At 39.9% G+C, this 72,089-nt stretch overlaps 2 protein-coding genes across 3 annotated transcripts in view; one reads left to right on the top strand and one right to left on the bottom strand.

The window, feature by feature from the left end:
- The first annotated feature begins 30,156 nt into the window (after positions 1-30,156).
- ITGB1 (integrin subunit beta 1) lies at positions 30,157-54,854 on the top strand. The gene is made up of 14 exons (XM_080339327.1): positions 30,157-30,211; positions 31,735-31,957; positions 33,812-33,982; positions 34,282-34,520; positions 36,433-36,588; positions 37,539-37,634; positions 38,556-38,645; positions 39,373-39,513; positions 39,644-39,846; positions 41,842-42,080; positions 43,543-43,765; positions 44,927-45,159; positions 47,219-47,385; positions 53,570-54,854. The coding sequence occupies exons 2-14, from the start codon at positions 31,810-31,812 to the stop codon at positions 53,633-53,635; spliced, it is 2,172 nt and encodes a 723-aa protein (XP_080195453.1). The 5' UTR covers positions 30,157-30,211; positions 31,735-31,809; the 3' UTR covers positions 53,636-54,854.
- Positions 54,855-62,994: 8,140 nt separating this feature from the next.
- Positions 62,995-72,089, bottom strand: part of LOC308038329 (uncharacterized protein) — a gene marked incomplete at its 5' end in the record, with an annotated part of 48,789 nt that continues 39,694 nt past the window's right edge. For both annotated transcript variants that reach the window (XM_080340753.1, XM_080340752.1), the window contains 2 exons: positions 62,995-63,555; positions 65,798-65,838. The remainder of the gene's footprint in view (positions 63,556-65,797; positions 65,839-72,089) is intronic.

The raw sequence follows: 72,089 nt of genomic DNA, 5'->3' as shown, positions 1-72,089 counted from the left end.
GTGTAAATAGGTGCCTAAGCACTATTTCGCTTCTTGCACCAGTTTGTCCATCATACTTCCTCCTCCAGTGATCAAAAGACCAAATCAAATTTCAAAGTACTGCAGAGTCAAACTGTAAGAAATAACTATTTTTGAGTGCCAAAATCATGCAATTATCTCATAACTGAGCATTTCTTTTACTAGGTGATTCGATAACTTCTGTGAAAAGATAAAACAAAAAAAAATTACCTATTGGAAAAAAAAAAAATCTGTTAAATTAGCTCATTTTTCTGTGTTCCAGGAAAAAAAAAAAACAACAACACCTTATTTCCAGAAATACCACAGTGCTCCTAAGGTAGCAAGTCCAGCAAGAAAAAGAGAGTAAGATGATACATGAAGCTCAGTATATGGATTTATTAGTGCTGTGTCATTTGGTTTTACTCCAAAAACTGAATCAGAGCAAAGGACAAACCTTCTGTTGCATGTAAAGTGTCACAAGCAAGTCTGGACCTTTCCCCACAGGTGAATCAAGTTCCTGTTTGCACTTGAAAGTCAAGGCTGTACCTAAGAGTATGAATGAAATGAAAATGTCCAGATAGCAAGAATGACAACCTTCATTTTCACTTCAGTCTTACCCTTTCCCAACAAAAAATAAAAAGCCCGCACACAAAAAGTACACTACTTGTATTCAGTTTGCTTCCACTAAAAAGGATAAGGTGTAACAGATTAAGTATCTACAGAAACACCCAAGCGTTGCCTGGTATAAAAATAAACTTTAAGTAAAGGAGAATAAACAAGTCACTTGAAAGCCTTCAACATTTTGTATAAATAACCTGTGATGCTATCCAGGATCAGCTGAGCTGTAGGCATCATCTGCCCCAACCATGAGTCAGCCTGAGTCAGTTCAGTGTACTTTTATGGTTCTGTCGTAGTCAGAAAATACAACTCTCGGCAGCACAAAAGTGTCTGAAGTAAGGAACGCGTATTTGGTGGGAAGGCAGTCTCTACTATCAGCTGGCAATGAAATTAGTGGAATAAATAAAATGTCAGCATGCTTAACATTTCTGTCTCTTTATTTTTAGCCTAAATAGGGGACTGAAATCAAAGCATAGAATGAAACACAATTCACATGCTTTTAAGGCCAAACAATTTGAAATTCTTTGTGAACTGTTCCTTCTGCACAGCACTTCTCTGACTGTGCAAAGAAACACTATGGCAATATAGATTCAGTAAACAGGGAATGTTTCCAGCTGCTTGTGTCTCTCCCATTCCCAGTATGCATAACATCCTGGCTGGTAGAAGTTATATTTGTGTTTAAACATGATAAGACTGATTTATATTAGGGGAATGTTTCTGATCAATCACTCGTTCCGAATAGCTGGTGACTAAGTGGAAATGCTTCACAGACAGCACTGCCGAATAAGAACTGAGTAAGAAGTTTATAAATCTTGAGGACGTGGCCAACAGTCTCTCATCTGCTTAGTAGAGAACACGTAACTTCCTGCAACTGCTTACACTGGACACGCACACATTTCTTCTAGCACTCAGAAGAGTTCCAGTATTCGTAATTACAGAACATAAAAGGTAGGGAGGGTTTGCCACAGTTAACTTGGCCAATTAAAAGTTAGCAGCCAAGTACAAACTGATTACTATAGTCAAAGGAGAGAGATATGAGACTTTTCAGGCGCTTATCTTCAGGCAGCATGAATCACTCTGCCCACTGCCCATCAGCCTAGACAGTAATTAGCCACCTCTGGCTGAAATAGATCCCACCAAAAGTTTGGTGCTGTCTGCTCAGAGGATGGATCATCAGCTGATGTTCTTTGTCAAACTGTCAATAGCTCTGAGTCCAGTGGAGCTGAGGAAACCAGCAGAGCTGAGGATCTGCTAGGTCTCTGCCAAGTTTACAATCCAGTGGCCTGAGTACAACAGATCTGCTCTTGAGGACTCCTTGCAGAATAGTTTTACAGTGCACAAATAAACATTTACACCAGTAAAACATCTATCCTTTGATATTTGAAAAATAATAAGAGAAAGTCATTGAATTTAAAATAAATAGTTAGTCCCTTACAAAGTTTTCATAAAGAAATACTTATAAGGAGAGGTTTTTCTGAACAAAAAGGCTACACTGTATTTTTTAAAAGACCTGTGTTGCCAGTAATGTCAGAAGATGTTAAATTATAAAAATTAATATGTTCCAAAGCTAGTTTAATATTTACTATTAATCACAGCTTTTAAACTTAATATGTTGGATCTGCTTATACAATGAAATGACACAGGCCAGTTTTAATTTAGGGTTCACATGTTATCTCAGTGGCATCTGAGATAATTGTTTTTATTGAATAGAATCTTCTTTTCATGTTACAGCTTTTTACAATGTTAGCATTGCAGTACTTTATTTTAAGGTACTAGGAAATTTATTAATGTCACCTCAGCAACGTTCCTGTAAAGCTATAAAACTAACATGTAAGTATCACTGCCTTCAGTCAAAGCAAATTTCTGTTTATATCCACCTTTTATCTATTATACAGCTTTGTGAGATTTATGTATTGGGCTGAAGGCATCTAAGAAAATCATCTTCCTGAAGTTGTATGTTTTCCTTTGAAAAACAGAAATAGACTCACCATTTCTAATAATGTAAAACTAAGATATAAAAAACAAAGGTAAAATAATCCCTGCAACCTCCCATCCTTGGGGCAAAGGCCTTTGAGCCATTAGAGGTATCCTTGGCCATTCTTACCACAGCTACGTTATGAGACCAGACCACCTCACTTCACATATATTTGATAGAATCACAGAATCGCAGAATGGTTGGTGTTGAAAGTGACCTCTTAATAATTAGCATTCGACATTTTCCAAAGCTTTGTCTATGGCAAGCAGATTCTACTGTGGAATGGCAGAGGCTGGGTGGAGTCTTCTTGGAACCTGCAAGTCCGTCTTCAGAGGGCGTTGTGTGACTCAACTGCCCTCAAAATTCATCTTTCCTGAGGGGGAATCAGGAACGAATCAGTGCGGCTAGAACACGTAAGCACAAAGGTGTAGGTGCCACTGGGTGAAGGGACAGCTCAGAGTCCACACCGTGGGGCAGAGCTAAGGGACTATGCAAAGCAGATGAGGAAATCTGGAGGGTCACAAGTGACAGTGGGGAGGAGGAAAATGAAAGGACAGGGTAAGATGGAAGATGGATCATACAGAGAACAAGATTTTCTGTGATATGGATACTAGCTGAGCAAAGAGAATTAAGAGTCACATTTACTAGTTTGAATACCGTTTAATTGTAGCTAGGCAGAAACGCAATGCCCCATATTCAAGCATGTGTTTACAGAAAATACCACAGATCCTGAGTAAGCTGTGAGGCAAAAGGCTGAAAGCCAAATGCCTTTCCACCACCTGAGCAATGGGACATCCAGCACAGCCTTCCTATGCATTATCCTCATAGTAAATTTAAGATCTTTTTTAACAAGAACTAGACTGATAAATTCACCTCTTTATGATGTTCCACCTCATTCCTTTAGAGCTTTTCTAAAAATCGCTTGTGAATAGCACAACAGAAAGTCGGGGTTGCTTTATATTAGCTTCCACTTAGATGACAAGGTAGTGGGATAAATCAATATTCAAGCAAAACTGCTATTACCATCCAGATGTAACCTCTTAAGAACAAGAAAATTTATTACACTTGTGCTAGAGAGAGGACAATATATGGGGATGGTTGAGAGTATGCAAGAGATTCTGCCTATAAATCACTGGTTTCTTCATCCAAACATCATTACCACCAAAGCATTTTAGATAAGAGTCTAGGAGATTAAAAAATGAGTCAGTTAAACAAATTATTTGAAGAAACACAATCATAAGTCCAGGTGTGTAGGAATGGGGAGGATAGATTGGGGGTTTCAGAACAATCTCAATACAGGAGTCTCTTCTACTTGACAGAAGTAGTATTATAAAAATATTACATTGTCTTTTTTGCCATCGTCTCCTATTAGAACAGCAAATCACCTTATGCAATAGTGATTCTATTTGCCCAAATCTTCTTTCCCATAGGTATTTCTATTTATTTCCTTCAGACTTTGTCCCGTTTCTTGCCTTCTACTCTTGCTTATAATCTGATGTCTTCCACAGAGCTTCTCTTTCCCCTGGATATCAATGAACATACGATCTGTCCTTACTCCTGCTCTCACAACACAAACACTCTCACTGCTGGTAGGTGGTTCCCTGATCCTACTTTTTCTGCCCCCTCTCCTCTACAAAAGTCTAAATTTCAGTAATTTCAAGCAGCATGTCCCTCATGACAAAACTGAGGCAGAAGAATTCTGCAAAGGAAAGCTCTCACAGCCCTCTTTGCACGCTTCTTTGGAGGCAGTGGAATTCATTTTTTCCCCAAATGAGCATGAGCTGCTTGTCTAAGCAGTGGGAATCCCCTGAGAGAGAGAGAATGGAATATATAGGCATGTGATCTCAGAGCCTCACAGAATAAAAGCAGCACATGGTAAGAATTAACTAACTGCTGAATCTCATAAAGTTATTGTACATTCAGAATTATCATCTTTTGGGGATATTTCTAATCTCCCATAGGAGTCTTTTCTTGGGTAATTAAACACTAAAATATCCTCAAGCCTAAAGTTTTTAAATCAAGTTCTCTAGAAAACACGCTTTAGATAAAGCAACATAAGGAGCTGGTACAGAAGTTCTCTGCCCTGTGTTATTATGATCATAAATGCTTCCTTTGAACATAAATCTCAAAGATTTTACTCAGTTCCTGCTCATTTCCTTACTGTGGAACACAGGAGGAACCTGTGGTTCATGTCTAAGGATGAAAAAGGATTCCTGCCTTGCTTACAGAATTTCTGCATAAAACAAATTATCTTCACAATGACATAGGAGTCCCACAAAACAGCTTTGGAATAAATACACCCACATGACAGAGAGCAAGGGATGTGTATGCCAATGGCAGGAGGAAAAAATGGGACTGTAACAGCAACAGCTTAGCTTATATCCCAACACGTGCACAAAAAGGTGAAGCAAATGCGGAAAATGAGTCAGAGGAAGAGAGGAACACAGTGCACAGTGCAGCTGTAATGAAAGCTGCCCTTCATCCCCTCGAGCCAAACAGCCTGCTCCATATCGTGCAATGGATGGCATGGGCTGGTCCCACCAGAAGGGCCACATGCTCTGCCTGACCTCTCCTTTCTTCCTGCCTGGCAGTCAAAAAAGGGACAATTAGCTTTTAATACACTAGTAAGCTGAACAAAGAGCTTGGTGGACTCTGACCTTTTTAGGCTCATGCGAGAAACAGGGCTGTTGATTGAACAAAGTAGAGACCTAGGTGTTGATCATAAACCAGGTGTTAATGTATCAGGCTGATTGTGGCTAAGTGCCAAACGTTGCTCCCGTAAACAGGAGGCAAGTCCAGTCATTCAGTGTCTTGGAGAGCAAACCTTTGCCCACAGACTACAACCTACCAGAACCTTCCAACTCTATGTGTACCTGTGCCTCACTGCACTCTAGCCCTTGTGTGGGGCAGGAGAACCTGGCTCCTATGTAAATGTACCACTCCATATAATGTGCACATTGTACATGGCTGACAAGCTGCCAGATTTGCTCACTGCCTGCCTCCAGAGAAGTGTTCCTCATTGCTCGTGAGGAGAGGAGATAAATAGACGCTGTTACCAAATGCAATTACCACAACCTTTTAGCACCACCACTTCCTGCACTGAGTGACCCTATCTTCCAATAGTGCTTTCTGTATTAATCTTGTGTCCACGTCTAACATCTCCTTCATCCTTGCTACCGGAAGGCACAGCCCAGTGCTGACAAGCTGCCAGCGAGGCCTCAGTGCTTGCTGTGCCCCTCAGTGACTGCACAGCCGCTGTGGGAATAAAACAGCATCGGCAGCTGCTGTTCTACTACAATGCTGGGCCAGGACAACCTGGTGCTCCCGCAGCTGGTGCAGCCCAGGTGGCCACAGCCTGGTGTGCTCCCAGGAGACCTGCCTCCTGTTTCTGGCTCCATTGCTAGCCTTGGGAAAATTACTTTCTGTTTTCTCTCCTGCCCTTTATCTGTCTTTTGTATTTAAACAAGGATTTTTCACCTCAGGTTTATTATTTGCTTTTCTTTAGTTTGGAAAGAAAAATTATCTTAGATAGGGTGGTAGAAGGACTTTGAAGAAGGAGGAGAAGAAGGGGGGAAGAAAGTAATCTGCTCTCAGTAACAAAGTGTGTTGGGAAAGAGAAGCAGTACAGATAAATTAACGCTTCCTGGGGCAGTGGTGGGTGACATATTTAATAGAATATGAAGAAGTAGAGGGAAAAAGGCCTGTGTTAGTGGGTGGTGAGATCATGAAACTGCCCAGTGCGGTGCTCTGATGGGAGGCATTCAGGAGCTAATGTGCAAACCATGGCACTCCTCACTGTGGCCCCAGCTGCAAAGTATCTCCCTTTAAACCCTTCACAAGCTTCAGGAGTGGAGCAAGAGATGGTGGGGAAGAGGGTGACAGCCCCCCAGCTGTGTGGCCTTTAGTAACTCAGGGCTCAGTGGCTTGGCAGCAACATGCAACCACTGGGCAACTGCAGCCAAGGAAATGCCCTGATAAGTGTGTGGGAGCTGCTGCAGCTTCCACTTGCAACCAGATCCTCCTTCCGAGGAGGCAGTGGTCCCCGAGGTGCACAATGACCGCTCACCCCTTGGTTACCAGCCAGGCACTTGATGGATTGCAGGATATGGGGATGCTCACCCCCAGCCCTCAAGCTGCAGCTGAGCACCCCAATTCACACAGTTGGCCTCTTTACACATGCAACACTGGATGCACCAAAACCTGGTTTGGGATTCTTGGGTGTTTCTGTGAAAGTTGTAATAAAACCTCTATCTGCAAGGCAAGCTGTAGCTACAGGTTGATTCCTCCACAACACAACCTGGCCATGTTAATAGAATATATTATATATATAAAATGACTCTCTGACAGTAAGCCAAAGATTCTCAGACTGTGACATACACACTGCTGGTGCTCCACCAACCCCTTCTCTTCTGGAATACCAGGGCCTTCTTTTGCCAAAGGCTTAGATTAAAAGACAGCTAGACAGAATGAAAGTGTATTGTTTAATGGGCTTTAAAGTAAAACTCTAGTAGGTATAAAAGGTAACGCCATGTAATTAAATCAGCTGTACCTACTAAGTAATATAATTTGCCAAATAAACTGTAAATACTTTGAAAGCAATAACAAAAATACTAAAATATTTATTTTTCTGATTAGTTGTGTGATTTTTTCAATAATACGATATGCAAGTATTCGTAAACCAAAGCATTTTACTATTCTTTATAATATTTAATGGCATCAATTTGCCAGTTGTCCTGTGACAGTATATTCTACAGCTCAGAAATTTACTTCTTACATTGTTCATAGAAAATGGACAGGTTACACATAAAACAAAAGTCATCCTTACCAAATGACAGCCCTTATTGTCTTCTAAATATAACCTGAGTATTAAATACAGATAAAAAATCAGGAACAACGGTGTGTTAATTTAATGTAATTAAGCCAATTAAATAAAACTAAGTTAAACTAACTGAAGTATTATAGTTCTGATATTTTCCAGTTCCTATACGGGTTTGACACATGCAAGTACTTAGACAAGGAAGAGTTGAAAACTTGTATCCAAATCCTGTAACAAAGAACCACAATCTTAAAATCACAGAAAAATCAATAGCAAACACAACAGCAAATCCATCAGTACCAAAGAAATCAGTATGCATTCTAAGTGAATATACATCATTCATACTCCTGTCTCCAGTGCCACATTTTCTCACCTATTTTCTGTAAGATGCAAGGATGTGGGAATCCCAGAAATGATATCCAAGCTTAACAGTGACCCACACATTTCCTAGCTGCCCACTTAAGCCATGAAAACCTGGCTTTTCTTGAGCCCTTCCATGCAAAAATGTTCATTCAGCCTCCCAGATGTCATGTATACTGCAGCATGGAGATGCTACATTAAACATTTGACATCAGCTGCAATGGTGTCTACTGGCTCAGACACATTCAGCACTTTTTCTGACACCTTTAGTACTTTAGAAGTATCGGAAAGTAATAATTGGTGTTCATACACATCTGTACTCTCCGAAGGAGTCCAGAAGGCAGCCAAATAATTCTGTGCTTTTTTTCAAACTTTTGAAAGATTTTTTCCTGACAATTTCCTATGGCATGGCACAGTCGGCCAGTGGCAACGTGATACACAAATGTCTGAGTGGAGCGTTGTGGTAGTGCTTGAAGCACCACTTTGTAAAGCACTTTTATTTACACCTCACAGCCCCAGCAATCTGAGACACATTTTTGCTACAGCTTCCCTGACCATAGTGGACTTGTGCTCACTATTTGCATATTCTGCTTTTTTCCATGCAACAAGGAAACAGAGAATACCTTAGCTAGAAGTCATTTTTATTCCCCAGTACTTAAATTTCTTACATTTTGGCAGATCACTATCACTCCAGCATTTCCTTTTATTTTCTGTGGCATACATTTCTACCATTTTAAAATTTTGGTTTTATGACAGCTTCTTTCCCTGTTCTTGGGAGTATTACATACTAATTTACCTGTCGCACCATATGGTCTCTGGCTTTCTTACCTCTGATTGTTGAAGTTATTTCTCTTCCACTTAATTTGTCCAGTGCTTGCTTTTGTTAAAGCTGCTTGGAGCATCAGTTTATAATTTCAATCTCATTTTCCAACACCACTGAAACAGTTTTGCAAGTAGAGTTGTACCAGTATTAAAGCTTCTGCTAATGCAGCTGTGTTAAGAGACTGCAGTCCTGAACAACTGCACCGCCCAAGTGGAACACAGGTTGCACTTGAGTAAGGCAGAAACATTGCTAACCTTATTTTAAAATGCAGATAGAAACAAAGCAGGTGAAAAGTAATCAAAAATATTATTAATTTGCAGCACCACTCATTCAGTTAATTGTACCAAAATAAGAACTGACATCAGCTCCAGCAGTCACACAGAGACACAGCTTCTATGACTGTGAGCTGCAAGCCCATAGCTTGCATTTCCCACCTTTTTTAATCAGTAGATCCTCCAATAACCTACTTTGAGGAGCACTTAAAAACTCAAAGGGCATGCACTGAACAGAAGCAGGCTCAGGCCAAGGGACCTGGGGAGTTCCACGTTTTAACTGGGACTGTCAGCCTCATGCCAAGCTCATCGACAACTTGTTGCCTTCTACCGCTTTCGGGAGCAGTTGCGAGCAAGAAGAACAGACTGTCCCCCTTCCCACACCCACCCCTCCGCCCCCACGCGTGTCCCGGCCCCGCCGAGCCGAGCCGAGAGGGGCCAGGCAGCGAAGGGAGCGGGAGCAGCGCTGGGGTCGAGCAACCTTTCGACCCCGGAGCGCCGAGGGAAACGCGGCCAGCCGCGGGGCAGCCCCGTCGCCGCTGCCCGTCCCGCGGGTGCGCACGGGGGGACCGGCGGCCGGGGCGCTAATAAAACCCCACCAAATAAGGCGCTGGCCGTCGCCACGAAGGGAAGAGGAGGACAGGCAGGGGACGACCCCCCCTTGTGCAGGGAGAGCCGTTCCCTCCTTCCCTGCCCCGCCGCGGCGGAGAGCGCCTCCCCGGCCGGGCTTGACGGCAGCGGGGAGGAATGTGTTTCCGGGGCGGGGAAAGCGCGGCCGAGCGCGGGCCGTCCCCTCCCTTCCCCCGCCGCCGGGCTCCCCCTCAGCAGCTCGGAGGCGAGGTGGCGGCGGGCAGCCGGACGGGGAACGAGCAGCGAGCCCGGGCGTCCCGCCGCGCCCAGCCCAGCCCAGCCCGCTCCCGGGCCGCCAAGCAGAGGGGGAGCTTCAGTCAGCCAGGCGGGCCGGAGCGCGCCCCCTGCCCGGAGCCAGCCGTGCCGCGGCCATGGCCGAGGTAGCGGGAGCACGGGGCGGGGGTTGGAGCCGGCCGGGAGTGGGCTGAGCGGTGCCCGCCCGGCCCGCGGCGCCTCGTCTGGGGCGCGTCCGCCGGTATCCGGGGGGGCTGCGGTGGGTGGTGCGGGGCAGAGGGCGGTGAGCGCGGCCTCCTGGCGCCCGCCCGCGCAGGGAGCCGCCGGCAGCACCCGGGAGCCGCCGCCGCCCCGAGTGCGGGTCTCTCAGCGCCCGTCCCGGGCGGAGGATGGGGCGCCTGTTCCTCCGCCGTGCCTGCTCCGATGCCGGGGCGGTGTGCGTGTCCCGGGCCGGCGCTGCGGGTGGGCGGGCGGGAAGGTGTCGGGCCCAGCCTGTGGCTTCCTGTGGCGGCGGGACGGCGGCCTCGAGCCTCCCGTGCCGGTGGGGGCCGCCAGGCCTTTGTCCGCCCGGGGGCCGGCGCTGGCCGGGCAGCGCCCGCAGCCGGGCCGCCCCGCCCCGACCCTCCCTGCAAAGCGGGGAGCCCGCACCGGTGCCCCGCTCAGAGCCGCCCTGTGCCGTCCGCGGCCTCCCGACCGGGGGTGCCCGGGAAGGGGCAGCACTGGGCTGGGCAAAGTTTCAGGCGGCGTCCCCCTCGGCGCCCGGACCGGAGGGGCCGGCTCGGCTTCCGCGGGAAGCGGGCAGTGCGGAGAAGGAGTTACAGGAATGAGATCCTGCGAGGAGTGAAGCAGTGTAGGAACTTGGATATCTAGATTTTTGACCTACGTATATCTGCTGAAAGTAACCATTAAGAGCGGCGTGTGTACTGTTTGAATGACGGCAGCATCATAGCGCAGCGTTTTGACTGCTCAGTGCATTCACATTTGTGTGGGGTTTGCTCTGAGCCCCTGTAGCTTGCTATAGGCTTGTGTCAGGGTGGAAGTGGAAATGTGAGGCCTCTGGATCTGACCTGTTTCACGTGGAGATTTCTGAAATAACTTACAGCAATGGAAGCGCAATGGTTTGTCTCATACTTTTATCTTCCTATATGGATGTTTGGAATGAAACATGAAGTGGTAGGAATTTTTTTCTGACTCACTGTTTAGCCCATGTCAGATGTCTGTATCTTATGGAATAAGTGTCTGACTGCCTGTTAGACTCATCAGGTAGTCTTTGTGACTATTTTCCTTTATGAAAAAAAGGTTAAACTGTTATTGGTTCCTTCTGCATTTGTCCTTGGTATAATACAACAGTCCATTCATGCCAACACGTGTGCACGTACCTGTTGGGTGAAAATGTTGGTATTTTTTCTGGTAGATTGGCCATGGTGCTACAGTCCTGTTCATGCCAAGACACACAAACCTTTAGGAGTGAAGAATGTCTCCACTCATGGCTAATGCAATGTGTGTGCTTAAGAGTTGAACTGGACCAGGACTTTATGTGGAAACAGATTTAGATAATCTATACTCCTGGCACATTAATAATTCGGTAGGCAGTGGTGATAAGGTAAGAAAAAATCAGTTTTCTACTATTAAATGAGATGGCTTGGTAGCAACGTTTTTGGGGTTTGTTGTCATTGTTTTGTTTTTGAAAGAAGAATTGTACTACTAGAAAGATGGAAATTAGACTAAATTAAACAAGACTTTAAAAGTAGTGAAAATATTCATTGTCCACATCCATCCTGGTGATGAAACTGATGATTCATTCTCCTGTCACAAAAAATATTACTCGCCTCTGGCAAATGATTAAGTAGCATTTAGCAAGCCTGCCTAAGGCTATATTTGTAAGGGTTGCAAAAACAGTGAGCCATTGGCAATAGGTAGGCAAGATGAGGCAAGTTTAAGATGCGAACACCTTCAACTTTTGTCCTTTTCAAAGATGTTTCCGCTGAAAGGTGCAAATCTGACAGGCATGCAGAATGAAATCTTATTTTAATTAAAGCTGGAGCTGGTAAGTGGTGTATCTTGTTTGCCAGCCACATGAAAAATAAACCAGACCTACTTTAAAATGAAATGGCAACAGTTAAAAAACTGGTGTTCTTTTGTGTGCTGTCAGGGAGCTCATTCTGCTCTCTGGACCCTTGGTCACCTCATCTGAGTCATGTTCCTAGTTATGCCCACCCTCATGTAGGACTGATTCAGAGGGATGTGAGTTTCTCTTGAATTTACTTGAATTTCTGATGTGAGTGCAGAATTTTAGTGTTTTGTCTTGTTGAGTTTTAAGTGACTCAAGTGGTTGATATTCTACCACTTCCTTTGGGAAGTGATTCCCACAGCTGAAAACAAAGTGTCCGGAAACTTTTCCTGCTGTTCTTTCTTCCTGATTCATGATTTCATCCTTCTGCTCATAGCTATTCTCCCCATCCCTCTCTTAGGGTAGCTCTGCTATGGTGCAGTTCTGCAAAGAGCTCGTTTGCTATAGCAGGCAGCTCGGGAAATAGATAACTTGAGTAGGAGAAAACTAAGTTTGTGGAGAGCGGTGCACACATGGGGTGGACACGTGCTATGTTCTCTGTTGCCCTGACTGTAATTCCCCCGTTGCCACTGGTATGAACGCTCTTTGGTTGTTTGTAAATAGTTGTCATGCCTACCTTTCCACCCAGTCTTGATTTAGTTGAGTGATGTGATGTACACTTAGCTTGTGGTTCTCCCAGCCCTCTGATCAGCCTGCTACAGGCTTCCTGGCTGTCCGTGGCTCTTGGGAACGTGGCCCTCAGAAACGGTTCTTTTTGTGATTGTGACAGGACTGCTGTTAACCAGGCTGTTGAAGTTCCTCCTCTTGATGGCTTACAAAAAGGGTCTAATCAGCAAAGGCTGTAGTGCTGGAACACTCCAGCACAGGCTCCATCCCTGTGCCTTTTCCTTGTAGTGGACAGACACGCAGAGCCCTTGTGTCCTCCTGCCTGGGTGTTGGGAGCCTGGGCCTCTTCAGTGCAGACCTGCTGCGATGCCTGGTGCAGCCGTCACTCATGTCCCCATTGCACACAGGGAACGGGAGCTGCACTGCCTTCTGCTCCCTGTTAGCTCAGGATGCGTTGCACCCGCCGCATGGCTTGGGGAGTGGGTTTTTTGGGGAAAGAGTAGAGGCTGGTTGGAGGCTTGCTGGCAATTGGTATGCCCAGCCTCCTCTTCCAGCCTCTTTCCAAATATACTTTGTACGCCTTCCATGTCAGAGACTGTAATAATCAGTGAGACGTGGCAAAACTGAAGTTGAAACAGGCAGGGATTTTCCTAATCAGTATGAACTGTGGCAAGCTAGCCAGCTTTAAGATTTTTCATGTTTCCTCACATGGCACTTGGAAGAGATCCTGGTTAGACAGATCCAGAAAAGAGGGAATCCAGGCTTGGCAGTAGCAGAACCTATTCTAGTCTCATTTGCTTTTCTAGAACTTCAAGCGATTTATTTTTTCCAACTCTTTTTTAGAATGGCCAATCCCCTTGGCATCTTTTTAATTCTTAGGAGCTGCAGTCAGCCCTCTGAAAGGGAATCCTTGTTGGGAGTGTCTTTTTCATTTACTTTTTTTTTTTCCTCAAGCTTCTCGAGACCTATTTGTAGAACTCATAAAGCAATTGCATAAATTAAATAATTCTTAAAAATGTGATTAAGGCAATATGGCATTAGATTTATTTTGGAAGTGTTATTAAAAAGTACTTGCCAGTATGTGTATTATTCCCCTATGACTAGATTTTTAAGTCATCTGCTACATTCTGTGCCCTGTAGAAAATTTCCTGTCTTCTAGCAGCAAAAGACTCGGAGTTAAGTTCTGTGTTATTCTGCCTCTCATCTCCCATCTATCTTTGAATTTCTGATTCTACAAATTGTTCTCACTTGCTCTACTCACCTTGCTTTGAAGGCACTTAACAGTAGTAGGGTTCTCATTTGCAGTTTTAACGTTACTGGTTAGATGACTCAAGATTTTTCAGGCTTTATTCTGGTGCGTGTGTGCATGGGTGTTCTTTATACAAACACGTGCATCTCAAGGCTTTACAGGAAAATGGGTGTTTGGTGTAGAAGAGAGTTAGCTGTTGTTTCTGAGGAGGATGTTTGTTTGTTTTTCAAGAGGGAGTGTCACGGAATTGTGAACAAATGAACAGATGAACAAATTCTGTGGCTTGATCTCCTGGAGAGACACTGGCAATATCTTGGTCTCATTTAAATCTTCTTTTGTGTCAGAAAATTGAAATTTGTTGTTTAGTTCTAATGCTGAGTAGTGTTGTCATGTATGGTGGGTGACACCACCTCCTTTTTTCTGTGCAGTTCCTCCTCGCTCTGTGTTGCTCTGTTCTGTTGTGTATTCTGTGGCCAGCTTTCTGAAAAGGATGATGTTACTGGCCATGCAGTAACCACAGTGGACCACAATGTTGACCAGCATCTGTCAGTTGTTGTGGTTATGGAGTTTCTTGAGTGGCCTACTAAGTCATTTTTGTGTTTACCCACAAATGGGAAGATGAATTTTACTTTTTCCAAATTCTACTTTTTCTTCCTTTTTTTTTTTCCTAATTTGTCCTGCATAGGTGTGGCCCAGTAACAACCCAGTTGAAACTGTAAGTCAGGATAAATTGATGACGAGAGCTTTCTCTACACTTTCTTCTCTCCCACTATGTGAATTAGTAGTGCAAGTACCAGGAAAAAAGTATAAACAGCTTCCTTGTAAAAAATTGTCATCTGCTTTATCTGTGTTCATAACAGGCTGTGTGAGTTTCTAGTGAATTTACAAAGTGCACAGGCTTCCTAACAGCTTGTATTGGGAATGTCTCAAGGAGAAAATGAAAATTCTTTTGTGAATGACAAATGAGGCACTGGGCACCTCGTTATGCATTGCTAAATAGTGCAGTTGTCTTTTTCAGTACTAAGGGTGCTCTCTTAGGCAAAATGCTGTTATTAAACATCTTGTATTTCTGTAATAAACACTTTATTTTAGTTTTCTATTGTTAGACTAATCAGAGTGGTTAGTGAACTTCCTAGGCTATTGTATTCTCCCATTAACAGATTGCAGATGTTCACAGAGATGTTAAAGTCACTAATTTAGTATAAAATTTGCACATAACCAAGCACATGGTAGGGTAAGTAGCCTGATGAGACTATAATATTAATGTTTTCTTTTAGGGAAGGTAATAGGATTCCTAACTAACCTGTAATCCCCTTTAGGGTGTCAATGAGTAAAGGCTCTTCATTAGAATGATGTTTTTGTCTATATCTTTCTCAATTTCTCTTACTGTCAGCTGCAAAAAGGGTTATGAAATATGCTTTCTGTCTTAAAAGCTGTTTCATGTGCTTTATTTTACAATAGCAACAACAAAATATCATTAGTATTCTTGTGTTTTTTATTGGGGGAGAAGTTTTGAGTAACAAAATTGAGGCTGGAATCTTAACTTTGTTATTGCCAGTAAGAGCTAAGGAGATGCTGGTGTTTTCTCACTATCCTTTTCATTCTTTTCTTTCTCCCACAAACCTCTTGAGTATCTTTGATAAATTAATGCAGTTCTCATGTTTTGCCAACAAATCATTAGTTTTCTGTTTACAGTAATTTTCTCTAAACTTCTCATTTGTAAGACCATGTTTAAGTGCACATGCTTCTTAAAGTGCTCATAAACTGTAACATATACAGTATCTAGTGCCAATATTTTCTCCCCAAAGAGATAAATGTAGTATTTGCAGTTCATTTATTTCTTATTCTTTTTTTCTACAAGATCACACTTAATTAGTCCTAGTTTTGACAACTTAGGCTCGTTGCATTCTAGTGTATCGACAGGAAGGAGAGCCGTTGTTTACACAGGTTATTATTGTATTAAACTGTAAAATTCAGTGTAGTATGCATACTACACGCAGGTATTTACATGTAGTTGATTTTCTGCTATGGCTACTAACATAACTTTTTTATATTTAGCACTGTGCAAGTAAAGCACTTTTGATGTGGAAGCCGAACAGAAAAAGTGAAAGCTTTCTTCTTCTTTTCTTGTCCTTTGTGGTAGAATGAAAAACAATAATTATATATTGGGCTGAACTGAAACACTGAACTTACCCTCATGCAAAGATGACTGATCTGTGGTTAAGAGAAGAAAAATAATTGTATTTGATTAATTTAGAAAGATTCAGTATTTCACTTAGGAAATGGTCATGTTGTTAGTTTATATCTTGGATATTAGTGCTTACCTCATCCCTGAGGTCGTGGTTTTGAAAAACAAACCTGAGACCGAGATGTCTGGTTTGACGTAACCTTGACCTTGAAGTGAGTATTGAGATAAGCATGTGGGGGCCATTCCCTTTTGCAAAGGAAAAAAGGAGGATAAGCTGTCATTCTAGGGTGGAATTGTAGTTCAGTGTGTCTTAACACGGTGCTGCTTTCAGGTGTTGTCACCACCTTGTGTCTGACTGTCGTGCAGGTGGCTGCTCTGCGAAGCCACCTGAGCTGTCCTCACCCGCTCGGGGTCTCTGGCAGAACCCACCAGGGGTCTGTACCCTTGCACTGCCATAAAGCAGGAGATCACAGGATGCTCTCCCGGTGAGTTGTGGGGTAACCTGAGTGTCAGGAGTGTATTGGGGACCACAGGAGGTCATTTGAAGGACCTGGCGTTACAGTATAATAGCTTGGCCGGCATCTTCTGCAGATGCAGTAGCTCAAAGATTAAATTGGGCAACATGCAAACTCTGCCTTCACCCTCAGCTGTCTGGTTTTCCAGCTATTAGCTAAAAGGGTTTTGTGTGAAGATGAGTACAGCTAAAAGGAAAGCCTGTTTCTGAAGTGGAGGTAAATACAAAATAACATAATCTTTTTGATGTTAAATGAAACAAAGCACCCTCCCAGAGATCAAAAGATAACACATTTTAGTAGTTAGTTGTCATTAAATTTGGATTAAATTTTGCATCAGGATGACTTCATGTTATTTTCAAGTCTTCGGTAGTGGAGCAGTTGAAGACTTTGTGCTTGTCCAGTCAGTAAGTGAAGTGCTCTATCTTCTGATAATAAAAAGGAGAAATGAGGAAATCTTGGCTAGAATCATCCATGAGATTGACTAGGGTAAGCAAGGTTGGTTATGTGCTGCCAATGTGTTCTAGCTCGGTGTTTTTTTTTATTAGACTGATGTCTTTTTTTCTTATGTATTAGGCAATTAGTTTGGGCAGGCATAGGGTGAAGTCAGGAATTACTTTCTCAGAGGTTCCATTTGTGTTTTTGCAAGGTTGTATTTAGCATATGTTAATAGGAGTATATTAGTATATGCTCACTTTCTGGTGCTGCCTAAAGATTGTCCGAATGCTGAAAGGGTACCATAGCCCATCTGCATAAAATGGAAGGCTTGACAGTTTTTAAAATGTCAATTTGCTGGTTTTGTGTCAGAATAGATTAAAACAAATCTGTTTTTAAGTTGTACATGAATGTAACCTATGTGCATTTTCGAAACGTCTCCAAGTGTAACATTTTAGGACATAACATTTGCTCCTTGCTTTTACTGTACAGTTCAAAACCAGGGAATATTTTTTAATGCTGTTTTTTGCCATTTTTTTGCCAGAAATCTGTGGGAGAAATTAGTGTTTAAGAATTTCAGTGTAATTTTACCTGGGTGCGGACTTCAGCGTAAAAAAGGAAACAGCAAATTTCCTTTTTCGGAAGAACAGACTATACATATCGGCTATAGGTTGTTTAAAATGCATCATAAAGTTGCTACACAGTGATAAACATTTTTTTTTAATGTACCTGTTACCTCCCTCTGTTGCTGTTAATGTAACTTTTCGGAGGCTGGACTAAAATGTTACAGAGACATGTTGCTGGCATCACCAGTTTCAGTGAAAAACTCAACTTTAGCATTAAAGTGTAAGTCTAATGTGTAAGGTTGCTGCCAGCGTTTCTATCGCTGCCAGCCTACCAATTTGGAGAGTAGTTAGATAGTAATAAAAAAGCTTGCACAAATACTGGCTCTTTTGGCACGTAATTCACAATGCAGTTTCACTTCCTAAATGAATAATATCTGTATTTAATATGATTAACATTTGCTGGAAGCAATTTTAATACAATGTCTCTGCAGAGTTTAAAAAAAAAAAGCTCATTAGCGATAACACAAAACTCCGCAGTAGACAAGTGGTTTTCAAATTTACTTGACTTCCATATTCTATAAGATGTTCCAGTGACCCTTGAACCATGACTTTAACTAAAAATGTGCTTTATTTTCAGAGGAACATGGCTCTGCAGCAGTATGTACCAATGTAGGTCTTGACTGTCCCTTCTGCCTGTAGCGGTGCAGTCTTGCCATCCTCTTTGCATGAGCTGTGCAAGTCATAAGGCTGTACAGTGAGTCATTGAAATAGCTGATCTGGTTGAAAAATAGCTTGGCAAAAAATTAATTTTCAGCTGGATCAGCAGTTTGATGTGGGTGACCACACGTGTTACTAGTGACACGCTTCAGGCCAAGGGGAGGAATAGGAAAATGTGCTACTCATAGCGAGAGGAGGGTAAGGCTGTGGCAGTCCAGAGATAAGTTGGCATAAACTGCTGTGGAACTTCACAGCGTCTGCTCGGGCATGCTTCAGGGCTCTTCTGACTCGAGTAATCCATCTGAGCTTGCTAGATCAGGTGAGAAATAACTCAGCAAGGAGCTATTGCTCAGCTTGTTCCACTGTCTCACTTAAAAGGTGAAAGTATCGTCCACAGCTGGCACCAGACAGATAGATGAAGGGTGCAAAGTGGGGAATTTTAGGGCCAGAAGTTGAGCTGTCTCTGTTCAGTAGTGGCAAACTAGTAGATCTACTTGGGTACTTTGAGAAATCTCATCTTTTATTATCTTTTGCAGTCCTCTTAGAAGCAGCCTATGGGCTCCAGGCTTAAAGTCCTGCTCTGGAAAGCAGCAGAAGTGTATTAACAGGCAGGTTGTTCGGGCAAGGACTGATTGTTCTGAAATACTTTGTGAGAGGTCTGTTGTTTAAAGACAAGACATCTTTTAAGATTGAAGTAATTTTTTTTCCTGAGATGGGTGAGCTTTTTCCAAGTGCTCAAACTTCACAATTAAAATCCGGACTAAGTCTACTCTTTGTTTCACTGCATGCTTATACCTAGCCTGTCATCTCTGCCATTAAGTTAATAATCATAATTAATTTTCTATATATATGAAAATATATAAATACATATGCACAATTAAATATATATAATTATATACATATTTAAAATATTATAGATACAGATTTATAAGGCTATACTTAGTTCTGTGGAATGACCAGTTTTTTAATTATTTCTGCATGTTTGGTTTTGTGACCACTTGCCCCATGTTGAAAGTATGCTGAGTACAAGAGCTGTTTCAGTACAAGTCTCATTCTAAATCATGTCGGAATAGTGAATCTTAAAAAAAAACCCCTTGCAATTAAATATTTGGATACTATCTGTAAGCATTATTCTGTGTACTTGCATTCAAATCTGCTGGGGCGGGGACAGGGGGATGGGGGAGACAGGAACAACAAAAACCTTCAGTGTTTTGTTCTTTGCGTGTCCTAATTTTTTTGCCAACTAACTTATTGTAATAAACTATTGGGAAAACTAAAATTGGAATAGTTCCTCAAACTGGCTGGCTGTGTTACAGAGCATCCGTAAGCAGTTCACCCAAGGCCAGCAGAGGAAGGTGGGCTCACAGACACCCAGTTTGGAAGAAAAGGGGTGACCCCCGTTCTCGCTTTGCCAGCCCAGCAAGCGGAGCTGGCTCAGGGTGCTGGTGGGGCAGGGCTGGAGTGGCAGCGCAGGGGCAGAGGTTGGTTTTTCAGAGGTGGGGATGCTGTAGCACTGCTGTTCCTTTCGGTAGCAGTTAGCTTTCATCTGGGTTTTGGTTGCTGAAACTGTACCCTGAGCGTTAATGGTAGCTGCTGGTGGGTGAACATTGCCATGAAACAACAGTTTCCGCTGAGTTTGCCCTTTGTGGTGTGGCAGCTTCTGGCTTCCTGCAGTACCTGCAGCAGTAGCCAGCCAGAGGTTTGCACTGTTTTCTTTTAAAGAAATAGATGAGTGAGACACTGTATTAACTGTGATTCTCTATTTTTTTGCTTAGGAATGCACATGCTTCTTTTGTACTTTTCGTTTAGAAGAAAAGCTTGGTTTAGCCAGATATTGTGGCAGTCGTGGATGTTACTAAGGCAGTACAGCCTCAGAAGCATCACTTAACAGTCAGCTGTGTAAGAGCTATATTTATATGTTTAACTAAACTTTTTGTTTCCTCCTGTGTGGATGAATGTGAGGTTTAAGTTGCACAAAATTAAATACTCTCTTTATGGGAGTAGTAAGTGGTGCAGAGCATGTGGGAATTTAATACTACCACAAGGAGCAGACACCCGTGTTTTCTACTAGAATGGCTTAAATTGTTGTGTGGAGTTCCTAATTGTAATCTGTCTGAGATGGAAATGATAAAATTAGCCAAGAAGTCCTGTAGCCTAGTAATACCTATGTAAACAAGCTAAATATTCAATTCACACTTTCCCCTGCCAAAAAAAAAAGTGTCACATTTAAACAAGAGGATAAATTAAATTATTATGGCAAAAATGACTGATGAGTCAAAAAGCATTTGAAAAGTGGTGAGACAACAGTGGTGTTTTTCTCTCTGTTTTAATCACAAGTGTGTAAAGAGGTGCTTGGAATAATGAAAACCCTGAAATACAGAGTGTTTCAAAAAGATGGAGCCGATTTGAAATCACTGCTGCTTTGGAATTGGGTCCATCTCTTTGAAACACCATGTATTTGTTACAGAAAAATGCCTACTGATAACAGTGACATTGGGTGCAGTGAGAATTCTTACTAATTCTTGGAGATGACACACTTTGAGTCAATGCTGTGATGGACTTGAACTACTGGAAACTTCTGCTGGCAAGAGTATGGAAAATGGATATTTTTGACAGTGACGGCTTTAAGGGGAAAAAAAATTAGGTGTTCTGGTTCTTAACATTTACATGTCCTCATTATATATTTATCCTTAAAGAGGAAGCTTTCAAGGTGCACATGTATAGAAGCTGCAAGAAAAAAGCAGTTTCAACCACAGTATCGGTCGGTACCCATGGGCTTGGTGTGTTGGCTATTCAGCCTTACAGTTGTGCTTTGTGGTGTGCTTGCATGCAGCATATGCAGTGTATTAATAGGTTTTATTATTTTGTCCTTGTTTAAAATTCAAGAAGGTTCATAATGTCTTTGTAGGAGTCCCAGCTTTTTGTAGGCAGGATGCACTGACACGAGATTTCTTAGCAAAACAGAGGTGTGCAGGTGTGTGGAGGAGGGATGTCCTGCTTTTTCATTTAGTACTTTAGTAAGCACAGTAGTTTGAGAGGTGTAGAGTGGCAAGAACTAGTTACAAACTGGCTTTTCAGAAAAAGATGCAAATGTTTTAGTTGAAACTAGGTATGAGCTGTAGGTAATAAACAGTAAAAGCGTATTGGTGGTGTTTTAATTTGGTGTAGCTGCAGGGTTCTGCCTGCTCTGCTAAAGAATATGCACAGTTGTATTTCTCTCCTAATGGAATGTTGAATGTTAATCACAATGCACCTGTTTGTTAGTCTAGTTTTCCAAAATACAGTTGGCAAGAGTTTACCCTATGAATTGCAGCCTGTGGATAATTGCCTTGTAAAGATATCTAAATAAACCTGTGCGGAAAACATAATGTACTCATGAGAAAGAGCACTTGCCTCTAAAACCATTTCTTATATGTGATGATCACACATAGGTTGTTTGTTCACATAAGCTAAGTACTACTTGCCTTTCAAGCATCAAGATGCTTTCCAAAGCAACTCCTAAACTGTGGAATCTCAGCTTCAAATCATGATTCAGTGGGTCAAGAAAACATTATACAAGTAGTCTTTCTGCCTGCGTTAGGACCAAGCTAGGGACAGGGTTGGTTAGTACAGCAAAGTGTTCTCCTTAAATTAATTATTGGTCGTTTGGTAGTACTAAGAAGGTCTAGTCTTGAATTACAAACCTTCTGTGCATGGCGATATGTACATACACTATTTGAAAAAAAGGTCCCTTCTTCGGAAGTGGTGCTGACTGACCAACGCTAGTCCTGCCTGCACCGCAGTGCTCTCCAAAAGGCATTGAAACAAAAGGAAGAGACTAAGGTCATACTTGAGGTTTGCTGACTGGACAAGTGAAGGCTCTTTGTCGGTGGCAGCATCTTCATGTTGTCCCTGAGCATCTTTTCTTGTTCTCTTACTTTCTGCACCATCCTCAGCATGTAGTTTGGACTTGTGTGACTTCTTAAAGAGAAGTATGTTATGAAAAGAGAAAGTGAGTAGGCTTTAGCAGCGCTAGTATTCTTCACAATTTACTAAGCAATTTGTTTTTGCCTGTGATGAGTATTATTTACATTTGCAGCAGGTTACAAGAGTTTGTTTGTCATTAAGCAAAATTATCAATGGATTTTGCTAATGAAAACGTGTGTAGAAATCAGATTACATACCATGCTTTATTTCATGGTACTATCCTGCCTACATAAGTTTCCTATAATCCATAGAAGTCTAAATTCAGTAAGTCTCTCCTTGCTTACCAGAAGCTCCCTGGCTGCATTCAGTTGCTTGTTGGAGGACAAGTATTCATTTTGCCTTCTTTAAGTCCACAGAGCAGTCTATATAGTTCAGATTGATCAGGTCTGCAATTACAGAAGGATTTCAGCTCAGTGTGCACTACTCAGAGTAGTCAAGCGTGGTATAGGAGGTTTGTAGTCAAGGCTCTCTTTAGTGTCTATGAGTGTGAACATACATGTTTCCTTTCACTTTCCTACAGGTTAGGTCATTTAGTGAGAAGGATCTAAAGCTTAGACTTTGAATCATGGTCCAAAGACTCTTTGCTTTTATCCATTGATAATACGCTGTAAAATTTGTGTGTGTATGTATATATATATTATAAGGAACAGGATCTGGAACCCCACTTATATCTTTCTTCTACCTCCCACCATCTGAGTGCTTCGGTAGATAAAGAAGAGTCAAAACTCCATCAGCTCATTTTTCACCTCCTGCTTTTCACTCTTGGTTGCGTAGCAGCTTTAGTTTAATAAGAGAGGTGGAGAATGCTCTTACCCATATATCCTGTAGGCTGGTAGAGCATTCCCAGGAAGTGTGACCTGAAAACCTTTGGGGATGAGGAGACTGGAGCCCAGTTGTCTTCTCGGGTATGTCTCAGTGCTGTAAAACGTTGGGGAACCATTACCACCGTCTGTCATGTGAGCTGTATCACAATTGGATCTACCACCTTTTATCTTAAGGGGGAGAGATGTCAGCTATCAGAAAACTTTATCACCTGTAGCTGTTCTGAAGTTGGTACCTCTTGTTATGATTATAGAGGAAACTTACTTGTTCTGTCAAGAAAAATCTCCACCCCTCTCCCTGCTGCCAGGCACCTGACTTGGGCAGATTTGTTTTCACTCAGTAATTCAAATCAAGACCAAAAAATACTTTTCAGAGAAATACTTGATTGCCTTACTGTCAGTAAGCTGAAGGCTCCTATGAAATCCAGGAACAAGTATCAATATATTCTATATAAAAGGAATAATATGGTCAAACTGTGTGAGTGCTGGTGAAGTTAACTGTTCTGTCTTGAAGCAGCTGTGTCCTATATAAACTAACAGCCAGCCCATACTCTGGGGATACAAGCTGATACCATGAACAGCCTTCCAGATCTGTTCTCATGAGCTGCGGCCTCAGCCTGCGAGTACTTTTTGCTGCATTCTATGTGACTTGATCTCTTGTGAAATTTTTTAGAGCTGTAAGTATCAATAAACTATGGGTAGTAATGCAGTGTAACTGAGTCTTAGCAAACCAGTTGTGTTACCATTTGTATTTGTTTGCCTTACTAAACGTAGGAGGGGGGCACAGTAGTTCCATGCAGAATCTGAAGAATTGTGATATGTTTCCCTGTGGATCTGGTGTGCAGAAATATGTATTCTCATGGCTTTTTGGATCCCCAACCTTGCAGGGCCATCCTCTGAACTAACCAGTGACATACCCTAGTTGTGACAGATAACCTCATATAACCATACTGGAGGAGCTAATCTCCCTAACTGAAGCAGAAAATTAGTTTCCTGTAGATTTTAACTCTTTATAATTAAAATTTAAGTCCCACCTGTTTTATTATATAGTATCTTAACATATTATGCCCCACTAAAATAAAGTGGTTATGGAAGTGCTTGTCATGAGTATCTGGTGATTATGCTTGTTTTATTCCATTAACTTAAAGATAACTGACAGAGAAATTATGTCTAATGTGAAATACTGCTGATTCTTTTATCCTGTAGCATCACAGTAGCTGAAGGGGTTATACTTTAAAGCTTTTTTGGGTTACAATTTGAGGAAGCAGTCTTGACGTGATGAATTTTTTGTGTAAAAGCTGTTTTCAGTGCTAAAGAATTTATTTTGCACATTAATCTGGGTTAATGTCCCATTCTTTCCATATTACTGCAAGCGGTTCAAAACCTGCTCCATTAACATCTGCGAAGTTGCCAGAGGGAGAAAGAACATCATGGTCTTGCTAAGCCGTGCTGTTGGTAGGTTGGTGGATAGATAGGCTGTTGAAGGTGCAGCGTTTGCAGCACTCTTTGGATTGGGGTGCTGCCAAGTCCTGCTCTCGAGACTGCACGTCTTTACTCTTCCCATCAAGTTCACATCCCCTGCATGGGGACGCTCTGCTACCTCATCTCTGGTGGTGCAGGGCCAGCAGCTGGGCCCGTCTGTGAGGGACAGCCAGCACAGGGCTGGGCCCATCTGGGCAAAAAAAGAGTTTTTGTATGATGAGTTAGGGTTTTGGTTCTTTGATGGTTGAACAGCAAGAAATTTTAATCAATGTTTACCCCAAATCTCTGCTTCCATGAAGAAGAATGCATCACATAGTTTCTTTATCTGCTGATCATGGAATCGACTGTGCAAGCAGTGTATGCCAGCTGTAATTCAGTATGACAATATCATTTACATTTATTAAGTAAATAAGGTAGCTGTTAAGGACACAAACTAAGAATTACCTATTTAAGATTTGTTGGAAAATCTGTACCACAAACTTGGAAGTTTCAATCAAAAGTGACTCCTTGGGGTGAAACGTTTCATTTTCTGTACCTGTGTCTTTCTGAGCAATATACTGCTATTGAGACAGAGCAGCAAAATACCATTTTACTATGTTTTTTTTCAGTGGATTGTAGTACAAGCAGTCCCATGTCACCAGGGTTGCTTACTTTCTCCAGTTAAGAAAAGTGCTGTGTCCTTTTTGGTTAGTTGGTTTTAGTTTTTTTTGTTTCCCTCTTTTTTTTTTCTTTTTTTTTTTTTTTCCAGAAATGTGACTGTAATTCATCTTGTTGGTCCACAAAATTAATGCTAAAAAGTGTGGCCCTCAGCTAAAGCCAGTAAACCTTCTGGAGTGAGGGAAGTAGGAACTCTTTTAGCAGGGTAGCCATTGAGTCCTGAAACAGACGTCTCCAGGGACTACTCAATTCTGCTTATTTTAGAAACATGTCTCTTCCTGCTCTTTTTATAACCAGAGCCCTGGTGACTGGGGGTGGGGGCTGACTGTGTGACCACTGTAGTCCAGCGCACAGCCATGGACTGTGGCTGAGAAGCAGTGCGTTTTTTTAAATTATTATTTTATTTTTTTATTACCAGTTCTCTTTTTTGCCATCCCCATCTCACCACCTCCACCATGACAGGACAAGCATTTTTATACCCAGATGGCTGAAACTTGCCACTTTCGTGGTTGGGTTAGTGGTTCAGCCAGCACTCCTTGGTGGCTGCACTAATACTCGCACTGGGCAGAAAGGAAAGGAGGAGAGATTCAGGTTAGACGTGAGGAAGAAATTTATTACAACGAGGCTGGTAAAACACTGGCCCAGGTTACCCAGAGAGGTGGTAGATGCCCCATCCCTGAAGATGGCATTCCAGACCAGGCTGGATGGGGCTCTGACCTGATCTAGTTGAAGATGTCCCTGCTCATTGCAGGGGGGTTGGACTGGATGACCTTTGAAGCTCCCTTCCAACCCAAACCATTCTATGATTCTGTGAAGACACTACAAGGTGTCTGCCTCTGTTGTATCCTCAAGCATGCCTTGCTGCAAAGCTTCCTTTTCAAATACATAACCATGCTTCAGACCAAGGGGGAAACATTTAGATATGCAGTAAGGGTTGAGCTGTTGTGCAGAAGCCACCTTTTTGAGGCAATAACCAGACAACCTACTTATTCACATCTCCACACACCAGTCTAATTATGCTTAGAAGCCTAGAAATGAATAAGCAACTCAGAGTTTTGGACTAGAGTTTGTGCTTCCCACAGACTGACACCTCTGCGTTAGCTGCTTTTCCACAGGTTTAAAGCTTGATTCAGAAACGCTGTATGGAATTTATCCCTCCTAGAGCTGAGATTATGTTTACAGCCAGTTTCATCTAGTGTAAGGATGGATAGTCACCCATCCTCCTTGTTGGTTATTCATCCTTGTTAATCAGCCTCCTGGTTTATTATTCTTATTCCGCTTCTTTTGCTTGGCACTGGCTTGGTGGATGCTGGAGTTCTGGGTTGATGAGTTGCTGCTGGGCTGAGTGGAACAGTTCTGCATTGGCCTAAGAGCTTGTTGCTCATGTTGCCTTAATATCAGTATAACCTGTGGCCTGCATGGGGTGGGGTGAATGCTGAGCTGAAGTGGTGAGAGCAGCAGAGCCATGGATACTTGATTTCAAATAAATTAATGTTTCTGTAACTCTTACCCTTTTTTCTTGACCCCATTTGCCACGTTAATTTTCTGCACAGATGCTATTGCTGTTTATTAGATTTTAAAATCTAACCAATAGATTTTAAAAATTGCAATGGGCAGTGGAGTAGTAAAATTAATTTCTAAATATCTTAATGGTTAGCATAATACAAAGGTACTAAATATTTGATTGGCAAATTCAAAATTAAGTTGCACTATGGAGAATTAGTCTTTCCTTTTTCCTGTTGTCACTTAATGAGTCTCTCATTTCATATTAGAAGCTCTAGAGATTTACATCAAAGCTGGTTTTATAAAGAAAAACTGCTCTTTGGGCATTACTGTTTGTAGAGACAGCAAAAAAAAAACTTGGAAAGCAACAAGTGCAGACATTCAAGGTTATGTCCATGTTTGTCTTCCTAAAATATTTAACAAAAATAGAGTACAGCTCACAAATATGCAGAAGTGATTTTATAATCTGGTTTTGAACAGCACACCATTTGCAGCCTTTTAAAATGTATCCATCTGGTGATTCAGTTGTTAAAGAGATTTCAGTTCTCAGCAAGCTTGCCTTTTGTAAGTCTTCAGCTGCTTTGTTTTTTTGTAAGGGGGTGGGAAATCACTTCTTCAAGGATTCTGGGCTATATTTCAAGGATTTAATTTAAAAGTGGTAGAACAAGTATAATAGAAAATATTTAAATGTTGCGCAAAAAAGTTTAATTTATTTCTTATAACAATGGGTTCTTTTCTGTTCCTGTCATCTGTGGTTGAACACTGACCCGGGGTATAGTCCCAGCTCCACCAAGGGTTTCCAAAGGCTTCCTTTGGTTGTCTAGTGTAGTTATATGTTATTTGTTTTGTTTTGGTTTATTCCCTTAATAGAAAAATCTGCAACAGGGCAACCCGCAGTCCCAACCAGTGACTTGCAGGAGGGTGGATTTGCCGGGCTGCTGCAGGAGCCGCTTTGGAGCGCACAGGGTGCGCCTGGCATTGTTTGCATTAAAGAGCAATCAGCATTGAATCCAAATTAGCAAATCTTTACTCATGCTTTTCCAAAACTCAGCAGATGGAAAAGCTATTAAGCAGCAGAGGTAAGGAAGCGAGCTGGCGTGTGTCGGAGGCCGGCGCTGGCTCTGGGAGAGGCCTGAGCTCAGCCATATATGGGAAAGGACATTTTCCTTGTTAACTTTATGGGGAGTCTGTGCCCAGAACTACATTCATCATGCAGATGCATTTCCACAGAGCGCTTCTCTTCCAAATGGTCTTAGTCATAGTTTTAGCACTGTGTCACATCTTTGCTGACTTATTTATAAAGTTGCTTGGGCTTGCTGTGCATCCGCTGCTAGTCTGCCCTAAAAAGGTGAACTGTTTATAATTTTCTCATTTTGGCTAACAGAAAAGACAGAACTAAACTGAAGCCAGCAGCTTGGGGTTTTTTCTTACTGAAAAGCCCACCCTGTTTGGGCTGTAGTTAAAGCAAAACTTCTTCTAGAGTGACAAAATACTGCATTGTTTGTGGTGAGTAAGGTTTGTTAAATGCGGAACATACCTACCATAAAACCAAAAAAGAAAGAACCTCAAGTTGAGCAGACTGGTCAGGCTTTCCCCTCCACAGTCCTAGTGGTATCAGTGTGCTCATACGCCATTAACTGCTCTCCTTCTCTGACTTTGGTTCAGTCCCTTCATCTGTCCTCTCCGTACTCACATTTCTTGAGTCACAGTTCCCCGCTGATCAAGGTTTGTGGTTGCACAGGTTTGATTCAGGCGGTTGTTTTAAGAGCGGACTCAATAAAAGTGTGTTCATGAAAGAGAATTTCCGCGAATGAAGGACTGATCACCTCCGCAGTGATCAGCAGAGGGAAGAATCTGAATTAGATAGGTGTGATAAGTAATGCTCAAAAGTTAGTAAGGTGTAATTTGCAGTTCAATTTTCCTTTGTGTTTTTAAACAGTCATTTCTTATGTGTGTAACATCTAGCAAAGTCACTCCACAGTGAATTCTCTTAATTCTCCAGCGTCTAAACTCCCCTCTGCCTTGCAGCTACAGCAGCCCCTGAAGAACAGCCCAAAATGATTTCTCAGAAAAAAATGAACCGTCTCATGTTGGTTTCGGATACAATTTGTTAGCAAAGGGTTGGCTTCTGTTTGAAACCTTCTCTACTAGATTTTAGAGCAGTTTTCCACTCTCTGTTAGATCTGGATGTACAAAATGTAATTATGAATGACCCTAAATCAGTGTGGGAAAACCAAAGCTCAACTGCTGTGCTAATTTAAGCATTGCTCACTTCGCTACTAATTCATATGAGTAATAGTACTTCTTCTAGAAAATGACAGGTTGATTTTTAAAAGACTGCCAAATTTACTTTTTCTTGGCTATATTGCAAGTTATTTTTTAGAACAAAAAGTTATTAAGAATATTGGTGTTTTCAGAATGAATGGATAGGCTTTAATTAGCAATAACATTTTAGGATGACCAAGGAAATCAGCAGCCAGGGTCCATGGGTCCAGAATTCTTGTAATGAATAAGAGAGAAATGGAATTTAAAGTGGTACCAAAATGTCAAAGATGTGACAACAGACTTGCTGACTACCTACTATTAGAGTAGAAAAAATTTAGAAAAAAACGGTCTATTTGAAAGCTATTTATAGAGTGTAATCCTAACTCTGGAGTATTAAGTGAAGTCTCACCAATAACTAAGGAAAATTAAAAGTCAGTAACCTTAAATTGTTGCTTATAAGCATTCAAATCTTATCTCAAAGCCTATACATTATATGGTTCATATGTATTTATTTTTTGTGTCAGGCTTTTATTAAGTTTTGTAACACTGAACTATAGGTACAGTGTTTTTTTTTCTTTAAGGGCCTTGAAGTTTACCTTAAACAGAGACTTGAATAGAGAAATTCCATTTCTGTCTTGTATTTCTGTGGTATATCTGTTTAGAAGTCTCTGGTAACAGAGCATAAATATGTTTTCATAAGATGTCAATGGATTGGTTTGGGTTCTTCCCCTCCCCACCCCCCAGCTGAACAGTGTTTCCAAATTTCTCATGGCTTGCAGGTTTACCGAACATAAGTGTATTTTAAAATAATTTAAGAGGCTGCCCTGTTTCATGTCTTCTAAATACAAAGTTTAGCCCACAAGCATGGTTGTACGAGAGCAAAACTCTTTGGCTGGTACGGCAAAGATCATTTGGTTTCCATCTGCTCCATATTGCTTGTCTCCTCTGAAACACAGTTACATGTCTGCGGTTTCATGCAACTTTTTTTTCGTCTGCTTACTCGCTAAGAAAAATCATAGAACTTGGTCTTCTGTTTATGTATTTCAGACTAAATTAAAATTGCTCGCGTGGGCTGGTGTCCTCTGCTGCTTGACATGGAATGGATTTGCTCAGCAAGGTAAGTCACTTGATTTCATTTCAGTAGTTTAATATTGCCTTAAAACTACATGTACTTAGTAGTTACTTATGTAGATAAATATATCATTGTTAGACAAGTGCTAATGGCAATGTCAGTCATATCTCATGTTAATAACCTGTTTGTGTTTAGAACGTAGTGTACAATCCCAGAATGAAACAAATGAAAATTCTCATGTTGTTAGCACCTTTTTATAAATAAAGTGACAAATGTATGTTCTTTGCTAGGTGGAAGTGACTGTATAAAAGCTAATGCAAAATCATGTGGTGAATGTATACAAGCAGGACCAAACTGTGGCTGGTGTAAAAAAACAGTAAGTGTTGGAAAGTTCCTTTTATGGCTTGTTTTTTCTCCCTTGGTTTCAAATTCGTGTAAATATTTTTAATGTATATATTTGTCTGTTTTGTTTAATGATAGTTTCCTATTGCTCTTCAATTTATCACTTCTTTTACCTAAAAATTCAGATATTACTGCTTTCCTGATGTCCTGGTTTGTGCAGAATTGCTTTTCACAATGTGTTTGCTTCTACTTGTCTAAATAGTGAGTGTATGTAGACCCTGCCGGCTGCCTCATAGTTATTTAAAATCATTCCAACATGGAATCTGTCTGGGTATGCTTAATTATATTCTTCCAGTGACATTAGAGTAAGAGCTAATTTTAGATTTAGGTGGAGTAGAGGAAGAGATTGAAGGTTTTCGTTATAAAAGAAAGATGTTCAAAGTTTAGTTTCTGTTGTTGGTAGATTTGAGGGGTAGGAGGTTGGTTTGTGTGGGTGGCTTGTTTATTTCATTACGAAATATTTAAAAAGTGTTCTCTTATGCAATTAAAAATTAAATTCAGGAAATACATAATGTAAGATAATATTAAATTGTGTGACTTAACTGGTATATGCTGAAGCATCTTTTTCAGGTTAGAAACAAAAAAAAATTTCTACAGCTCTTCTTCAGTTGGTTAATAAGAAGATAATAATGTATATTTATTTCCATTTACTACCTGCTTACTGTCCCCTAAATGAGCTTGTAAACTTCAGACATTTTTAGTAAACTGACTTGACTTTAAAATTCGGCCTTAAGCTGTCAGATTTTTTTGTAGGTCCTAGTCATCAAAAACTGACAAGCTTTAAGATACACTTGTTTTGATGCATAGTGGGGCAGGGGAGGGAATCAAAATTGCCAGGTTTCACCATTAGAAGCCTTATTTCTTTGTGTTTATGGTTAGAGCTCTTTTTAGAATTTGAGGTAATGGTAATTTGTTGCTCAGAACAAAGTAACTTACTGGTTTTACTTATAGATGTTACTTTTTGATTGAATTGCCCCTGAATAAAAGAGGAAATGTCTGTCTTTCCCCTGCTCTCTTAGTATATTGCTATTATTTTGTTGTGGAGTACCTAGGTACACTTACATAATCTTTAATTAGTCTTTCAAAAAAACAAAAATAAAAACAAAAGGTTAAAAGGGAGGGTAGTTGCCAAGCAGGCTGTACAGATAGATTCACATTATTGACAGCTGTGTGTTGATGAGAGCTTTTTCCATCTGCTGTCACTTTTAGAGTAGCCGATTTCAAAGGATATTCTGCTTTTGTCAGAGGGTGACATTGTGGTTTCTCTTCTTTCATCTTGCTTACATCTTATATATAGATACAAGTACAAGTAGGTGCAAACTCTAGGACTAAATAGTAGTCACTGATGTATTTATTATAATTTAACATATTTCAGGACTATGTGTTTTATTACTGAACTTAACATTTTTGACAAGTTGGGTTTTTTTTCTCATTATGGCTAGAGTATAACAAATTACAGAGAGCTGTAACCTTCATATTCTTGCCTGTGTTTTCTAGGACTTTTTACAGGAAGGAGAACCAACATCTGCACGATGTGATGACTTGGCAGCACTGAAGAGTAAAGGCTGTCCTATGGAAGATATAGAAAATCCCAGAGGTAGCAAACAAGTGCTTGAAGATAAAGAAGTAACAAATCGCAAGATAGGTGCTGCAGAGAGGCTGAAACCAGAGGACATTACACAGATCCAGCCCCAAAAATTAGTACTGAAACTAAGAGTCGGTAAGGACAGTTTCATTCTGGTCTTTAGATGATTTTTCTGTCACCACCACATCTGCATTTTTTGTTTTGAATGTGTAACCATTTTTGTTTCAGAAACTCATTTTTTCAGTTAACCTGAATGATAGCAGAGCCATTCAGGTCTTAGGAATTTAGATATTCCAAATACTGTTTGTTTTTTTAAATTTTTTTTTTTATTATTATAAAAGATTAGATATTATCACTTGTACCCAATAGAACTTCTGAGAAAATAGATACATGGATTGGTACAGATATCAGAAAGGTAAAATTGGAGGGTGTCTGAACTGATTAGTTTTGTAGTTATGCAGCAATATTTTTGGATTTCTACATAAAATTACTTTCCAGAGGCTAAAGATGTGGACACAAAACTACAGTAATGAGAACAAAGGAGTTGTGTACCGTTTCCAGTCACTAAAGATAACTTCATTTAATTCAAATAAGGGGAAAAAAAAAACAGGGCTAAAAACCAGTAGCTCATACAGTACTTGAGCATAATGGAGATTGTCCTTAAGGGCAGTTCCTGGGTACTGCAAACACATTCAACAGGTACTTCATATTTACCTGGAATAAGAGCCTGTACTAGGGGTCAGCTGCTTGGTGGTAATTGCCTTGATAATTGCAAGATGATCTGAGGAGGCTCAGCATGGTAAGGAAACAAAGGGGAAGTTAATTTGTAATTTTGGTGTTGCCCCTATTTATTTCTAATGTGCAATTAGAAGTTTCAAATTCAAACCAAATTATTGTCCCTCTGACACAGAAGTTTGTTCATCACAACATATGAGGGACCTGCGCAACCAGAACCTCATTAGCCAAAAGATTATGACTCTGTTATAAGTACTTGTCTTGGTCGCAAGGTCTCTGATCAGGGACTGTGTGCTTGCAGAGGGGGATACCTGCTGTCTGCACAGGCTCTTTTAAACAGCAGCTAAGGAAAAGCTAAAGCTTTTCACTTTTTTATTTTTTGATGAAAACCATGCTGCCTACTGTGTGTTCCATATGCTATTCCCTTTGCCTATGGAATGGCTTTCCCAGTTTGCGAATTCTGCTCGTGTTAAGCAAACGTTTGTTAATTATTAAGCAGACTTGAGCAGCAGCAATATCGCCATTTAATTTCAGCGACCGAGAGCGATAGAGGAAAAAAGAAATCTAATACTCGTCCTTATTTCCTGTATAATAGGCAAAATAATACTTTTCTATTTTGTAGGGTGGGGGTAATTTTCCTGCAGTGGCTTTCAACACCAGGGTGAGAGTACGTGCTTCTGTTGGCAAAACTTGGGATCTGGGCTTACAACTGCAAAGAACAGTAGCTTGCAATTATCTGCTATTTCTGTGCTCTCAGTCTGTATTTGATGCAAACTAACTTGAAATATTCTATCCAGAAATGATTTTTCTTCTACAAACCTATTTTTAAAAATACATTTTTTTAAACTAAGCACTGAGAATTTTTGGGGTCATCTTGGGTGCGAACAACTATAGAAAATTTGTGCTAGTAGGCCTTACAGAAACCTTGTTAAAATTATTGCAGTTATCAAGGTTTGAAATTGTAGCAATTAAGGGTGTCTTGATTCTGGCAGTGAGAACTTTCTATGGGGAGGTAAAACACCTTGGAAGTATGTAGTTGGACATCTGAAAGAAATACTTATTGAATTTTTTAATCTTATTTTTTTCAACAAAATTTGATTTTAAGCATTTCAATTAGCAGCAGAAAAAAATCACTCACCTTTAGTTCAAAACTTCCATCAGTATTTCAAAGATTTCCCTTAAAGAGCATTTTTCTTGCCAGTGTGGTTGTGGAATTTTTAATGGCTTCTGGTTTTCTTTTAATCTCTGAAACAGGGGAACCTCAAACATTTTCACTAAAATTTAAGAGAGCTGAAGACTACCCCATTGACCTTTATTATCTTATGGACCTCTCCTATTCTATGAAAGATGATTTAGAGAATGTGAAGAGTCTCGGAACGGCTCTGATGTTAGAAATGGAAAAAATAACATCAGACTTTCGAATTGGTAAGAAAGATTTGCCTATTCTAAAAAAAAAAAAGTTTCCTTCCTGATGTTTCTCGTGTGATAACATATGAAGTGTAATTTTTTAGAACTAGCAGTATTATGGCAGATGTTCTAATACATGGAACCTATCGAGGAACATAAAAAGTGCTTGGTGTTGATGGAGAAAGTGGAACGTAAACAAGTATGGGAGCTATTTCTGATGTCAGTTCAGCTAGAATGCGTTTGCATTCTATTGTATCATGACATAATGAAGAATTGAATTCTCTTTAACTTACAGGGTTTTTGTTGTTCTATCTTAGGCTTTGGCTCTTTTGTGGAAAAAACTGTGATGCCATATATAAGTACAACACCAGCCAAACTCAGAAATCCTTGTACAGGTGACCAGAACTGTACAAGTCCATTTAGCTATAAAAATGTGCTTAGCCTTACCAGTGAAGGAAACAAATTCAATGAACTTGTAGGTAAACAGCACATTTCTGGGAACTTAGATTCTCCTGAAGGTGGATTTGATGCAATCATGCAGGTTGCAGTTTGTGGGGTAAGTGTTATTCATTTTCTTCACTGCTTTGTTAGATGAAATTGTTTCAATACAGCCTTTGTGTTCTATGGTGGCTAACGTGTGAACACGTCATCTTGCACTAGCAAGACAAGGTCAACTAGGCAGACTGCATGAGTACATGCGTTTGTCTCTTGTAGAGACCTCTAATGAGTGAATGAAACCAGGAAGTGTGAAAGTGCCCATTAGAAGTCGTGTTTGCAGCAGATAGATGCATTCCAAAGATAAAGTTTTTAAGTTGGCTCTAAAAGAGGAGTCAAATTCTGCTCAAAAGTGTATAAAATCCAGAGTAAGCAACTATTCTCAAGTTATTTCAAAGCTTCTTGTTTCAGAATTGTCTGGTAAATTGTAACTTCAACTAGCTCTTCAGACAGAAGTAGATGGAAACCTGATTTTTGGTTTTTTTTCAAGATCTGATCTAGATCACTGCATTCTTCTTTGATGTTTCTGTAGCCTGATAGAACATTGTATGCACCTATACAACATCCCACAAAAGTGATACCCAGGTTTACTGTTTTGTTACCATATTGTTGTACTGTTGATCAATGGAATGAGGACTTTCTGAAACAATCAGAAGTCTTATTTTAAAAGTACAGTGTTAAGTATTCTGGGACTTTTTGTTGATTTTTCCTTTATGTGATAAAAAGGTCACACAAATAACCAGTTATATGGCCTTCTCCCCTTATATTAACTGGGGCTTCAACTCTGGAATAATTTTTACAAATAGAAAAAGGCAGGTTATAGAATTAGACCCTGCAGCTGTGGGTCAGGATGTTCATAGTACAGTGAAAAAGGGCAGTTCTCTGGCAAACTGTGTTGATTTGTCGTGGTTTAACCCCAGCCTGTGACTAAGCACCACGCAGCCGCTCGCTCACACCCCCAAGTGGGATGAGAGGAGAGACTCAGAAGAGTAAAAGTGAGAAAACTTGTGCGTTGAGATAAAGACAGTTTAATAGGTAAAGCAAAAGCCGTGCACGCAAGCAAAGCAAAACAAGGGATTCAATCACCACTTCCTATGGGCAGGCGGGTTTCAGCCATCTCCAGGAAACTGGGGCTGCATTATGTCTATGGGTGACTCAGGAAGACAAATGCCATCATTCCAGTTGTTCCCCGCCTTTCTTCTTCTTCCCCCAGCTTTATATGCTGAGCGCAACATCATATGGTATAGAATATCCCTTTGGTCAGCTGGGGTCAGCTGTCCCAGCTGTGTCCTATCCCAAATTCTTGTGCATCCCCAGCCTTCTCACTGGTGGGGTGGGATGAGAAGCTGCGTGAGCACCACTCAGCAATAACAAAAATGTCCCTGTGTTATCAACACTGTTTCTAGCACAAATCAAAAACACAGCCCCATACTAGCTACTATGAAGAAAATTAATTCTACCCTGACCAAAACCAGCACGTGATTACAAATCTGGACTAGATTGGTAAAGCCTAATGATTCTACAGAGCCTAACACTGGGCAGGCCAAAACCTTCTGATTCAAGGATGCCGTGGTGCTCAGCACACCGACGTTGTCCTCTGTGCTCAGTCTGTGTGGTGGTGACATAGGGGCCAACTTGGGGGCATCAAAGAGCTGGGCTGACATGCCTGATTTCTAAAACGCTCTTGATCTTCAGATGCTCTGAGAACTGAACAGACCAAGGTACATCTCAAAAAGAGTGTTTCTTGCCTTTGGTGAAAGTCCTACAGCAGATGTTTTAGAGCAGACATTTAATGAAATGCAAGTGCTTTTAAGGTTTGAGTGAATTATGTGATTTCCAAGGTGTAGCTTTTGCAGTATGACTTCTCCTAAGTCTGTCTGATTTTTCATCCATTTATCTCTTAAGAGCTGATCACCACTGCTGTAAAATAAATCAGTGCAAAATACCAAAAATCCATTTCTTTGTTTCTCAAGGAACAAATTGGCTGGAGAAATGTTACAAGACTACTGGTGTTTTCCACGGATGCTGGATTTCACTTTGCAGGAGACGGTAAACTTGGTGGAATTGTTTTACCAAATGATGGGAAATGTCATCTGGAAAATAATATGTACACAATGAGCCACTACTATGTAAGTCTTTGCATCATCTTCTAGATAAATTAATATTTTGTGAGGCTTAAGCTCAAAAACGCAGTAAATCATCTGGTATAGTTTCAGACTACTGCCTCTCTTGAACTTTACCTCTGTATTACATGAAGTGACTTTAGCTGAACTAAAGCAAATGTGCAAGAATTTATCCACTCTTAATTGGAAAATTTCAAGAAATGGCAACTGTAACACTGTGATTTGTGTTGTTCATTTTTAACCTTTTTAATACTTAATAATCCTGCATGTCCACTGTCCAACTGTGGTGGCTCTGTCCTATTATTTTGTCATTTTGCTAGTCTTTGTGTTCAGAAGCATTTTACTACTGTAAAAAAAATACTGTAAAATACAGACCTTCTTGGCTAGTTTAAGACTGCTTGAAATCTTATGATATAAAGTTTATAGTAAAAGTATGCTTAACAACATTGTATTAATGGTTTATTAATAGGTAGATCACATAAAAGGTGAAAAGAAAAACATTTGCTAGATGGCATAAATACAATAACTTTAGGAATATGTGAACACACAAACTTTGTAAAGCTTAAGTGAGTAACCTAAAATAAAACAGACTTATTTTTTTTTTTTATGAAATAGTGCAAAATGTAGTGATTTTCACTGAGATAAGTCATGGAAAACTACCAAACATAATTTTCTGAGGACATTTTGATTAGGGATTTAACCTGGAGACTTTAAGTGGCAAGGAATATGATAATGTTATTGTGAAAAAACACCTATCTTCATGGGGCATATATGGAATCTTTTCAGTGCATATTTTCAGAGGTTGTTTTGCTTTAGAACTGTGGCATAAGCTGGCTGGTTACAAGTCACACAGCTGTTTCTAAAAGTGAATTGTCTGTATGATGTCCAAGTGTTTCTGGTTGTTTTCTAGCAATATGTCCCAAATTGAAATAGCATTTTATGCTTGATTTTTACAGGATTATCCCTCTATTGCTCATTTGGTACAGAAGCTTAGTGAGAACAATATTCAGACAATCTTTGCTGTTACTGAAGAGTTTCAGGCAGTTTATAAGGTAAAGATAAATAACACATTTCTGATCTCTGTACTTTTTTCCCCTCAAGCACTAAGACTGACTCAGATTTGCTCTAAAATAATTAAAATTACTTAAAATAATAATGGAAATAAGCGATCATGGAAGTAATGTTTTACTACTCACATTTTTTACTATTAAGCCTTTTTTTACTTGTTAAAATTGATACTCTGTGTGTGTGTAATTTCCAAGGAGAAAGCGCCCTCCTCCTTGCCCCTCTTTATACTTTGTAGGTAGGAGGGAGCGGAGAACATGTTTGCAGTGTTCATTTTTATGAATATTTTTACAGCAAAATAGCTGAGGAGGGTGTGGATGCTGAATCAAGAGACATGTTTATGAAAGAATGTGTTTTGTCCTTTGTGGTCTATTTATATTCCTCATGTTTAAAATAAACTAAACTGCTGGATGTGATTGTGAAATAGGAAATGACTGTGTAAAGAGATGCATATTTTTCCTCGTTTTAACCTAACAAGGTGGTTTTTGTTTTTTGGGGACGAGGGTTTAAACTATATTAAATGGTTTTTTTCTTTTTTTGGAAATCGTATTTTATCTGCCTATCTTCAATGCACTCAAAGTGCAGTTCTTCTTTAAGATCTTGAGGATATATTGTATGTGGTCAACTTGTGCAAGATGAGGTCTCAGTATTCTATTACCAAATTGAATATAAAAATGCAAAGGAGAAGAGAGGGCAGGATGTTTGTTTATATTAGTAGTGCTGTGTGTAATCTCAAAAATCATGAAAAGCACTTAGCAACACTGTAGCCTTGTTTTTTTTCAAGCATTTGATCTTGACTAGTTAATCCGCTAAAGCATTTTATGTCCATACAGATATTTTTAGTACAAGTTATTCTTTCTTTGATAGTAAGACTGTAATTTTACTTTTACTTTTGTAAATATTGAAAGGAACTGAAAAACCTGATACCAAAATCAGCAGTGGGAACGTTGTCTTCAAACTCCAGCAATGTGATCCAGCTGATCATTGATGCATACAACGTAAGTTCTGGTTTTATTTGGGTTGTATTACTTTTTCTTGCTTCTGAGTTATTACGAGTTTTTCAGGCAGATAGTCCAAGGTAGATTTTATTTTTTTTCTGTGAAATAGGACATTAGTGTACTAAACTGAAAATATACCACCATTGCAGTAAAATCATGTTAGCCATTTGGACGCTATGGCAATAAGAGGTTAGATGACTAGAAAGATACATTCTTACTTGAAAATGTTATGGAAAGAAGTTACCATCCATGTTTTCCCTTTTAAAAAAATGAAATCCACAACCAAAATGCATACTGTTTCTTCAGCATCTTCGAGTCTTTGCCTTCCTTCCTTATGGAAAAGGGCTATTTTTCAGCCTCTTAACCCCAAACAAAATGTCTTCATCAACCTCAGGGACTCCTGGGTTTGGCTCCAAAATATTTTCTTCCTTGCTGTGTTGTGTAAATGAGCCCCATATCTCCTTTGGAGCACATGGTGCAAACAATCCCTCCAACATCTGTGGAGACCTTCCCTGACCTTGTATAACGGGGTTCAGCCATGAGCAGGGGTCACCACGGCCTGACTGTGGGCAGCCCTGGGCTGAGGTTTCTCAGCACATTGGATTTTACATCATTCCAGGGCGACCATGGCATTGGCACTTAAACTGTCTATGGTTGTATAGTGTTTTTCTTTCCGCAAAATGCTTGTGTGACTCAGTCCAAAGTTAGCTAATAACTATTGGTTTAGTCCCTTTCTTCAGAGGTTATCCTGGAAAACAGTAAACTACCAAAAGGAGTGACCATCAGTTATAAGTCTTTCTGCAAGAATGGAGTGAATGACACACAAGAAGATGGGAGAAAATGTTCTAACATTTCAATTGGAGATGAGGTAAACTACAGTATTTCTGCTGCTACTCAAATACAAAATTAATTTTAAGTGTCCAACATTCAGTATTTTTTTAATAGTACAGACAAAACTCCTTTTAGTAATGTGGCACTCTGTTTATTTTTCTTTACAGGTTAAATTTGAGATTAATGTAACAGCTAATGAATGTCCAAAGAAAGGACAAAATGAAACAATTAAAATTAAACCACTGGGATTCACTGAAGAAGTGGAAATTAATCTCCAGTTCATCTGTGAATGTCAGTGTCAAGGTGAAGGAGAACCCAATAGTCCAGCCTGCCATGAAGGAAATGGAACATTTGAATGTGGTGCCTGCAGGTAAATAGATAGGTATTTTGTTTATTTGTGCAAAAGAGAAATATAAGGAAGACCTTTGTTTCCTTAATTAGGTTTTACTCAGTTTTACTTTTTTTTGTGAAAGGACAAGAATAACTGTTGCAGACCTATTTCTTTTATGATATTTTGACATAATACCGTATCTTTGCAAATAATCCCTATGCTGGAATCTGTAGTATTGATCTTGCACTATTGCACAAGTCAGATTTCAAATTTGGCCTTGAGACAGTCCTTTAAAGGATATAGGTCTTACTGCTTTTTCTGGTTTGTGTTTTGTGGAGGTTTTGTTATTTAATTTTGAGGTCCATATAATATGGCAAAATTATGGATTAATGGGACAAAATGAATAGGATTACTTTGTGATGTTTTTGCAAGTATTCAGTCTAATTATACGCTTGTAATGTGAGGTCTGTTGATTTTTGAGAAATTCAAAAGCTTCCTAATCTTTAGACAGGATCTCCTACCCTTACTAGGACCAATTCTTTCACAGCAGGAAGGAGCGAGAAGTCATAATAAGACAACCACCTTTTATTTTGCATGACATCACCATCTCTTTTTCCTGCTTTATTTCTAACCTTTTGAGGTCTCGTTACAATGTTTCTTCTAATTGCATGGATCTGTAAATCTTTCAGCGTACATCTGATTTTATTTTTGTGTACTTATGCCTTTGAAATATCCATTATTGCCCATCACGGGAGTTAGATTACACATATATTCCTTACTACATATTTGAAAATTTAGTAAAATGATACTGGATTTTCTGGAGTTACACACCATGAAAGCAGAGCAGAATCTTGGAGTTTCAGTTTTGACTGGTTGAAGATAAACCTAGTAAGTCAAGGTTTAAGCCTTTCCCACCCATTCACCCCAGAAACCTACAGCAAAAATGAAAACTCTTTCTTCTTGGAAGCTTTTGAGATAAGAAGGTAAGAGCCAAATGGAATTAAGATCATCTCTAGGAAAACAAGATCCAGGATGTTTATAGAACAGTTTTGGTTCCTGTTCAGTGAACTGTAACTGAAATAAAATCTAGAATTCTTATTTCTCATGGTTTAATATGTGAGTTATTAAAAATAAAGCAACAGATACTGATGTCACTCTTAGTCAATCCTATACCAAAAGTTCTCTAAGATCTGCCTGGTGAAGCTGGTGGTGGTAGTTGACGAGGTGTTTGACAGACTGAGATGTGGCCCCTTAACTGCTTAGTGCTCTGCAAGTTGAGGAATAAGCCACTTTGTATCCACTATTTATGATTCACTGCTCCATTTTGCAGTCAGTTTTGGTGTTCCCTTTAAGTAAGGAGAACTGATTTTCCCATCTTTGTGTAGAAAGACTCCTTAAAGTTGGTATCACTATCACTGGTGTCCCCAGGATTTCAGGTGGGGGAAAACAGACCTGTGAGTAAGAGCAGCATTGGCCTTCGGCAGCAGCAGCAGTTTCTTGAGGGAACCCTTGTCTCTGATCCATGCTCCATAAGGGTTTCTCAGTCACTGCTGGAAACAAGAACGACCTCCACTTGATCCGTAATTTAGCCTTGGCAATGAGAAGTGCTGATCCCCGAAGATCTCAGCTCAGCAGCTCTGAAGATCAGCTGCTCTCCTGCCTAATTGCTGTTTATGGGAAATCTTTTTGTTGGAAGATGACAGCAGCTACACTGAACGGTTCTTGTCGCTTAAAAATAATTATTGTTGTGTCACATGAGAGAGGGATTAATAGTGATTTTGTGGCAATGTAATTAGAGGAGGTGACCTGTAGTTTCTCATCTGGAACAAGTAATCAGCAGAGGAGCAACGTAGTCCAGTTTGCTCCAGCAAGAATGCTTACGTAGATGTCAGCTGGAATTGCATTTGAAGTTTAATTCAGAATGTTCCTTGAGAGAATTGTCACTTTTGCTCCTGTTCTTTGTGCTATTTTTGTGGTCTTTGTATTGTATGACTTTTAAGTTTATAATTTTCAGTTGTGTTTTTTACCTTGCAGATGTAATGAAGGACGTATAGGAAGACTGTGTGAATGCAGTACAGATGAAGTAAATAGCGAGGATATGGATGCTTACTGCAGGAGGGAGAACAGTACAGAAATATGCAGTAACAATGGAGAATGCATTTGTGGACAATGTGTATGCAAGAAAAGAGAAAACACCAATGAAGTGTATTCTGGCAAATACTGTGAATGTGACAACTTCAATTGTGATCGATCAAATGGTTTGATTTGTGGAGGTGAGAAACTACTTCAGAGTTTTCTGCCGGCAAAGCTGGCCAGCTCTTTACAAGTCTGTCAACTCCACCCTGTAGAGCAGTGATACTGAGCTTATAGATCATAGCTGCTTGCTAACAGAGATGAGAATATCCACAGATTTGGTGACTGGAAATGTCTATTAATAAAACAGCTCTCTGTGATCATGACATATAGTACGTTAAAACATGTCACCTTCCTTGAATCACAGCTCCAGGAAGGATGTAAAGTGAACTTGATTTCTGCTGTTTATTACAGAATTACCCTCAGGTATTACAGTAAAGACAACTAGCCTGAGATTATAATGTTATACTGGCTCAGTGTAACCACTGTGTCAATAAAAAGAGATAATGACCTCAGCTTACTTGTAATAGTGAGCACTTGACTCTGTGCCTGACAAGATACCATTGAGATGCTATCTTAATACTGTTCTGAAAGGTAAGAGAAGAATGTCCAGGATACAGAGAAACACCTTAAGGGCTTGAAACAAGACTGGCAATTAATTCCTGAAATCAAAAGTAGATTAGAAAATCCTCTAGCAGGCAGTGTCTAAATTATCTCGCTGCATGTGTTTTTGTCCTGTAACTTCCCTAGGCTGTTTTTCACATGGAAATACCTGGTAGAAGTGTAACTACTACCTCAGTTTTGAATGTGATACGAAAATAAAACAGAGAAGCCACTAAGCTTTAACTGAATTATGAGCAGCATCAGTCCGATTTGCTCAGGACACACAATTGCTCACCAGCTCCACAAAGAATAGGAGCAATGGTAGTGGTGTTCCAAAACATACAGTGACAGATAAGTATTGACCTAAATGCTTTATTCTCGATGGAGGAGGAGGGATGTAGCTGAAGATCTTTCCATTTCACCCAGATCACCCTTTGGAGATACAGGTGTCTTGTTTGCTGTGTCGGGGCTGTAAGGAGCATAAAGTTTGGTTGGGTGGATGAGGTCAGAAGTACAGCAGCTGAATGGTGGTGTTTTAGGGACCCAAAGGTGTTTCATTTTTCTGTGTTGTAAAGTCTAAGTCTGTGCATTCCTCATCTCTTTAGGTCTTGCTTTATAAATGTATGTAGTGATAGATACAAAGACCGCAGTGATCAGTGCACCTGTGTACATACAACACGGTGAACTGAAGCAGTGCTGTAGTGCACTCCACCCAGCAGACAGGGCCATCACATTATACTCTTCTTGATCAGCCTTCCCTAGTCTTGTTATTGTGTTTACAAAAGGAAATCCAAAGTAGAATGCGAAAAGGGGTTAAATGCCTGTAAGTAGTTTTTCAAGGAGCTAAAAATTTATTTTCTAGCTCTAAATTCATTATCACACCACCAGTGTTTCCTTTTCCCAGTATCCATCCTCAGATGGTGAAAGTTTGTCTCACGGTCACAAATTTTGTGTTTTATATTAGACTTCATTTCACTGTGATATCTTTCCAACACACAGGAAACGGTATCTGCAAATGCCGAGTGTGCGAGTGTTTCCCCAACTTCACTGGCAGTGCGTGCGATTGTTCCTTGGATACCTTGCCGTGTATGGCGTCTAATGGGCAGATCTGCAATGGAAGAGGAACCTGCGAATGTGGGACCTGTAACTGTACAGATCCAAAATTCCAAGGCCCCACATGTGAAATGTGTCAGACTTGCCTTGGTGTCTGTGCAGAGCACAAGTAAGTACCTAGAAAACCAAATCCCAGCTTCTATGTATTTGAGTTTGTGGTATTTACACATGCAGAATTTTTTAAATGAGGCTTTTGCTACTTTATTTTACCCTGAAATGCAGGGACGTTGTGTCTTACAATCCATTTAGACAGTAAAAGTTGGGTGAGAATTGATAATTACAAACAAAACATTACTCATACGTTATTTTGGTTGCTTCCAGGTAGGCAATTCTTTCCCTGCCATTTTTTGTTAGGCATGGAAATGTGTACATTATGTTGAGTCATTTTAAGCATTCAGATTGACTTGGGCAGGTGAGAGCTTTCCCCTGTTTCACATACAATTATCAACAGCCAGCCTTCTACAGAGCTGGGGAGAACACAGGTATATAATGTGACAGGCTGTAAAGTCCTATCATCTTGACCTTTTAAAATTATTGTAACAAAAGTATATATATATGGTACCATTTCCAGGGTAGTTAAAACTTCAGCTAAACCTTTTGCTTAGAACTTTTATTCTGAAACACTCTTGAAAAAGTCAAACTATCCTGACAGTCAAAAACTCAACCTAGATTTGGGTGAGCCAATGGAATTTTTATCTCTGCCTTTGGAAATCCAGGTTTGTGGAAACCAAGCATTTTCTGAATGGAAACTTTGAAATAAGTTCATGATTAGCGGCTGGGCCAAGTCCTGGCTTTGTGCAGATGACTTCAAGTTTTTCTTTCCGCACAGTCTTTTTAGTATAAAAATCCTGCTCAGCTGGCTTATGTCAGTGAGTTATTCGGAGTGAAATCTTACTGTAAAACTTGTCACTCAGTTTGTTCTTTTTAACCTGTCTCTCAGATACTGTTTCACTGTGAATATTCTGTTCCTACACTGTGTTCTCTGAGAGTATTCATTTTCCAGGTGGAGGTGTTGAAAATGTTTTTACCTTACCACCCAGGGAAAGAAGAGTTTATTAAAGGGGGGCTTTGTTAATCACGAGGTACATAAATATTCTGACTGGTAAAAAGCTGTGTCTTGCTTTATTTTTTTTCCTGGCCTTGTGGCAAAAGGGTCGGATTTGTTGAGAGATTTTTTCCACATTTTCTCTTTTACAGTTCTTTAGATTAAATGCTAGAAATCTTTCGTGAGCATATTAAAAGGCATTGCTTCCAATTTGTTCTTCCACAGGGACTGCGTTCAGTGCAGAGCTTTCGATAAGGGAGAAAAGAAGGAAACATGTTCTCAGGAATGTATGCATTTCAACATGACGCTGGTAGAAAGTCGAGACAAGTTGCCGCAGCCTGGACAGCCCGATCCGCTCTCTCACTGCAAAGAGAAGGATGTTGACGACTGCTGGTTCTACTTCACATATTCTGTCAACTCAAATGGTGAAGCCAACGTCCATGTGGTGGAGACCCCAGGTATGAACAGAGTGTTCCCTGCTCTCCCTTTGTCCTTGTTGTTAATTCACACAGTTGTGTGCTACAAAGTCACCCTGGTTGATCCGTGTGAGGTAGGTGCTTTTGGAAATGGGTATGTATTCCCCAAGCGAGAGTTGTGGTGTTGGGAACTTGAGTTACTTCAGAAAAACATAAGTCTCTCTAGATCTAGTTCTTTTCAGACCTTTAGGCTGACAGAAATGGGTTTGTTTTTTAAAAACAAAGTAAATCAGATAGGTACGTTTGTTAAAGCATTTATGTTACCACTTGCTATATTTTGCAGGTTTCTTTTACCCGTCTTGTAGCAAGTCCTAGATATCCAACTTTTGACAGTGTTTTTGGCTGGGCTTGTGCTACAGGTTAGAAACAATGGTGTCTGTGGGGTTTTGTTGCTTTTTGCTTTTCCTTTTGTTTAATAATATGGGACCAGTCTTACACACAAATGTGTACTGTGCAGCAAACTCCTTAAATTATTTCACTCTGGGAGCCTTTGCTTTTACTTAAATGAGGTACCTTCAAGTCTGAAGAGCCTTTTGCTTAATTAATCTTTAATAGTAAATTGATCAATCTTCTGATACAATTCTTCTCTCCCTTTTTTTTTTTTAATAGCTCAATCTGTAATTTACCATTTTTTTTAACATAAGTATTGTTAGTTTGCATCACTGCATGTTGCATCTAACAGTGCAAAAATTCTGGTTTTGTGCATTAGCAGCATATGGTCTCCTGATTTTTATAAGCCTAGAAAATACACACCCTACTTGTGTGTTGAAAGGTTAAGTGCTGTATTCTACTCAAGGAACTGTCAGAATTGATCATTTGGCTGATCAGCACTTAATACATATCAGTGATTAGTGTCCTTTAGAAATTAATACCTCTTCCATTCAGAATGCTTTAAATTCTCTAAGCATGTAGTCAAAATTATAGCGGAGGACCTGGAGCTTCATCTTCTGTTAGGACAAGCCAATGCGTGCACTACACTTTGGGGGTCTGACCTTTGTTTCGTGTATAAACTTCTGTGGTCTTAGTTAAGAGCTGAATCAAGCCTTTGTGCCCCAGGAGGCACCTTAAGTTTTGCGCCATGCAAGTGCTGAAGGAACGGGCTCCGTTCAGCAGAGCTGGATTGGGTGGAGCAGACATTTCTGCCTTCCTGGTTCCCAGGGAATTCCTGTCGTGTCTCTTCCCACTTCCCTCGCTCCTGCAGAGGCAGCTCCAAGATGAGGGGTCTGCAGTTCGGGGAAAGCAGCGTTCCTATCGACAGCACAGGAGTTGCATTGATTTGCTTCTGACTCTTGCAGTTGAGCTTTGCAAAAGCTCTTGTTCAGTTTGTGATTACTGAGAATTTTGTATTAGTAGAAGAGCTGGGGTTCATTTTGGAGGGTGGTTATTTCTATGTCAGTCACCTTAAATGATTTTGTGCCTGTATTACTCTTTTCAAACATATCAGGGACTTTCAAAACAAGTGAGATTTACTTTCATACAAAGATGATGTACCCCTTTTTAAAAATTCTATTTTAGAAGAGGTCAATTCCCAAGATGAGGAGATATCCTTAAAAAATAAATAAAACAGTCTCGGAAGCAAAGCTATTACTTATCTCTATATATTGGCTACTAGGAATAACAGCTGAGGTAAAATGCTGAACACTCATTTTCTGTAATGCTGTTGATAGTCTGTTTTGCTAAATCTGTATTTGTGCTCTAGCTGGTTTATTCCTCCAGCGCCACCTTTGACTTGGAGCTTTTACATATTTAAAATACAATTACTAATTGAATAGCCTAAGGAGTTAGCAGCACGTAAGCTTTATCATCAGAACAGGAATTGTTCCGTTGCTAAGATTAAACACAAATTGGACGGATAAAAATAAACTGGAATGTTACAGGTTGCACACGTTCCAAAACTTCCATTATTTGAAGGGCAAATAGTATTGGCGTGTGTCCAATATTCAAAATAATGGCTTCGTACGAAATAACATTTTTAAAGGTAATGCGCATTTGGATGCTTTAACACTTTATAAAATCACGCTTCCCTCACTTTGTTCCCTAGAATGCCCCAGCGGCCCTGACATCATTCCCATTGTAGCTGGTGTGGTTGCTGGAATTGTTCTTATTGGACTTGCATTATTACTGATTTGGAAACTACTAATGATCATTCATGACAGAAGAGAATTTGCTAAATTCGAGAAGGAGAAGATGAATGCCAAGTGGGATACGGTAAGTCCAGAGGCTTTTATCTGTATAAAAGCTGCAGTAGTTGAGGAAGAACATAAGATTTTTGTTCACGTACATTAAATATTTGAGATTATATTCCTGCCTTTTGGCCTACAGAGGAACAGAAATATACTTATTTTAAGCCAACTTTAAACCGTTATGTATTACCACTAGAAAAAAATCTAAAAAAAACAAACCCACAAACAAAACCTCCGAACACTAACAAACAACAAAGACCAAAACCCCAAACCCAGCTCTCTTTGAGAAGTACCTGTTGGCTTAAACAAGCAAGTACTATAGTAACTTCAGTTGAAATAAAATTTCAGAGGGAAAATGAGATGGTGACAGAATTTTGTGGCTTTGCAGTTGTACCACACTTTACAGCATATTATTAAAATGTTTATTAGAAGATGAAAGTCACTGTTGTATAAAATGAAGAAGATGATTTTGCAGTTATGAAAGAGATCTCGTACAGGTTTAGTTGGGAGATTTCAATAACTGGTCACAAACCCATGGCTGGTACTGGTTTGTTGAAATCTTCCCAACCCCTTGTCAATGGGAAAGTATGCAAGAAAAACAAGCCTATGGTCTATAGGCTTTCATAGGCTATAGGGTCACTGCCCCTGGGAAATTGTAGGAATCTGCTGATCAAAACCCGTCACTGCAGTTCTGCACAAGTCAACACCCACGTATCCTCAATGAGAGAACAAGTTTTTTAAATCTCCTGGGAAGTCTTTTGTTTTTATTTAAGAAAATTAATTCTATATTAGAAAAAATATTACTAACACTTTTCTTTACATATAGCATGATTTTCTTCCGTGAGAGTTGAGAATGTTACTTTTCTTTTTTCCTGTTGAATTGTTCGCCATTGACCATTTCTTTTACTTCAGCAAGAAAATCCAATATACAAGAGCCCTATTAACAATTTCAAGAATCCAAACTATGGACGTAAAGCTGGTCTCTAAGTCTCAGTTTGTATCTTCTTTCATTTTCTTCCTTTTTTTCCTTTGCATGTCACTTCAAGCTCACTGTGTGTCACAGTCAGTTAATCACAGTTTGGGTCTTGCTTAGTTTATCTATTACTGCTTTGATTCTGGGGTTTTAAAGAATGCAGCTTGAAAATTTTAACTTGTTTTGACAGCAAGATTGTTGACTTACTAATACCACCACTACTGGCTTAAACTATTCTACAAGAGTTTTCTGGGTGTGCGGTGGGTTTTTTTTATGGCAGAGGGATAAATGTGTGAATACGTAATAGAACAGCTGTTAGGATTGAAGAAGCTCTTTGGATTGTGGCAAGACACAGCATCCAGGGGAGGGCTTGTCTTCTACCTCCTCAAATCAGCAGTTGGTGTGCTTGAAGTTGATATGTTTGCAGAGCTAGTTTAGATATTCCTCAGATAACCAAATCTATAAATATCACTGTTTTTATTAGAATAACTCTGGGAACATTCAGAGTAGCCTCACAGATTACTCGTTTTTTTTGACTGCCTTGTCTTATTAACTTACTCCAGAACTAGCTTGTATTTAAAGTGTAAAATACAGATGGTCTACTGATTTGATAATTAAATATGTATCTTAGTTTTTCCATCCCTATTTCTATTGAAACTGGCAATATCACAGTCTATGTAGCCCAGACAGTTTGGATGCTGACATAGAAAATAATAATAATAATAATAATAATAATAATAATAATAATAATAGGAAATGTTCCTCTCCCCCCAGATGCATTTTTCCCCCAGCTTCTTAGTCCTTCCGAAGCTCCCCAGCACACCTCATCTCTGTTTGGAAATGCTGGCTTCACAAACAGCCATATCCAGCAGAGCAAGTCAGTAAACCAGAAGTGATGGATGTCTTTGGTAGGCTTTGAGGTTGCACTTTTTTGAATGTTTAGGTGGGGAGTGGGTGTCAGGAGAGTGCTGGGAGATGAGCAGTACAGAGGTCAGATTAGAGGGAGCGCAGTGATGAATTTGGGAAGGCAGCACATCCTTTAAACGTCCAAGGGCTTTTTTCAGGGTCCAGGGGAAGGGAAGGATCTTCATCTCTAATTTTGTTGTCTGCTGCCTCCCTTTTTTGGTGTTGCACTCAAAAGATTTTGTAAAGGAAAAATTAGGGGACAAAGCAGGAATTAAGAGTGTTTAAACTCTTACCTGTCCTCACTGTGACAACATTTTCAAATGCTTTGTCCAGCATTCTGAGCCATTCCTTGTTGAAATATACTTTCATTTTCTCTTTGCAATCATTTCACTTTCCAGTGTGTCCAAAATTGATTGTAAAAACATTCATTTTGTTTGCCACACTGACCACATTCACCTCCTTTCTGTTTTTCTTCTCAGTTATTCTGTGGAGGAAATGGAGTCCTTGTTCCTTTCTCACATTTCACATAATCCATCTGGTTAAGTCCTTCTCTTCTGCTATGCAGCTAATTGTGTACCTTCTGTTGCATGCAGGGCAAGTATCTAACAAACCTTACAGTGTGTAACTTCATTCTGTGCTCTTCTTCTCCACCCCATGACTCTTTCAGGATCTAATGTCCTCAGTGCTGCCATTTGTCTTCAAAATGTACTTCTTGCAGAAATCCTTCCCCTGTGTGAATGTGGGATTGACTTCTGCCTTTTTTCACTCACTATGAAGATTAGAAGTTTGAAAGAGTGTGTTTCTTTTAAAAGAAAAAATACTTTATCTTTTTTGGTATTCATAGAAATACCAGAACTTTGAGGAGAGAGGGAGGTGGCTTCAGCTTTATTGGCCACCAAAAAGGAGGAGATCAGTATTGGTACAATAGGTGACCCACCAGAAGTAAAAGAATAACATTCTCCTTTCCCCTATAACTGAGATTTTCTGGGGTTTTTACATTCTTGAGGTAACCTTTCATTTAGGTGAAGAAAGAGTTGTCTTGCCAAGGCAAGAAAGTCATCTGAAATCCCGTTACAAGAAAACGACACTGCAGTACGTTCCCTCCTGGTCTATACATGTGCAATAAACTAAACTGTGCAGTTTGTGTGACCCTTCCCTTCTCCCACAGTGGTCACACACACATGAAGCTGGTCATGGACCAGGTGCCCAAATGCTCCACGTGTCCTGGTCGATGATGTGGCAAGTGACTTGTCACCACGGTGTCCTTGCAGCTGGTCCCCAAGCCAACTGGGCTGAAGCAAGTTTGATTTGTCCTTGGCCTGCAGCAAAGCTGCTGTCTTGGTGTCTTTCTGCTGCTGTCAGGCTTTACTCTCCTCACTGCCCACCTGGTGTAGATTTGTGCCATTAACAAAGTATGTGATGAATGGCAGGCCAGCTGCTGTCCTCCAGCCATGGTGGGTGACGCCCTCGGTCGTCTTTGTTGCCCTTAACCTGGGCCTTTGCTTCATCCTCTGATGCAACTGCCATATCTACAGGTGGACAGAGAACTCGTTTTACGTTACTGTAAAATAACGATAGATATTAACAAGAGCTGAAAAGAGGAAGAACCAGCTGTTGAACAATGTATGTGGATGAGTTTAAATATTCTGGAGTGCAGTTTCTTGCAGTGAATTAGGACTTAAACCCACTATAAAGGTATTTTAAGTGACTGTTGAAACAGTAAGTCCATGGAGAAAAAAGGCATGAGAAGATTAAACAGCCATCCTGTATAACAGGTTCGTTTTTATGCAACACTAGACTGAGCTGTTACCTTCTAGTTGAAAATGAATAATGTTGCAAGAACATAGCTCTTTATTCTCTGCTGAAGGTACTTTTTAAAAATACCTCTGTCTTTTAATGTATTTCACTCGCTCTTGTAGATAGCTATTGTTTGTTGTTTTTTATTTTAGTTTAAGCGTGCATGGTGTTTTCACTTATAGGGGCATGTGGCAAATGTGTTTTCCCTAACTTTGCATGCTTAAACCAGTGTATTCTCTGCAGTGGCGTAAAGAAAATGTGTTTCCAAGCTTTAGTCCTAACCTTTAGACCAATTCCCACGCTATCTGATAGACATTATCTCTCTTTTACAAATGAGAAAATGTAAACAAACCTCTCTGTATGTGCTGGGGTGAGTCTGTTTTGTAAAATGTTGAAGGTTAGAAGCACAGTGTAACAAGTATCGTAATGCCACTGAAAAGCTGTGCAGTATCTTCTGCTCTGCATATGATACAGCCTATTAAGCTTACAGACTTTCTCTGCATCAAAAATTTTACTGATTCGTGTTTATTTTTTTAAGAATTCTCCATTAAAACTTGCCAAGGAAATAGCATACATTGCCAAGAACTATGAGGCATAATGATCTGCTACAGTTGCAGACTAAATCCCTCATCCATGGATGTTTTTCCAGTTTAATTACCTCTTACTATTGCAAAGCTTTTTATTAAAAATGGGAGGGCGAAGCGGAGTGTAATTTTGCATTTATTAGTTTGTCTGGCTAGGGCAACTAGCCACAACACTCTATTTCCATCATTTAATTTAAAAAAATATATGTATATTGAACTCCTCATCCTTTTCCAAAGCGGTAGCTGATACACTTTCAATCAAGCCAGAGTTGCCTTGGGAACTGCTGGAAGGGTCTGTTGCTGTCTGTATGAGTTTGAAGCGTAGCCAGCACTGGACACCCAGTCCCTCCTTCACCTCAAAGCAGATGACAGGGACTGGGATCTAGAGAGGGGTGACCAGAGAATGCTGACTGCCATTGCCCAGCAGCCCAGGCTCTGGCAGGACTCCAGACACCAGGCTCGGGTCCAGGCAGGACTGGATGTGCCTCATTGCTCTTTGCATGTAGAGAAGCTGGTTTAAGGAGAAGCACCCTTTGTCGGGGAAAGGGGCCGTGACAGAAAGGCAGGACACCAGCAAAATGTTCTTCCTCAGCAGCAGCTGAGGAAGCTGCTGAGTTGTTGGGATAGACCAGTTACTTCCCCAGTATCAAGTCTTGCAAACAGAAGACAACAAACTTGCCGGGAGCTGTGATATGAAAATTTCACACCAGGTTGGTTTCTTGCCTTGTCACCTCTTGGCACATCCTGGGGTGATCCTGAAAAAACCAGACACACCTGCTGTTTGTGTGTCTAGGGAGAGGATTTCCCTTAATTGACTGTAGGAAAACCTGTTTCAACCTGAAATATTTTAAATGCTGTTTGATTTAATACAGTGGGATTTAATTAATATGGTGATACAGACCATCTCAGATTGGAGGGAACTTCAGAGAGAGAGAGATGCCCTCACTGCTGCTGAAGGCCAGACGTGGCTCTGGCCAGCGTGGTGCTCAGGTGGAGATCTGCACTGTGCTGAATTTCCTCGGGAATTATTTGTGTTTGTACAGAAGAGCTTCATGGTGGTAAACAACATTTATTTAGGTTGAAATTCAGACTGAGACAGGAGCAGATCCAGGCTGTATCAACAGAGTCCCAGCAGTAGCCCTTTCTGCTACTAAGATTTATCTATTAATCTTGAGTTCAAGCTGTTCATCTTAGGTGTGCAGGGATGCCATAAATGGAGTAAGATTTACTGAAATAAAAGGAAACCTGGGAACAAAGGAAGCTTTAAAAAAGCTTGATTTAGAGGTCTTTGAATCTCAGCAAGAGAGAAGTAAGCAGTTGTTCTGTAAGCATTTCTCATATCAGTAGAAATAACGTTTTTCTTACAGCATTTGCACCAGTACAGCAGTTCCTCAGTTTTAACTGTGCATTTTGTACATTTGGGTGTTGGGGAACCTGCATGAATAAAAGAAGATAACAAGCACTTAATGTTCAATATAAATATTGAATGTGTATTATCTAAATACTACAAGCCTTTCTACTTTGTTTCTTGAATTAAACTGTAATACAGGATAAGCTATTTAAATGTTTACTCTAGCTGAATGTGGTCTGTGGGCTGTCGTGGTTTCAAACAGCGTTTACAATTCTGTTAGGAGTGCCCTGGGCTGCAGAGCCCTGAGCCGATGGCTCAGCCCTGAGGTGACCAGAGGAGGTTCAGCCGCTTGGAAGGAAATCTGTGATGTGAACCGAACAGGATGGTGCCCTAACCCTCCGCTTTGGTAGCTGAGCATGCCTGTGTTGGAGTTGCTAGAGGGAAAACTAGCTTGACTTAAGCTGTTTGTGTGTACAAACAAAACATGAGTGGGTAATTTCTTAAGCTGGTTTCTGAGGTTGATTTTTTACACTTCTCACAGACACAGCGCTTTTTTCATCTCTAAATGTTAATTTATTTTTTTTTCTTCTTTTTCTAGGGTGAAAATCCTATTTACAAGAGTGCAGTGACAACTGTGGTCAATCCTAAATATGAGGGAAAATGAACACTGCTTGTATAACTTCACAACACTGTATGCAGCATAGCAATTTTTGTAGTCACAGTAAGATAGATTTAGGGCAAACTGCAGTGATTTTACTAATTCATTACATATAGGTTTGTTTTCCTGTGCAGGTTTTGAAAATGTACAATATGTTGGGTTTGGTTTTTTATTTTATTTTTTTTTTTGCAAATGAAAGTAATCAGTACCAGAGGTCTGACAAAAACACGACACAAAACTTGAGACTGTGTAGCCTTGTCAGCTGAGGTCACATGGTGCCTTTTGGACCTTTTCCACTCCCGTGCTGTGAATCCGGGTCTTCTGCAGGGTGCGGTGCTGCGGCGCCACAGGGGGACGCGGTGAAAGCCATTGGCACGAGGGCTCTGCCTAGCCAGTTAGTATTACACTTTTTAGCTTTACAGGGAAATCAGGGCTTGAGTTTGCAGATGTAATTAAATTCATGTAGCATGGAGCTGGTGGTTAATTGGTCTTCTGCTTGCGAGACGTATGATTAAGTACATGGTAAGTGGAGTAAGTTGGAACTGAGCAGTGTAAAAGACTGAAAATTGTCTGCATACTTATTTTGAATTTTTAAGTTGTTTATTGCCAGGTTATGATTAAAATGAAAGACTTTGAGAAGAATGTTAAGAAGGAAAAAATAGCTTTAAAACATGTGCCATTACTGAAAAAGTTGCTGACTGGTAACTTGCTTAGATTTTGTTTGTAAATTCAAGCCCTGGGTGGCAGTATCGTGAAGTACCTTACCGAGACATCCTCAAAACACATAAGGGCCTTACATCATACTGTGTCTTCGTTCTGTAATGTTTCCTGGTTTAAAGCCTGGTGCTTTGTCACCCTTCTAATCTTTTTAATGTATTTGGTTGCGATTCATTTTGTAATATTTTTGTATCAACACAAGCTTTTTTCTTTTTTTTTTCTCCTTTTTTTTGGGCAGTCTTAGCTGTAAATTTGCCTCTACCCTGTAGCTAAGATTGCGTAGTTTGTCGTGTGACACGAGTCACACCGTTCTTGACGTGCGCCATGTACATTTGCCTTTGACCATTCAAACTGCATCATAGTCATATTCTTGTTTTAAGTGCCTTTTTATTTTAACAGATGTTCACTTTTTACAGTGCTATTACTGAAGTTATTTATTAAATAAAAGTACCTTAAAATACTTAAATCTCGTCTCTTTATCCTGTAGAAGTTGATGCTATTCAAAAAACCTAAGGACTACGTGTGTTTGGGCAAGTGGTAATAGACGTTGTAACAATACCAAGTATGTCCTTTAGCTCAAATCAGAGACAAGTTAAGAAGTGCTTTTGGGTGACAAATGTGAGCTGTGGTACAAAATGCAAAAGGGCCAGGGCGCTGTGCATGGTTCCATGTTACGTACAGTGGCCACTGATGCGCAGCCCCAGGTGTTGGTTTGCATGTGTGCTAAAGGGGTTCTGGAGCTTAATAACTGTCCCTGTAAATGGACTATCTGGTTAATGTTGTTTCACAACACATGGCAATGAGAACAGTTACTGCATAGCTGGTCTAGAGGAAGGTGTCCCCCATGGCAGGGGGTTTGGAACTGGATGAACTTATGGTCCCTACCAACCCAAACCATTCTATGAGTCTATAATTTTGTAGGAAAAGAAAGTCTTCCAAATTTTTTAATGGTACTAATGTTATAGATAGATTATCAAAACCACTTTGTAATTAAATACATTTGTAAATGAGACCCCATCTGGAATATTGTGTCCAGTTCTGGGCCCTCAGTTCAGGAAGGACGGGGAACTGCTGGAGAGAGTCCAGCACAGGGCAACAAAGATGATTAAGGGAGTGGAGCATCTCCCTTATGAAGAAAGGCTGAGGGTGCTGGGGCTCTTTAGCTTGGAGAAGAGGAGACTGAGGGGTGACCTCATTAATGTTTATAAATATGTAAAGCGAGTGTCATGAGGACGGAGCCAGGCTCTTCTTGGTGACAACCAACGGTAGGACAAGGGGCAATGGGTACAAACTGGAACACAGGGGGTTCCACTCTAAATAGGAGAAGAAACTTTTTCACAGTGAGGGTGACAGACACTGGAACAGGCTGCCCAGGGGGGTTGTGGAGTCTCCTTCTCTGGAGACATTTAAAATCCACCTGGACACCTTCCTGTGTAACCTCATCTGGGTGTTCCTGCTCTGGCAGGGGGACTGGACTAGATCTTTTGAGGTCCCTTCCAATCCCTGACATTCTGTGATTCTGTATATTCACAGAATCAGTACATTATTTTTTTAACTGTTGGTACCTTCAGGTTATCCTGAGAAGTAATGGGAATTTTTTCTGGTAGTCCCTTTGAACCTCCATCTGAGAGCAGGAGCAGCCTGGTTCCCATGGAGCAGGAGGTCGGGCTGTGTGTCTGTCCCCAGCTCTGTGAGGGAAGCAGCTGGAGACAAGAGGATCCAAGGGCCAGTTTTGAGCTGGACTTGGCTGTTTAAGGCCAGTTCCTGGAGGAATCGGTGGGGTGGGCAGGTGTGTGTATGTGGGAGTGTGGGAGGGGTTCAGCAGCCGCTGGAGCAGGACGGGAGCAGCAGGGGAGAGTGGAGATCCGGGGGCAGCTGCTGGGCAGGCCGGGTGTCTGAGCCCAGGGTGGCAGGGAGGGGCACTGTAGTTACACCTGAATTTCCCACTGAGGGGCCTCCATCTGATCTGTGGGCAAGGCGAAGGGGAGGGGGCTGTTGGTCCTGTCCGTATTTCCATGAGCTCTGTGCTCTGTCTGCCCTGCTCTGCGTCTGTGTACGGATGCTCTGTGTACACATTCTGCGTGCATGTTGTTCCTGGGAAGACGTGCTGCGGCTCATGACAGGTTAGACTTGCCAACACGGAGCTGCTGCAGCACTGATTCCCTTGGGCTATTGGCTCAGGCAACAGGTACATTTTTTGCTGGCTGGTGTAAACAGGAGCAAACTCACAGGTGGGAAGAAGCTGTGCAATAATGTAGCCTGCTTGTCCTTTGTAACAAAGTCCACAGTACTGCTCTGGATTAGTTCTTGCATTGCAAATGCTCTTTTTCCTATTGCTTTTCCAGCAAGGGAAGCAAAAGAGCCCGAGAATGGCATTAACCTGACCATGAGGTACAAAACCAGTGGGAGCTGCACCTGTGTGTACAGCTCGTGTTGTCTGCTCCTCTGTATGACTGTACAGAATTGCAGTTGGATTGTGGCCACAATGGATGAGATTTTATTTTGGACATTTGAAAACTTGCCTCTCTTCCTATGGCTTCGGTCACTTTCCCAACAACACTGAGCGTCTTCGAAAGCTCCGTAAGAAAAGATGCAGAAGTTTCTTCTAAACACATTTTGTATTACTTGTCCACGAAAACTGTCTTCATTGGAGACAAAGCAGCTTAAACATGAAGGATAATTTCTGAACTTTATGGCTGTTGTTTTTTCAATATTCTAGAAATAGTAATCCCAAATTTTTGTTTCAGACTGTATCAAAGTGTCCTGTGGGATCGCTTTTTACTTCTTGGTCTTTCCCAGACTGCACAGAACACTGGAATCCTGAACTTAATAGAATTCCTGTCACACAGGTAGCAGGATGCTGACATTCAGGAACCTTGATTCCAAGACAGCATTACCAGTCCTCCTAAATTAAGCAAATTTTTAATTACATGTACATTGACGTAGTTCTGTCCACTCATCTGTGTTACAAGTTCTACAGTTTCCTTAACAAATCTGTTTTCAAAATGCTTTTGTGGATTCAGAGACGACTGTTTCACATAGAGATGCTCCTGAAGATTGGATTCAAGAGGCCCATTAAGCTTTTTTTAAATCCCTGCTTCAACTGGGTTTCTAGTAGCCGCTTCCAGCCAGATGGAAGTTGCTCAATGTCTCCAAGTGAACAGTTGCTTAAATGAGAGGGAGCAGCTGCCATCCCACGGTATCAGATTCAAGATAGTATAAGTGTCACAAAATGTATCATTTGCTTTAAAGCAAAATTTGATGCTCTAGCTAAGAGGGATGGTGTAGTTCAAATATGATAAAGTTTAAGTGCTGGAAAACAGAAGTGTATCTGTTTTAAAAGAATTACAGCTGGAATAACCATAGTCCAGCTATCCTTAATCCATCCATCTAAAGAGCTAGAATTGCTTTACAGCAGTTATTAATAAAAAGAAGTCTCTTATCCTGGGTTGAAACTAAAACAGCAAAAATACAAGTGAGCCGAAGGAAATAACCCTCTGTCATCATGAGGTTTATGAAGTAACATCCATGAACAAACTTTGCCACAGTTTGTTGAGCCTCTTGCCTTGAGCTGCCTCTGGGCTGACTGAGGACCCTGGAGCCCAGATTGAAGCCGCTTCTTGGCAGAGTCGTGAGCACCTGCCTGAGGAAATCACAGTAGCACAGTATGTTTGGGATTGGAAGGGACCTCAAAAGATCATGTAGTCCAATCTCCCTGACTTTATCGTGACTGATAAACACCTCTTGCCTTGGGGATTCTGACCGTTTCCTTTTCTGCACAACTGCACTGCTCTGCATTATGACCACTTTTCCATAACAAGTAGAAATCCATTCTCAGAGGAGCAGAGAATGTGAATAGAGAGAAAAGAAAACAAAACACTTTTTTAAGTAGAACTCTCTTACTAAAGCTTTGGTATTGATCAAGTAGAAGCAGGGAAAGAGTATCCTCTAGCTACAAAGCTCAACTATTCAGAGGCTGTTTTCCAAGTACTCGTCTTTTTCTTTCTGAAAAATCAGAATTACTGGCAAAGGAGTTACCTATCAGTGAATATTTATAAGCAACTTTGAATACAAGTACCAGAACACAGAGTGCTGTAAAGTAATTCAGGTGAACGTTCATTAGTGGCAGTAAATATATTAAACCTTGCCTAATTAAAATGCATGAATTGCAGCGAGAAAAACACACTTAACTTGAATATGTGGATTAAATACTAATTTTGAATTAATTTTGAAGGCAGGATATTTTAAAATAACATTGACAGTAGGCTGAAGAGTTTCATACAGATTAGTATAAGAAATAGCTTCTAAAATACAAAGAAATAATAACGGTCTCAAATACTCTGTCAATGGAAAACAATCAGAAAATCTGAATTTGCTTATTCTTCATAGGACAGCTGTGTGAGCTGTCTCACCTTGCTTTAACACTGCATTACACAAAACACAGGTAGTTTTATCCACAAGAGATTTAAAAGTACTATATTGTAAATTCTTTGCTATGTGAAATTTCACACTCTTGGTTCCATGCCTAATTTTACATACACAATGAGGATTGTCAAAGCAGACATTAGTAGACACTATAGAAAGTGGATGATTTTGGTGTATGTCTTACAAAAAAAATTACAGAACAGCTTTATAAAATGAAAACTGAGATACAAAACATGCGAATGTTTATATTTCCTCAACAACACTATCGTGTCAATACAGGTCAGTATAGATTAATCAAACCATTGCATTTCAGTTAGATAAGTGATTATTTATATGTTGTATTTTTTTTTTAAATGAATTAACTATTTTTTTCCTAGGTATTATATTATTTGCCTTTTGTGTTAGCACAAGGCAAAGACAAGTAAAGAAATGAGAAGTGTTAATCTGAAGTATCATCGATTTTATTCTAGAAATATTTCCTAACCAAAGCACAGCCCTCAGAATATCCAGTCACACAAACATGGCTTTTTTCTGACTCGACAGGCTCAGGATCAAGGCCAACCTCAGAGCCTCATATAAAAAAAGGCATCGGAAACCAGATCAAATGCATCCACTCTTCTAAACAGGTGTTAGTCTAAGATGGGCTAAGGGGAAGATTCGTGTTCTGTTAATGAGGATGCTGACATGGCATAGTCAGTGTATCAGAAACTCTGAAAAGGATGAGAATTGATAGACTATTGTAACTGCAAGATGGATAAAAGTCAAACTATCTACTACAGTAATGCCTAATTTTAAAAAGTGGAAGTATAAAAAGAAATAAAGGGATCACTAAACATGTCTGGAGGGGAGCACCGAATTATTGTTGGGCACCACAGAGCCTGCTCAAGAAAGACTGCAGAAAGATCACACAAACTGCAGAAGAACCGATTCAACAGGCAGTAAAAGCAGCTGATCAAAGCCAGGACCTGTCCTCGAAAAAGCCGAATTGCATTTAAAGGAAGAAAATACAAAAGAATGCAAAGTTCACCATTAAAAGTATGCTAAAGAGGATGTAGTGCCTCACAGAAGGCATAAAAAGTAATAAACACATGGAACAAGAAGCCTGACACTGAGACATCAGAAGAACAGTTGGAATACATGTACACTTGTTCTTTGCCTCTATACCTACTGTGGAGGAGTCTCATGAACTGGTCAACCTAGAATACCCTATCATGGGGCAAATGCCAGAGAAATTGTTCAAATCAAAGTGTCAAAAAGTATTTTAGAGAGAAATCAACATTAGGAAGAGCATCAAACTGCCAAGACCCAGTGCTAATCATTTAAGAAGGCCTAAGGAACTCAAGGATGAGTGCCAGATCTCATTGCCATATGAATGGAAAATGGCTAAGAGGCATAGTCCAAATTTTTAAGATGTTTTCTGGGAATTAAAAATAAATAAATAAATAAATAAATAAAAGTTATCCAAATGTTTCTACCACTACCTGGTAGAAAAGATAAGAACAAGCGGACACACGGATGAGTATCACATAGTGTGGAAGAGCCAACACAGGCAGAGGGAAGTTGTTCCTCACAAATCTACCAGATTTCTTTGGGGGAGTCAGCAGCATTCAGCCCAAGAGAGATCATGCTTCAAATTGACTAAATAACTATTAAAGTCAGAAGATAGGAAACACACCATAGGAATTAATTATCAGTTTTCTAATTTGAGGGATGTTGTTGACAGAGCCTTTGGCCTGCTGGCAAGCTTCCTCATAAAACAGCCCAGGATCCTGTTCACCTTCTTTGCCGTGAGAGCACCAAGTATGTACAGTGAGAGGCAATGGAGAAGGTGAACGGGGGAAGACCAAGGAGTCTTCAGACCAAGAAGGGTCCAAAATAAACTTAAGGTACTTCTTCCTATAACCCACAATTAAGTTGTAAAGTATGTTGACATACTATGGATACTATGGATTTTAAATGAATAGATAAATTTATGAAATAATTAATCATGGGACATTAGCTGCAGAACATAGCAAATATGGCCTACTTTGAAACTGGAGAATATTTGGAGAAGATTCTGATACTGTTCTCTATATGTCTACTGTTGAACACAGATTGAGACAGGGCACTGGATGATAGGAACCTTTAATCTGATGCAGGATGCTTAGAAACCTTTGTGTTCTTTATTATTTACCATTTGTGCCATAAAATTGGTGACTTGCAAGAGCTGGAGCTTGTTGCAGACCTTTCCAGTTTGATTCCAAGCTGTTAAGCAAAACCTTTGTTCCGTTACCCCCTGCGTTTTCTTCTCTATCACAAGAGAAATACTTTGTAGCAATAATTAGAAGCTACATTTACTATTTTAAAACCTGATTCAAAAGAAATAATAGGCTTGTTTCACTAAGGTAGGCTGGCCTGCTACCTTGTGTCACACCAATTGGCACAGCAAAACCTCATCCTACCCAGAACAGGAAGGAACAAATTCTCTTTTTTCCAAGACTCTCCACTGGCACAAAACTAGACCAGTTTGACATCAATCTCTCAAACAGTAACAGTGTGTGTCAAGAGTTCTGGGAGCTGCTGCAGGAGAGATGCCTGGCAGAAAGAGCTGGAAGAGACACTTTCATACGTCGGAAAAAATATGCTGGCACTTAGCAATCCGTGACTGGGAAGATACCACCCGTCAGCTCCTTTATGTCCTGTTCTTTCACATGGTGCATGGATTCGATTACCAGAACATTGGACTGAATTTATAGAGTCCAGGATTGTCAAAGCCACCTGTCATTTGGGAGCATCGAAATCCACCTACATTGCTACAAGAACTGGTGTTTTAGTGAAATGAACAAAGTGCCAGCCAATTTAATCTCCAAGCTAAAATGTGAAGATTCTGTGCTTCTTTTTGAGGCATGATCTGCAGGCAGCAAATAAGAAATATTAACAATAAAATTTTGTGTCAGTTATTGCATTTCACTGGCACTTCAGTGGTGTCTCCATCCACTCAGGATCCAGAGCACTGAGCCCTCCCTGGGTGTGGGCAAATGTAATACAGTTCAGTGGCTGGAGAAGAGCATTGAATAACAGAGTTTCATTGGATTCCATTCCTTCTTGAAATTGGATCACTGTGCACTCCGAAACCTAGAAATCTTTTGGACACTTGACAAGCAGGAATACAGGATAAGAGGTAATTAACCCACTCAGCTTCTGCTGAACTGCTCTCTTTGACTCGGGCACCTCAGTTCTTCATTAAACATCCTTTCTTTAGTGCCAAAGTAAGTCTGGCCTGACTTTTGCACTGAAATCAATCTCCTCTATAACTCCAGTCATTGGATTTTCCTCAGTTCCTTTCGAGATAGTAATTAAAATGAAAACAACAATCAATTTTTGCTTTACATTGATAAGAAACACATCACAAAGCTGACAAGTATTCAGCTGGAATATATTAAACCGGGCAGTTAATTCCATATTTATCTAATTTCATAATAAAAAAATCTTTCTGCAAAATTCTAGACTTGCAGATCTCTATTATGCCAGCTGCTGTTAATCAATATGATAACGTCAACACTGCTCAAAAGAACTTGCTGGTTTGCGTGTTATTTTCCATAAAACAATAATGATGAACATCAGTTATGTTCCCTTCTCTTATTGATATAGTCCTGCTAAATTATTCTATCCAAGATCATTGTCAAGCTGATCTTTTATGGCTAAGAAATATAGGCATCTAACACATTCCAGATCATACACAAGCAATAATACATATTTTCACTACAAAATTAGATATTTAAACATCCATCCTAGGACTGTCTACCCAAGCCAGAATTTTTACTGACCATACACACAGATGAGTGTACATACAGAGTCTCACCCTCTCACCCACGTATGCCCAGTTATCTGCTAGAGAAAACTCCACTTGCTGCAAATCTTTCAATCTGGCTTGCAGACTTGCAGCTATAATCCTTTTTAGCTCATATCCTCCCCTCTCTATAGAAAATGACAGATACATTATTTAATTTAAAGTTTTACAAGCTCTTGTAATAAAAATTGTAAGCTACAGTGTTTACTGTTGAGAAGTTGCTTTTGCATTCTCCTAAGAAATACAATACACTAAATATTAGACACAGTAATTACTTGAAGGACTTTTTATTTAATATTTAAATTGAAGGATGAAACCATTCTATAAATTGTTACGGAATATCACACAAGATATAATGCAGGTATGTAACGCTCTCTCTGTACAGCTTAAAGAATAGAAGCAAATAATTCCTGTCTGATGAAACATATCTTTGATACTATTTTCCATTATAGCGACAATCTAGTATTGCAGACATAGATCAGAAATGTATTTTTATGCATATTCAACTATTATGCTCCTAAGTTATCAGTAATTTAAAATGTATTTTCTTCAAAAATACTTCAGTAGCACTCAGTCAACCTAAAATATCACTCTCCGGTGTCAGAACCTTAGTCGATGACCATTTTCACCTGTGTGAAAATAGATATTCCCTTCAAATTCTTACTTTTTTTGTACATAATTCTCAAGCAAAAAAAAAAAAAAAATAAGCTAAAATCATGTCCATGTTTATAAAAAGCCGGTCCTGTACCCTAACCCATGGAGGATCTGGGTGTCTCAGTAATTCTACTCCACAACCACACAAAAGTGTCAGTGAATAAATACTGTGGTCTCAGACACTCACCATTGGTGCTGCCTGTTCCGCCAGCTGCCAGAGCCGCCGTTCCCTGCAGGTCTTTCAGATTCAATTCCAAAATTGCAAGAAGCCTCTGGTTTAGTAGCTCCTCTAGTCTATTATCTGCAACAGATGCAAAATACCAGGCAGCGGTTGGAAAACTACATTTATATATTTCTTTTAAAAATTGAATGCTATCAGATGGATCTTGAACTCAAAAGTTACTTTATATTGGAAATAATGTCCATGATATAGCAAATTATTAGCCTATACTGTGAGTAATGTTTAAAAGAAACTTTCAAGCCTTGAAAAGCAAGCGCTGTTATGTGCTCATATTTAAATAGTACCAAAATTTAAAAGTGTATAAAGAATGAAAAACAGTGGCATTTTTATTACCTTGTTAACTCTGCCTTCCTGAATGTGTTATATTTGAGATATAAGCCCTTCAAAACAAAGATTGTCTTCTTGTTTGTATCACAATGTAACTGTGATTCACATTCCAGCCTCAGGATTGTAATGTCTTATTTTCCCATCTTACACAAGAGCAAGAAGGAATTATGGTCAGACATAGGAGGGGGGATAAGTTCCCAACCCTAATTAAGCCAATCTCAAAACTCTCATTAACTGCAGCAGAGCCCACCATAAATCATTGGATACTATGAATCACCTGGGCCCTGAGTGCCACCTGTTCCCCCTCCAAGGGGCTCAGCCACCTGTGGCCAAGGACAACTCTGGTAGGATGCAGGTTGGTGACGTGGGGAGAAGATTATGTTGGATCATGTTGGACGTGTCCTGTGCTCCGGACTGTTAGGTGATCCTGATCACCAGAACCAGCCCAGCCCTGCTTGCCTTGCCCAGCTACTGAGGGACTGTGCCCTCGTCAGTGGAGACACTGACCACAATCATTTGCTGTCACCGTCCTCTCCCAGATGGCCTTCCCTTGTGGAGCAGCCTCTTCTTGCTGCTCCCTGACACACAGAATCTCACTGTCCTTCAGCTCCCACCTTTTTGTTCTCTTTTGGCTTCTTCCTATTTCTGACGCCATTGATTATTCTCACCTCCCTGGCACTTTACACCCACTAGGCTTGAAGATACTTTTTTTTTTGCTCCAGTTCTTTTCAAGACTGTTCTTTTAGTTCATCTTTGATGCAATATCTTTCCTCACTCTCTCATTATTCCCCAGGGCAGTGTCTATAGCCTTTTGCTCATCTTACTTTATGTTCTCTCTCTAAGCAATTTCAGCAGCTGACACATCTTAGGTTATTATCTCCATGCTGATGACTAACAAATCAAGCTCAGCATCATTAATTGTTCTTCTAGTAACATTCTCCATCCATCCTTCTCTCAAAGATGTCATTTCAAGGTTTTATCAGCTTTAACTAGACTTGTGAAAAAGAGCTAATATTTTGCTTTCCAAAAATTTGCTGTATCTTTATTTCCAAAACTAGTTTTCTGGATACTCAGGTGCATGATCTCAGGATACTTTCAAAGTTTTCCCTCACATTACTCTTAATGAAAGAAAACTCCACACGCCATTCTGCGATCCTGTTCTATTCAACATCCTCTTTCCCTGTTTCTTCAAACAGAATGGCCTCCTTTCAGACTTCATAAAATGTTATAAAGGCCCTTTCAATTTGTTTATGTAATACCCTTTGTTCAGGTAGTACCCTTGCCTAAATACTGTCCCACCTGAATTCTTCTGCCAGCTCCCAGTTCTCCTCAACATCAGATTTACATTTTTCAGTATTGCTTTTAAGTGTCCATGTAACATATAAATCTAAATATTTAAAAAATAATAAGAAATTAAACCCTTTATCAGGTAAACTACACCTAGTTACCAAGTAGAAGAAATACCTGAGCTAGCTTTATATTAGTCAGGTATTGGCAGAAGTCAGAAGTAGTGAAATACCACTAGCAAAACTGGTATCAAGCTGCTTGGCAGGATGTATTAGTTCATGCCCAGCTTTATGTATTTCTGAATAAATACTCTTCCCGTTCCCTCATTAAGCTTTATGCTTATTTACTTTTGGTACATTCTGCTAGTATTCCCAGTATTTTTAATTGTTTCACAGTTTGTCATCTATATGTCCAATGATGTAAAGTTGTTTAGCTTATTTGCATTTAAATTCCTCTTAAACTAATTGTATTTTTCATAGTGTCTCCAGTACCTTTCACTAATATCTGTTTCTTCATCTTGAGCCCAGGAGTTGCTAGAGCAGTAACACTTCTTCAATAAGTGCCTATGAGGTGTTAAACAGGGACCTAAATAACAGAATGCAGATCTCTACATTTATTCTGCGTTTACCAGCATTTCTGCCCATTTCACTGTCTTCAAAAGCTTCTTTGTCTTTCAGATCTCTCGTACCTGATGACAGCTTGGCAAGCACGCTTCAAATGCTTTCTTCCCTGCATATAAGGATAAAAGCTACTCAGAAAGATGTTCAGCAGACAAAACATCTCAACAGTGTCTAATGATTTTCCTCTAGAAACTGGCACATGGCATACTCTAAAAAAGAGTGAGGTAAGCTTTATATACCCCTAAGAATCAGACTTCAATGCATTTCTTGCTGCAGGCCTGTGCATTCCATGTAGCTTCATTCAGCGATTCAGTGTATGTACGAGTCCAGATACAGGTATTTCAGCCCATTTTGCAAAGCACATGCGTAGCACAGATGTAGGTAGTTTTGTCCTCACATGAAGATTTGAGATTTTGCTGTAGAATATTTTTACCTCATCCTTTATTATATCATCTTTATTAGCTATTTTAAACAGATAGATGAGGAACTGGCACAAACCGCAGGTTTTATGGAGTTGGTCAACTTTTGGTAACAATTGGGAAAATGAACAAACAAACAAAACCCAAAAAAAACCGCGTACACACACACAAAAAAAACCAACCCAGCTTGCTGTGGGCAAACTGTCACCATCGTTAGAAAATGTTCTATCTCATTGGGAGTGTGACGAAAGCAAGAAGTTACTTTAGGAAAACATATAGGTCTTAATCTAGGGCACAGAAGCATAGTAACACATTTTGCTTGAAAACTATGTTCTATATTTAGTACTCTGATCTTTTTGGTCTATAGCATCTTATATATAAGTACATAGTACATTACAGCCTTGATTATCATTTATATTAAAGCCACTAGATACTGTTAATGTAATGAAACTTTAAAATGGCTGAAGCACCACGAGTATAAAGCACATTCAGGCTTATATTTATTGCTAATCTGAAGATCAAAAAAAGGATTAATAAGTAACATATTTCTGTTGTTATATATTTACCTAAAACCAAATCTTTAAGATTTATTCCTTTATAACAAACTTATTTGCAAGATGATGATGGGTACCGAACCATGCAAAGGTATCTGGAGACATAAGAATCATTCTCTCTTTTTATAGAAGCAAAAATTGAAGGCTCAGCAGACAGGGATGAACAGGTTTGCAAAGGTTAAGAAGAAAATTAATTGCCAAAATGGAAATATCTGTGCAGCATCTGATCAATGTCCTTTTCTGTCTAAAAAGACTGCAAACACACATGGACAAATTGCATTTCTCTTGGCTAAATATCAAGATGATTTCATGAATTTTTAGAATTTAAAAAAAAATGTGGTTATGTTGCCGTACTTTTTAACACATAAAGAATGAGCACATAAAGCTGACGGTCATGTCAGGAATTGCACCAGAAACCTTAGTGGGGCCAGGTGTGTCTTATTTCTCTGGATAACCCTGCAAGTTCCAGTATTGATCAGTTAAGGAGGCATCATCCAGTCCAGAGGTGTCAAACGCATTTTCAGCGGCGGCCACATCGGCCTTGCGGTTGTCTTCAAAGGGCCGAATGTAATTTTAGGACTGTAGAAATGTATGTGTAGTTAATTCAACTTTGAAGGCAAACGTGGGGCCGATGTGGCCCCCAGTGAAAATGTGTTTGACACTCCTGATCTAGTCAGTCAAGGAAGATTGATGGCCACAGAAAATAACCCATAATAATTTGTGGAGTCACTCTGGAAATAATAATTGTCATTATAGGGATCCTACACTGTTGTTTGTCTGTATCTAATTAAATCATGGTTATTTTCTACATGTGACGTAGGCTCCTTATTTGACAACTATCACAAAAATATAAGTTTTACTTGTGTAAATACTCCCCATGTAGCAAAAACATTTTTAATAGCAGAACACATTAATGCACATAAATTTTCATACACTATTCATCATATAGTATGCTTTACAAGTATTTTAAATTCATTCTTTCTGCATATCAGCATGATTCAATGTGTTTTATGTGTAATCAACTCAGTCAGAAGTATGTTCACTGGTATAACAAATTCCCAGTCTATCAGGGAGAAATGCTTCTCAGTACCATTAAAACACTGGATTTGGGAAGCACATTCTATGGTTTCTGGCAATCTTTGGCATGGTGGCACTACTTACAATCAGACATTCTTCTTTCAAAATTAGAGATTTATCTTTAGCATCTACTACTTCTTTTTATAGTCTGTGGAAGCCTTTTTTTCTTCAGGTAGGATGGTTTCCAAAGTTACATTCTAGAATAGCATTACGTTATATTGTTTGTGATTATTACAATAGTGGTCAACTGATAAATGTTCTTAACATATTCAAATCCTGAATAAAAGCATTCTAACTATAAACTAATAGTCTTTAAGAACTAAGAAGTAATTAGTTAATTTACTAAAACTAATCTCTAAACAGATGAATTGAATAATATTTGCCCTTTTTTCTCATTTTGATTTACTCACCAAATTTACAGAACCTTATCCAGAAACCGAGTTCCATTTTAACTTTTTACCATCAACTTTTTCAAGACTGACAAGTCTGAGATCAAACCAATGAAATGCTGGCAGTTGATAATTTAAAATAAATTATTCAATATTTGGAAAATTACAGAATGTATATAATCTTTCTGTGGGGTCATAGAAGGTAGGCATTTTGAACTATGGGAACAGTACTGGACAAAGAAGAGATGTCTCACACAATAGTGCTGGTTAGACTGTCATATTCTGGTGTGCAAAGGAAAACAGCGATGCTAGAGGTTTGGTGTAGGTTACCGTCATTGCCATCATAGAATCATATTCATCATTTCCATATGGTTAGCAAACATTAAGGTATTTTACTCCAAAATATGTTCTTGATTATATTTCGACACTTTTACAGGATAATCTTATATATTCAAATTCCTATATTAGGTTTTTACCTCCTCGCCTCAGGACACTCTTGTAGACTGCTCTCAAATCAAAATACTGTAATGTAAGCATAATATATTGTAACTGCAGTCTCTGTGCTACTTCTGTCATGTAGAAGAACTGATGAAATCCAAGATAGAAATTATTTTCATGTAAAAGCTCCCAAAAGTCAAACATGCTGTGTTCAACTGCTGAACATTCATTTATGACAGAGTTACCTGCTTCACTGGAGTTTAAGGAAGTAAAACTCATGAATATATTAAAACATGGGAACTAAGAACACCCAAGAGCCAATATATTATTTTGGAAATAAAAGAAACACTTGGTTTCACTTTTTTATCTTGATTCAGTTCCTTTATGTTTATATATTTGTCCCCCAAAACAATAAGAAATATCAAAATGGAACATTTTACAATGCTGCTTATTTCACAGACCTGAAAAAAAAAGGACAGGTAGGAAAATGGAATAATCCCTTCTACTGCAATCAATTTCTTCAAGTTTAAACAGCTGCAATTCAAGCCACAAACAAGACAGTTTTCTCACTGAATGAAGCTACGCTGAGGGTCAATTGTTAATGTATAGACGGCACTTACACAGGAGTACTGTAGCAATAAAAAATTATTAAATTAACCTGTTCAGTGTATTAGAGAAAATAATAAGCTCTGTCCTCATTTGCCTCTGTTTCTTCTTCTGAAATAGTTTACTACTACATTACATTCACAAAACAGACTTGACGATTAGAACAGACAAAACACAATGTAACTTTGCAGGTACTATAGTGACCAACATCTTGGAAAATAAATACTTCAGAGCTTTAAGTTATTTCTTCTAATAATCATCTGTTGTTGTTTGGTCTGAGGTTCAATGGTACATTTTATTTGGCATCAAAACTGATTTTTAAATTTTCTACCCTACCACATTTGGAGCCGGTATTCCCTCCAGCACACTACAGCTCACTACCTTCTCAGTAGTGTTACTGCAATGATGTGTAAGGCTGCAATCGGAAATGACCGATGTTTAAAGAAAAATTTGGCTGGTTCTGCCTTTTATTGCTGCACTGGACTCTGACTAGTCTCTGAGGCACACTGAAAAACCCTAACATCCAGCTTCTTCAGGCTAAAATCACCAGAAAAATGCATCTTTCTTGCAGCAGCTACACTGAACTAAGTCATTTGATCAGTTTTTCTTGTATTGAGTTTTTTATCTATTTACTGTAAAACAAAGGGAGTTATCATGGTTGACTTTTAATAGTGTATTAGGAAAGAAAAGAAAGAGGGAGAGATGGAAAGAGAGAAGGAGGGAGGGAGGGAGGGAGGGAGGAAGGAAGGAAGGAAGGAAGGAAGGGAGGGAGGGAGAAAGGAAGGGAGGGAGGGAGAAAGAAAGACAGAAAGACAGAAAGAGGAAAGAGAGGAAGAGAGGAAGAAAGAGAGAGAGAAAGAGAAAGAAAGAGAGAAAGAGAAAGAAAGAGAGAAAGAGAGAGAGAAAGAGAGAGAGAGAAAAAGAAAGAAAGAAAGAAAGAAAGAAAAAGAAAGAAAGAAAGAAAGAAAGAAAGAAAGAAAGAAAGAAAAAGAAAGAAAGAAAGAAAGAAAGAAAGAAAGAAAGAAAAAGAAAGAAAGAAAGAAAGAAAGAAAGAAAGAAAGAAAGAAAGAAAGAAAGAGGAAAGAAAGAAAGATTTACAACTCTTCTTTGGAAAGTGACAAGCACAAGTATCCCATCCCATCCTCCTTCAAAAGCATTATTGTTTTGAAGAATATGAAGGAAACCTGCCTGAAAGCTGGATGGATTTAGAGTTTACATGACTGAAATACAAGGCTTTCTATTTGGATGGAGAGGGAAGAAATAAAGCAGCTGCTGAATGCTGACATAGCTCAGAATAATCATTAGAGATGCTGTAAATTATACTGACATAATGTACTTTCATGGCAGAATCTCGAGTACTACTTGTGAGATCCCACCAAAATCGTTACCTCTTTGTATCACAGATTTAATCTGCAGCAAGTAAATGATGATGTTTGTCCATGTTTATAAATATTTTTAATAAATTGACAATAAAAATATTGTATCAATCAGTCCTGTAAAAGTCAAAAAGCTGGAGTATAGATGCAGCACTTTCGTTTTCCTGAGATTCATGGGATGAATCTTCTTGTCATAGCGGTGAATCTTCTTGTATATTTAAAGACTTGGGTAGTAATTGTTCTAGATGTTTTAAGGAGAAATGTGACAAAGTTGAGAAGAATAATCAGGTCTACTTGCAGTATAAGTGGTTTTAATATTACTGAACAGTTCGGAAATGAATAATATTTTTAAACTAGGATATTGCCCAAAATGAAGCTACACCGCTAATGCAAGAGTCAAGAAGGCCATGGCCATAGTCATTTAGAGTATTCTGGTACTATATTTATCATTCACAGCAAAGAACAAACTGTGGTCCCTGGGCCAACAAAGATTAATCCATTTAAGCCTGAGTCCTTCGGAGCACACTGGCTGTGTTCATACCTCCTAGGAAAGGGAGTACACCCTGTCCTGCCTCACGTAAACATGCACCACATTCACCATTCATTTGCCTCATGCACAACACGTGAATATACCAGTGTTTTCAATACAAGGCTTTGTGCTCAGCATGTCCTCAGTGACACATCCTGTCTATGGGCCAGACTTATCCTCCAGAAAGGGCCATCTAAGCCACTACTATGTTGACAGTTAGGGACACTCTGGAAGAACTAGTGCTACTAGAACTGCAGGTGTAGGAAGAGATACTTATCAGTGGCATGTTCCAGCACATTGATTTTCAGGCGTCAGGCTGAGCCATGAATGCTATGGTAAGCTTCCTTCTGTTCAGAGAAGCTTTTGAGTCCCGGAATAGTATCTCCTTGCTAACACTATAGCGTGCTGTATCTCAAATGACTCAGCAGCAAGTGTAATTTGGACGGAGGGAACACTTGCACACAGAGAAGTAAAATCCCATGAAACTTCCACAGTCCTTGACTTCCACCAGCAGGCAGCTTACTAGGGCAAGGCTACCAGGCTAGCTGGTGATTTCCCAAACCATCAGGATGTCCAAATCTGCATTCATTAGCAACACCAGTTAGGCTGCATGGGCCTCTCCTCAGTGACACTTGGGTCAAATGCAGAGAGACAGATCCAGATGTCCCTGAAGCCTGAGTCACAGCTTCCGCTGAGAAGCAGCTCACAGTTCATTTGAGCCTGAATTTCCTCAGGATCAACACTGAGCTGGAATTTAATGAACTGACAGGCAAGTCGAAAAATCACCAAGGATTAAAAGGAGATAAACAGGATGCAAATGTGGAACACTCCAGTCTGCCTCACCTCATACAGGAGAATGTTAACCAACACTTTCAGAACAGGATCTCTACGCACAGACTGGTACTGCTGTTGTTATAATACGAGTAGCCCAGGCTTCTGCATGAGCAGAGAACACCGTGATGTCTCCTGTGA

This window comes from Nesoenas mayeri, assembly GCF_963082525.1.
Source record: "Nesoenas mayeri genome assembly, chromosome: 2".
Classification (NCBI taxonomy): domain Eukaryota; kingdom Metazoa; phylum Chordata; class Aves; order Columbiformes; family Columbidae; genus Nesoenas; species Nesoenas mayeri.
This window is presented reverse-complemented; position numbering and strand designations above follow the sequence as displayed.

What these genes read in the sequence shown, in the direction of transcription:
- ITGB1 (XM_080339327.1), top strand. Translation starts at nt 31,810, where the DNA reads ATGGAAGATATAGAAAATCCCAGAGGTAGCAAACAAGTGCTTGAAGAT. An exon ending in ACACAATGAGCCACTACTAT is followed by an intron (nt 36,589 to 37,538) that starts GTAAGTCTTTGC and finishes TGATTTTTACAG; the next exon opens with GATTATCCCTCTATTGCTCA. An exon ending in ACATTTCAATTGGAGATGAG is followed by an intron (nt 39,514 to 39,643) that starts GTAAACTACAGT and finishes TTTTCTTTACAG; the next exon opens with GTTAAATTTGAGATTAATGT.